Raw genomic sequence first — 72,089 nt, forward strand, 5'->3', positions numbered from 1 at the left:
AGTGATGAGTTGATCCCGGACATTTTTGGCGATCCCCTGGAAGAACACGTCGAGGAGCGCTGCAGAACTTCACTCATTCTTTGCCACCAGAATATGGAAGTCTATTGCGTAGTCAGTAACATGGCGGCTGCCCTGCTTCAGCCTCATCAATCAATCAATCAATCAATTTTTTTTATATAGCGCCAAATCACAACAAACAGTTGCCCCAAGGCGCTTTATATTCTAAGGCAAGGCCATACAATAATTATGTAAAACCCCAACGGTCAAAACGACCCCCTGTGAGCAAGCACTTGGCTACAGTGGGAAGGAAAAACTCCATTTTAACAGGAAGAAACCTCCAGCAGAACCAGGCTCAGGGAGGAGCAGTCTTCTGCTGGGACTGGTTGGGGCTGATGGAGAGAACCAGGAAAAAGACATGCTGTGGAGGGGAGCAGAGATCAATCACTAATGATTAAATGCAGAGTGGTGCATACAGAGCAAAAAGAGAAAGAAACAGTGCATCATGGGAACCCCCCAGCAGTCTACATCTATAGCAGCATAACTAAGGGATGGTTCAGGGTCACCTGATCCAGCCCTAACTATAAGCTTTAGCAAAAAGGAAAGTTTTAAGCCTAATCTTAAAAGTAGAGAGGGTGTCTGTCTCCCTGATCTGAATTGGGAGCTGGTTCCACAGGAGAGGAGCCTGAAAGCTGAAGGCTCTGCCTCGCATTCTACTCTTACAAACCCTAGGAACTACAAGTAAGCCTGCAGTCTGAGAGCGAAGCGCTCTATTGGGGTGATATGGTACTACGAGGTCCCTAAGATAAGATGGGACCTGATTATTCAAAACCTTATAAGTAAGAAGAAGAATTTTAAATTCTATTCTAGAATTAACAGGAAGCCAATGAAGAGAGGCCAATATGGGTGAGATATGCTCTCTCCTTCTAGTCCCCGTCAGTACTCTAGCTGCAGCATTTTGAATTAACTGAAGGCTTTTTAGGGAACTTTTAGGACAACCTGATAATAATGAATTACAATAGTCCAGCCTAGAGGAAATAAATGCATGAATTAGTTTTTCAGCATCACTCTGAGACGAGACCTTTCCGATTTTAGAGATATTGCGTAAATGCAAAAAAGCAGTCCTACATATTTGTTTAATATGCGCTTTGAATGACATATCCTGATCAAAAATGACTCCAAGATTTCTCACAGTATTACTAGAGGTCAGGGTAATGCCATCCAGAGTAAGGATCTGGTTAGACACCATGTTTCTAAGATTTGTGGGGCCAAGTACAATAACTTCAGTTTATCTGAGTTTAAAAGCAGGAAATTAGAGGTCATCCATGTCTTTATGTCTGTAAGACAATCCTGCAGTTTAGCTAATTGGTGTGTGTCCTCTGGCTTCATGGATAGATAAAGCTGGGTATCATCTGCGTAACAATGAAAATTTAAGCAATACCGTCTAATAATACTGCCTAAGGGAAGCATGTATAAAGTGAATAAAATTGGTCCTAGCACAGAACCTTGTGGAACTCCATAATTAACTTTAGTCTGTGAAGAAGATTCCCCATTTACATGAACAAATTGTAATCTATTAGACAAATATGATTCAAACCACCGCAGCGCAGTGCCTTTAATACCTATGGCATGCTCTAATCTCTGTAATAAAATTTTATGGTCAACAGTATCAAAAGCAGCACTGAGGTCTAACAGAACAAGCACAGAGATGAGTCCACTGTCCGAGGCCATAAGAAGATCATTTGTAACCTTCACTAATGCTGTTTCTGTACTATGATGAATTCTAAAACCTGACTGAAACTCTTCAAATAGACCATTCCTCTGCAGATGATCAGTTAGCTGTTTTACAACTACCCTTTCAAGAATTTTTGAGAGAAAAGGAAGGTTGGAGATTGGCCTATAATTAGCTAAGATAGCTGGGTCAAGTGATGGCTTTTTAAGTAATGGTTTAATTACTGCCACCTTAAAAGCCTGTGGTACATAGCCAACTAACAAAGATAGATTGATCATATTTAAGATCGAAGCATTAAATAATGGTAGGGCTTCCTTGAGCAGCCTGGTAGGAATGGGGTCTAATAAACATGTTGATGGTTAGGATGAAGTAACTAATGAAAAGAACTCAGACAGAACAATCGGAGAGAAAGAGTCTAACCAAATACCGGCATCACTGAAAGCAGCCAAAGATAACGATACGTCTTTGGGATGGTTATGAGTAATTTTTTCTCTAATAGTTAAAATTTTGTTAGCAAAGAAAGTCATGAAGTCATTACTAGTTAAAGTTAATGGAATACTCAGCTCAATAGAGCTCTGACTCTTTGTCAGCCTGGCTACAGTGCTGAAAAGAAACCTGGGGTTGTTCTTATTTTCTTCAATTAGTGATGAGTAGAAAGATGTCCTAGCTTTACGGAGGGCTTTTTTATAGAGCAACAGACTCTTTTTCCAGGCTAAGTGAAGATCTTCTAAATTAGTGAGACGCCATTTCCTCTCCAACTTACGGGTTATCTGCTTTAAGCTACGAGTTTGTGAGTTATACCACGGAGTCAGGCACTTCTGATTTAAAGCTCTCTTTTTTAGAGGAGCTACAGCATCCAAAGTTGTCTTCAATGAGGATGTAAAACTATTGACAAGATACTCTATCTCACTTACAGAGTTTAGGTAGCTACTGTGCACTGTGTTGGTATATGGCATTAGAGAACATAAAGAAGGAATCATATCCTTAAACCTAGTTACAGTGCTTTCTGAAAGACTTCTAGTGTAATGAAACTTATTCCCCACTGCTGGGTAGTCCATCAGAGTAAATGTAAATGTTATTAAGAAATGATCAGACAGAAGGGAGTTTTCAGGGAATACTGTTAAGTCTTCTATTTCCATACCATAAGTCAGAACAAGATAGTTAATAGTCAAAATTTTGTTAGCAAAGAAAGTCATGAAGTCATTACTAGTTAAAGTTAATGGAATACTCAGCTCAATAGAGCTCTGACTCTTTGTCAGCCTGGCTACAGTACTGAAAAGAAACCTGGGGTTGTTCTTATTTTCTTCAATTAGTGATGAGTAGAAAGATGTCCTAGCTTTACGGAGGGCTTTTTTTATAGAGCAACAGACTCTTTTTCCAGGCTAAGTGAAGATCTTCTAAATTAGTGAGACGCCATTTCCTCTCCAACTTACGGGTTATCTGCTTTAAGCTACGAGTTTGTGAGTTATACCACGGAGTCAGGCACTTCTGATTTAAAGCTCTCTTTTTTAGAGGAGCTACAGCATCCAAAGTTGTCTTCAATGAGGATGTAAAACTATTGACAAGATACTCTATCTCACTTACAGAGTTTAGGTAGCTACTGTGCACTGTGTTGGTATATGGCATTAGAGAACATAAAGAAGGAATCATATCCTTAAACCTAGTTACAGTGCTTTCTGAAAGACTTCTAGTGTAATGAAACTTATTCCCCACTGCTGGGTAGTCCATCAGAGTAAATGTAAATGTTATTAAGAAATGATCAGACAGAAGGGAGTTTTCAGGGAATACTGTTAAGTCTTCTATTTCCATACCATAAGTCAGAACAAGATCTAAGATATGATTAAAGTGGTGGGTGGACTCATTTACTTTTTGAGCAAAGCCAATAGAGTCTAATAATAGATTAAATGCAGTGTTGAGGCTGTCATTCTCAGCATCTGTGTGGATGTTAAAATCGCCCACTATAATTATCTTATCTGAGCTAATCACTAAGTCAGACAAAAGGTCTGAATATTCACAGAGAAACTCACAGTAACGACCAGGTGGACAATAGATAATAACAAATAAAACTGGTTTTTGGGACTTCCAATTTGGATGGACAAGACTAAGAGTCAAGCTTTCAAATGAATTAAAGCTCTGTCTGGGTTTTTGATTAATTAATAAGCTGGAATGGAAGATTGCTGCTAATCCTCCGCCCCTGCCCGTGCTACGAGCATTCTGACAGTTAGTGTGACTCGGGGGTGTTGACTCATTTAAACTAACATATTCATCCTGCTGTAACCAGGTTTCTGTAAGGCAGAATAAATCAATATGTTGATCAATTATTATATCACTTACCAACAGGGACTTAGAAGAGAGAGACCTAATGTTTAATAGACCACATTTAACTGTTTTAGTCTGTGGTGCAGTTGAAGGTGCTATATTATTTTTTCTTTTTGAATTTTTATGCTTAAATAGATTTTTGCTGGTTATTGGTAGTCTGGGAGCAGGCACCGTCTCTACGGGGATGGGGTAATGAGGGGATGGCAGGGGGAGAGAAGCTGCAGAGAGGTGTGTAAGACTACAACTCTGCTTCCTGGTCCCAACCCTGGATAGTCACGGTTTGGAGGATTTAAGAAAATTGGCCAGATTTCTAGAAATGAGAGCTGCTCCATCCAAAGTGGGATGGATGCCGTCTCTCCTAAGAAGACCAGGTTTTCCCCAGAAGCTTTGCCAATTATCTATGAAGCCCACCTCATTTTTTGGACACTACTCAGACAGCCAGCAATTCAAGGAGAACATGCTGCTAAACATGTCACTCCCGGTCTGATTGGGGAAGGGCCCAGAGAAAACTACAGAGTCCGACATTGTTTTTGCAAAGTTACACACCGATTTAATGTTAATTTTAGTGACCTCCGATTGGCGTAACCGGGTGTCATTACTGCCGACGTGAATTACAATCTTACCAAATTTACGCTTAGCCTTAGCCAGCAGTTTCAAATTTCATTCAATGTCGCCTGCTCTGGCCCCCGGAAGACAATTGACTATGGTTGCTGGTGTCGCTAACTTCACATTTCGCAAAACAGAGTTTCCAATAACCAGAGTTTGATCCTCGGCGGGTGTGTCGTCGAGTGGGGAAAAACGGTTAGAGATGTGAACGGGTTGGCGGTGTACACGGGGCTTCTGTTTAGGGCTACGCTTCCTCCTCACAGTCACCCAGTCAGCCTGCTTTCCCGGCTGCTCGGGATCTGCCAGGGGGGAACTAACGGCGGCTAAGCTACCTTGGTCCCCACCGACTACAGGGGCCTGGCTAGCTGTAGAATTTTCCACGGTGCGGAGCCGAGTCTCCAATTCGCCCAGCCTGGCCTCCAAAGCTACGAATAAGCTACACTTATTACAAGTACCGTTACTGCTAAAGGAGGCCGAGGAATAACTAAACATTTCACACCCAGAGCAGAAAAGTGCGGGAGAGACAGGAGAAGCCGCCATGCTAAATCGGCTAAGAGCTAGTAGCTACGCTAAGCTAGCGGATTCCTAAAAACACGCAAAGTGAATGATGTGTAAATAATTTAGAGGTGATTCAGCAGAGGGAGTGCTTTAGTTAAGGCACGTAAAGATTACACTGGGAAACAAATCGTAATCTAGATAACTAGATCAATCTAACTGCACAGATTAAACAGCTAACAGATACAGAAAAACACCGCTGTGCTCCGGAACAGGAAGTGATACAATACCGCAGTGAGAGCCAACCACCAGTAGAGGCAAACAACACATTAGTCCCATTGAACTCTGCCATTTTCACACCAGACTATACCACACATAAGGGGCAGAGTTTCACTGTGTGTTTACTGCATATGTACTTCTTCCTCTGCATCAGCATCAAAGCCCTCTGTCTCTTCCAGTATCAACTGTAAGGCAGCCTGAACAAAGGCAAAAGTCAAAATGTCTTTATTAGTCTCCCAAGGGCGAAATTTGTCTTGGGAAGAGGGGTCAATCAATCAATCAATCAACTTTTCTTTTATATAGCGCCAAATCACAACAAACAGTTGCCCCAAGGCGCTTTATATTGTAAGGCAAGGCCATACAATAATTATGAAAAACCCCAACGGTCAAAAACGACCCCCTGTGAGCAAGCACTTGGCTACAGTGGGAAGGAAAAACTCCCTTTTAACAGGAAGAAACCTCTAGCAGAACCAGGCTCAGGGAGGGGCAGTCTTCTGCTGAGACTGGTTGGGCTGAGGGAAAGAACCAGGAAAAAGACATGCTGTGGAGGGGGGCAGAGATCGATCACTAATGATTAAATGCGGAGTGATGCATACAGAGCAAAAAGAGAAAGAAACAGTGCATCATGGGAACCCCCCCACAGTCTACGTCTAAAGCAGCATAACCAAGGGATAGTCCAGGGTCACCTGATCCAGCCCTAACTATAAGCCTTAGCGAAAAGGAAAGTTTTAAGCCTAATCTTAAAAGTAGAGAGGGTATCTGTCTCCCTGATCTGAATTGGGAGCTGGTCAAAGGGGTCACTTTGCCATCTTGAACAATTGTGGCATCGAACCATTCTGACAGACCTATTTGGCGTTTTGCAGTTGTGAATCTTGCACCGCTTTGCGGTCTGTGACTCACGCAAGAGTTCGGTTTTAGCAGAGTTCTGGTTCAGACCACAATGCAAACACACCTCATGACGTATGGACAACAACAAAACATTGGGGCACGGCAGAAGTTCATCACAGGTGCTACACCTCCTCGAGATAACCCTCTCAACTTGAGAAAATGTGTCATCATTATAATCGCTCGTGAACTCTCTGGATCAATGCCATCCACATCCTCACTTGCCATATTGTTTACATTACTTTGAAACGCCAGAACTCTGGTGGCACCACAGTGCATTCTGGGAAGCACAGGGCAATTATGGGAAATGTTAAAGTACCAAATTTGTAGTGTCAGGTCCCCAAGACTGTTTCCTGCAAGACAGAGGGGAAATGTGTGGGAATGTGGGTGCAGTTCCTGTGCAAGGTTGCAACATTGTGTGGGAACTAGGGTGCACACTGTGGGTGTTCACACCAAGGGCCCTCTACTTGCTTCTCTCTCTCTGTCTCTCTCTCTCTCTCTCTCTCTCTCTCACCCCCCGAAAGCAGAAAGGGAAATGAGGGTGCACAGGACCTATGATTTCCACATTTTCACTAGCCCCGGGTCCAGTGGACCCAAAGACCCTGTAGGTAATATAAATGTGAAGGGGGATATATGGGGGTGTGTCATTGAAAATGTTTTCTGATTTATGTTCCTCACAGCCAATGATTTCATCTCAAATGATATACAACACATTTTAATAGAGCTGAACACTGCATAGGGACAGTTAAAAACTGTCAAAAATTTAAATAAGTAAACATTCATTATGTAATAGAAGTTCAAAATGAGCTGTTTGAAGTCTAAATTTTGCTTATAGCAGGAACATTTCCCCAAGTCATAGAACTATGGATCTTTTGAGAATTTTGATGAACACAAAACCCTAACCCTAACCCTGAAGAATGTTGATAAAAACTGCACAATATAGCTAAATTCACATGTGGATATATGCAGAGAAAATGAGGGGAACCGGCTGATTTGATCATTTGTGACTACTGGAAAGAAGATGCTGTGCACTGCATTAAAATTCATCCTGCAATTTCTGTATAGGAAGAGTTTCAGTTAATGAAGACCTCTGGCTCGACAGTGATATATTTCAGATGAAGAAGAGTTTGCTGGCTCACTCACTTGGTCTCCAAAGGACATCAAAAAGAAGAGAAATACTAAAATTTCAAAACAAGTCCAGAATTGAAAGCACCTGACACAAGCCCCTCCCCTCACCTTGGATATTGAGTTACTGTCTCTTTACCTCTTAGCAGGCTTCACCATTCTCCTGCATAAACATCAGAAAAACCCAGGGTGCTCATTTCTTTGACAGAATCAATAACAGCACAAGTCGTATTCACATTATAAACAACAGGTCCTACATATGCAAGTCACTGTCTGCTTATCTGTCCTTATATCCATGATGTATGACAGGAAGATAAATTATAAGAAAGAGACACTGGGGAAAAAAAATGTTTAATGAGCACCTGAATATATGAACACTAGTAATGAGTGTCGCCGTTTCCGCCACACTACAGAACCTTGGATGTTGGATAGCAACCACCTAGGCAGACAACCAGTCCATCCCCACCACTTAAAAATAGCTATCTATCTGCCACAGCTAGGTGATGTGTGGGCATGCCCTTCTCCCATCACATCTCCAACTACTGCACTCCTACCATTCCAGCAGCAATGTGATGGATGACCATAGAAATGCACCACACAGCCACAATGTTGAAGCTGATGCTTGGTCCCAATGCAAGTGATACTCCTCTTCTGAGTAATCGGCATGTGAATCTCATCACTGATAAGTCGATATGTGCCTCGATACACTATCAGCAATAAAATACATACATGATGAGTATCATCATTGTATCTTATCGTCAGTATGATGATACGATGAGATATGATTCACCCCTGTTATCGATTCGAGTTGATATGTATTTGATGGTGATTAAATTCCTCACAATGGGATATGATGCAATTTGGTGCGATATGATTAGGGAAGGGTATTGATACAATTTTACTGATATTGTATCGTTCTGCTTATTGATCCAATTATTTAGCGATTCCCTTATCAATACATCTTGTGAATTTTCTGTGTACTAAAAGCAGGCTTTACAGGTTTTCTATGTCAACAACATTTTATTGAATCTCTCTCTCATCTTCAACCGCTTAGTCCCGTGGTGTCCAAACTATTCCAGAAAGGGCCAAGAGGGTGCAGGTTTTCCTTACAGCCACCGACTCCAGCAGGTGATTTCACTGATTAACATCACTTTGGGCAGGTGGGATGAGTTCATTAGTGAAATCACCTGCTGGAGTCAGTGGATACAAAGAAAAGCTACACCCTCTCGGCCCTTTCTGGAATAGTTTGGACACCACTGGCTTAGTCCAATTAAGGGTCACGGGGGGCTGGAGCCAATTCCAGCAGTCATAGACCTCAAGGCGGGGTACACCCTGGACAGGACACCACTCTGTTGCAGGGCCACATATAGACAAACAAACACATTCACACTAGTACAATTTAAAGTTTCTAATCCACTTAACCTGCATGTCTTTGGGTGTGGGAGGAAGCCGGAGCACCCAGAGGGAACCCACGCAAACATGGGGAGAATATGCAAACGCTACACAGAAAGGCCACAGGTGGGAATCGAACCCATGACCTTCTCGCTGTGAAGCAACAGTGCTAACTGCTAAAACATGAATAAAAATCAATAAAATCTGTACATGGTCACTGGATCCTTGATGTATGTACATGATGGATCCTTGATCCATCATGTGCATCAGATATTAATGACACAAATGTAACTCCTCTAAGCTGAGCTCTTGCAGCCGGCTGCACTGCCCATCATTCATTACATTTTTTATGTAATTCATAAAAAATGGAGGATGGCTCATTTTGTAGGAAAAAAACAACAGCTTTGGTTGGTTGTAATTTATTGTTTGTATTATAACATTTGGATAGAGGTGTCATTTGATTTAAATTCGCTCTGAAGTTATTAATTCCGACCAAAATCTGTGTGGCTCTTTGGAGCTGTGCACTTAGTCCCATAAAACAGAGGATATTATTATTATTATTATTATTATTATTATTATTATTACCTGATGGACAGTTTACACATCGACTGGTGCTCACGCCAGAGAACCATCACGTAAAACTCCGGTGTGGAATGGAGGACCATTCCCGTTTCTTGCCCACAACAAGAGTCCCAGTTCGTGACTTTAATCCACACAAAGGTGATTCATGAATGACATCTTTAAATGGCTTTGAGAGGGGTTAGTGAAGAAATTGCAGACTTGCTGCTTCTGAAAAGCAGTGAAGCAGAGAACCAGCAAACAGTGGGTCGAAGCGCTCCTTCATTGCTTCAAGCTTCACGCAGACCCACTGCAGTCTGCAATCAATGCACAGAAATGACAATTTTCCTGATAAACACCCTCAAAAACAATGGCTGCTCTGGTGTCCCGAACTGCGGGACTGATAAGGGAATCAGGCAAAAAGGCTATTTATGTCGGTGGATTGAATAATTTCTTAACTATACTTCTAACTGCTTGCTGCAGTTCCCGCAGACCTGCATGGTTGTTGTGGTACAAATTTGCTTTCTGGCTTTCGTCTGTGGTGCATTCAGTGTGCCTCAGAAAAAATCTGTTAAAGCAGGCAGTGAGCGATGCATCATGATTTCACCCATCAATTGAATCGATGCACACTGAATGAATTGATGCACTCGCATCGCACACGTTTGTATCTAGACACTAATTCGTATCGATTAATCTCCACATGTCTACTGAGTAAGTAACCATATGTTTTGGCATAAAGTAATTCCAGTGGTACCTAAGGATCCTCTGAAGTGTCTCAGTATCAAATACATCTAGTCATTGGCTTAGGTCACTGGTCAGCAGTGTTACCACAGTAACTTTGAAAAGTTACTGTCTTAGTTTCTTTAAACAATTACATTTTACAGTTACTTCATTAGCAGCTGCAGACAACTTGTTGGCAGCTGCTGAGTATAACTAATAAAGTAGCTAGGAATCTAACTTAGTTATTTTTAAGACTGAGTACTCATAAAAGTAACTATTAGTTACTTTGCTGATTAGTTACTTTAGTGATTACTCAATCTTAAGAGCAACCAAGTTAGATTACTAGTTACCTTATAGTTACATTACTTATTACTTACAAGTTGTCGGCAGCACATTATAAAGTAACTGCATAAAGCTGCTAATGAAGTAACTGTATAAAGTAACAAAAAATGTAACTAATAAAGTAGCTTTTCAAAGTAAGTGTGGCAACACTGCTGGTCAGCATCCAAATTAGCAGTGCTGGGCACAGCTCACCAAAACGTTAGCTTCAATAACTGCTATTAACTAAAAAGTTAATTTTTATAACGCTAAAACAATTAACCACAAAAAAATTAGCAGAAGTTACAGCTAACCGCAAACTTTTAGTATTGACTCGGTACACTGTTTGCTACTGATAAGCCAGTTTCGAGTTTAAGCACCGTCAAGGCTTCTGAGTAAAATCAACAGCAATTACAAATTCAAAATATTATAAAAATTAGGGGTCTTCAACTGGTTCAAAATGCTGCTGCCAGACTTTTGACACAAAACAGAAAGTTTGACCACATCACACCCATTTTGGCATCCCTACGCTGGCTTCCATTCGCTGCAAGATCAGATTTTAAGGTATGAGGTCTATTAGAAAAGTATCCAACCTTATTATTTTTTCCAAAATATTCCATATGGATTTGAATCACGTGTGATTACATCAGACATGCTTGAACCCTCGTGGGCATGCGAGAGTTTTTTCACGCCTGTCGGTTACATCATTCGCCTGTGGGCAGTCTTTGAGTGAGGACTGGCCCACCCTCTCTTCTATTTTTTCATTGTTTAGGAATGGCTCAGAGACTGCTGCTTTGTTTGATCAAAATTTTTTCAAAACTGTAAGGCACAACTGAGTGGACACCATTCGATAAATTCAGCTGGTTTTCGGTGAAAATTTTAATGGCTGATGAGAGATTTTGGTCTGTAAGTGTCGCTTTAAGGACTGCCCATGGTGCCTGATGGCGATCTGCGCTCCGAGGCATCGTCGTCTTGCTGTTTCAAGCTGAAAACGTACACATTTCAGGCTCTGTTCACCCAGGTCGTGGTCAGAGAACAGAGAAGTTTCAGAAGAAGTTGGCATGAGGAGTTTATGCGGACATTCCACTGTTAAAGGAGATTTTGTAATGAAAGAACGTGCGGGCAGATTCGCATGTTGGGCCAGACCCGACCGCGGGGGGTCACGACAGGAAAAACACCTCCATTGGAAACCTTAACGGACAAGTTGGAACATGCCCAGCTGTTAAACAATTTCTCAGATACTCACTTGCTGAAAACCATCAAAAGCCACCTGAATTTTACAAATGGTTTTCAACACGGAGGTGTTTTTCCTGTTGCTGCGCAGACGGATTTGTGGCGTCGTCATCGAACCGACTCGGCGAATTTGCCCGCACGTTCTTTCATTACAAAATCTCCTTTAACAGTGGAATGCCCACATAAACTCCTCATGCCGACTTCTTCTGAAACTTCTCTGTTCTCTGACGACGACCTGGGTGAACAGAGCCTTAAATTAGGATGTTTTCAGCTCGAAACAGCCAGACGGACGCCACCTCCGACCGCGCTGCGCCAATCTGCTTTGTGAGCTGTCCTTAAAGCGAAAGAAACTCCACAATCTCTCATCAGCCGTTAAACTTTTCACCGAGAACCAGCTGAATTTCTCGAATAGTGTCCACTCTGATATCCTTCACAGGTCCTGAAAAAATTTTGATAAAGCAACGCGCGCCGTCTCCAGCAGCGTCTCAAAGTCCCTGCTTTGGTTCCCTAAGTTTTTCTGTCCAGACATTGTTTTGAATTTTCCTGGGCAAGTCCATTATTTTTCATATGTTTTGGAACACGTGGCTCCCAGGATTAACTCGTTTGCTAATGGGATTTATTTTTTGAGGCCGGTTAACAAATCATGCTCTTGGGGACTTTACTTGCTGTGTTTTTGGATTAAGCATCTAAGTGCTTCATGTAAGATTCTCTTGAAATTAATGATTACCTTGTGCTTATTGATGAACTACATTCTTCCATTCTTTGGGTCATCTCCAGTCAATGATTACCGTGTCGTGGAATTTAACTCCACTAATATAGTTGCAGAGTCCTTTCCTTGGTTCCTGAATCTTTTTTGTTGTTGTTGTTTTTTTGTTGGTTTTTTTTTGTTTTGTTTTGATCATGGTTTTGGATTTATCTCAAGAAATATTTTTTGAAGGAAAAAAAATTCAAGAGTAGCTTGATCTCTGGTGAGGTTCATTTTCTTAGGCTGGGTACTGTGTCATGAAACTATTTAGGGTTTTGGATAGGGCACCTGTGTGTCACATATAAACTCTTTTTTACTGTTCACCAGAATGCTCTAATTAACTCTGTTAAGACCCTACCGAGTATGCTGCATCTTTGGTTCCCATACTTGATATTTGATTGGAAGAGTTCCTGGCATTGTTTTTTTTTTTTTTTAATGTGATTGGGGTTCTCCTACTCATGGGTTTTCTGCGATATTCTGGGCTCTGCTTCTTTGTCTGGGTCTTTGTCTGTTCTGGTTCAATCCTCACCTTTAAATGACTGGTTCTTCCCTTATGTGGTCCCAGGAGTAACAGCCTTAACTCTGTCTCATGGGGCTCCAATGTCTCCACCCTGAAGTCCAGTCACCCCGAGCCCATCAGGTGCTTTGATAGGCCTCATGGCTGCCCTCCTGCTGGTGTTACCCATCCTGTTTTCAGCCCTGTTTATCACCCGTTTGGGCCCATGTCTTCGAGTTCCCAGATTGTTGTTGTTGGGCATATCTGCTGTACCGTCACCCACCTCATGAACAGTTTTTGTGGTGTTCTGCCGGTTTTTTCATGGCCTTGCGGCCCACCCCGGTCCCCCACCTGACCGCCCGTTGTCATTTGGTGTTGGGGGTGTTTTTGACTTTATCATGAGTTTTTCACTTCTTTATTTAGGTCCTCTCATTTGTAATATTATCTGTTGTGCTTTAGTGTTTATTTCCTTGCTTTTAATCCTCATGTTCATGTCCAGTTCATAGTTGTATTGTATCTGTCCTCAGTTTCTTTTTGATCTTTGTTCTCTGTTTTCCTCATGCTCCTCTGATAATGTTCTCATTACACTGCACCTGCTTTGTGTCTCAGTCTCTTATTTTGATTCACTCTGCTTTGTGTTTTCCTTCACTCACGCTCTCTGTACCTGCCCATGCATCTTTGTATCTCACACCACTCCACCTTGTGTTGTCATCCCTCACTATCTTGCACCATGCATAATCTTCATTCACTAGCCATGCCACCTTTCTAGATCATTTTCCTCACATGCACCTTGTTAACACCTGCTTATTTAATCTACTCCCAGCCACGACACCTCTGCGTTTTTGTCACATTTGCACACATTCCAGCCTTTTGTATTCAGTCCTGTTTTTGCCATGCCGTGTACCGATTGTTGCTCTGTTCTCCTCGACCATGCCTCTTGCCTCACCTCTGAACTTTGTGTTTGCTCATGCCTCAACATCCATGACTGTGTCTCCTGATTGTACTTCTGGTCCGCTGTTTCATTACCTAAGCCTGGAATAAAGAACATGTTTTCTCTTACACTTAAGCCAAGTCTGGGAGTCTGCATTGTGGGTCCAGCTGCTACAGTTGCCGGGTAGCCGCCCGGCCCAACAGGAACAGACCCTTCTCTGCCCTACAAAAATCAGTTTATTTCTTATTATACTGACAGTATGATAATAAGCAAAGAATACATTTATGTTAGTGTTTCAACACCCAGTATGATAGCAATAGTTTGCTGTAATGAATATTTTATTTATAATTAAAGTTTTATCTATTTGTAATCATGTAACTATATTCTGCTAGTACTAATGCAATCATAAAATATTATTAATTTGGTGTATTACACAACATGTTTTACTGTAATCAGAAGTTTGACCTAATTTAGGTGACATTTGACCTCAAGCAAAGCCCTGGTCAAGGTCAACTGCTTATCTCAGATAATGGCTTATAAGCAAGGCCTATCACTATGTGCATGCCAAATTAGGAGGCAAAAAAAAAAAAAAAAAAAAAAATTGTGACCAGGGAAGTTGTTTCATTGAAATTATCATTTGACCTTCCTGTGACCTTGACCTTTGATCTTGACCTTGATCCTTTTGTGTACTGAAAGGTACCTTAGTAGGGCTGCTATATGTGAAGTTGTGAGTCTGTGATGTAAATAAACTGTTACACCGGAAGACAGAAAAAACAAACGTTACCTGGTGTCAAGTTGTGATGCAATATCTTTTCCTCTTATTAGTGCTGTCTGGAGAAATTAGTCAGCAATTACAAGTATTTGGATTTAACTATTGACACAAAGCTTTCTATTAAAGTTCATTTTAAACACTTGATCTCCAAATTAAGGGTAAAGCCGGGATTCCTTTATAGAAATAAGTCATGTTTATCCTTAAGTGCCCAGAAGCTCCTGATAACTGCTACCCTCCTGCCCTTACTGGACTATGGTGATGTTGTGTATATGTGTGCTTCAACCAGCTGTCTATAGTCCCTGACCCCGCTGTATCATTGTGCCTTCAGATTCATCACTGGTTGTAGCTGCCTCACACACCACTGTGAGTTGTCTGCCAAAGCTGGCATGCCCTCTTTGTCTGTAAGACAACATACACATTGGATCATGCTGGTTTACAAGACTCTTATTGGACCAGTTGTGACCTATTTATTCAGTTTCCTTCAGAGATCTGAAAGCCATAATGTTCTGTGTTTGAATGATGTTATGTTTTCGGGTACTTCGTGCCCACACTGAAACGGAAGAGAAAGCTTTTATTTTTTTCTGCTCCCTCTGATTGGAATGTCCTCCAATCTGAAACTGTCCTGGATGACTTCTTTGAATGCCTTCCACTCTATTTTAAGAATGGAATTATTTTACACAGTGCCTGTATTTCTAAATTCCATCCATTCATCCATTTTCTTCTGCTTTATCCAGAGTTGGGTCGCGGGGGCAGCAGCTCAAGCAAAGCCGCCCAGACCTTCCGATGCACACACACCTCCCCCAGCTCCTCCAGGGGAACCCCGAGGTGTTCCCAAGCCAGCCGAGAGACGTAGTCCCTCCAGTGTGTTCTGAATCTTCCCAGGGGCCTCCTCCTGATGGGACAAACCCAGAACACCTCTCCAGCGAGGCATCCAGGGGGCATCCGGAAAAGATGCCCGAGCCACTTCAGCTGGCTCCTTTCGATGTGGAGGAGCTGTTGTGAAAGTGTAGGTACACGGACCCACAACAGGGGGCGCAATGAACGGACAATGGAGAAAGGTGAATAACAAGTTTTACTGTTGTGAAAAGAGCACAACCAATACAACAATTAATAATTTGGAGTTTAAAGCCGAAATCTGCTGGTGTCGTGTGGGCAGGCTCGAAGGTAGGAGACGTCCGTCCTAGTCGAACCGGAACCACCCAGATCTCCTCTGCCACCGAACCCCAGAAGTACTGGAACCGCCAAGTCCCGAATCCCCAGGTGGCCACTGCCTCCGCTCGTCGGATCCGGTACTGCTGGCGGGAAAGAGCACAAACACACAGGTATGGATGCAACAGCACCCAGTAGACGGAGAGGGGAGAAGCCGCCTCCACCTCTTGTCACAATGAAGCAGGAAGGTGAGTACTTATCCAAGCAAGTAGCTTTCTGTAGTCAGCTGTCCTGAAAAGGTTTAACAAGGTTTATCAGAGTCTTCAGTATATGCTTGCAGAGAAGGTTACCTTAATCTCAAGGCGATATCTCGGCACTGAGGTGGAGACGCCGTTCTGCTGATATACCTCTGTGTTGAGTGGAACAGCTGTGTCCAGTGATGGGAGACAGCTGTCACCCTGGCTGCTCCCGTAAGGCGGCAGCGCCCTCTGGTGCCTGGAGCCCGCACTCCAGGCAGGGCGCCCTCTTGTGGTGGTGGGCCAGCAGTACCTCCTCTTCAGCGGCCCACACAACAGGAGCAGTGGCTTAACTCCAAGCTCCTCTCAAGTGACCGAGCTCCTCACCCTATCTCTAAGGGAGCGTCCAGCCAGCCTGCGGAGGAAACTCATCTCAGCCGCTTGTACTCACGATCTCGTTCTTTCGGTCATTTCTAAATTCCATTTTTTTTTATCCTATACATTGTTACAATTTACAATTACCCAGGTGATTGTATTTTATTTGTTATAAACATTCTCTTGATGATGTTAACCTGTCTGTTGTGATGTGCTGCTACCTTTCTTGGCCAGGTCACTCTTGTAAAAGATGTTTCAATCTCAGTGGGCATTTATCTAATATAATCCTTGGGTACCAGTGGAATGGCCTTGGGTCATACAGGCTCACTTAAGAACATTCAGATGAGGAGTATTGCTTGTGCAGTTATGACATTTTGGCCATGTGGCACGTTTCTCTGTGCATGATCCTGCACACTTGTGCCTCAGTGTGGAGGACACCAGCACCTGGGGAAGGCACCTGTCTTTCACCTCACTGCCATCCAGCATCAGGAGTGCTTCCTTGGTGTGGTGGATGCAGTGATGTGGCATGCAGCGAGACCTGTCCTGCTACTGTTTGGGGCTGGAAAGATAAAACGCTTGAAAATGGGATTGTATTGTTGGTAATGATTTCAGTCACTTTGCTAAGATGGAAAACCTAGGTCCTTGTGTGTAACACACAAGGACCTAGGTTCCATGCAGATGACCACTTTTGGCGTTACGTGTTTGACAAGAAACACTGAAAAAAAAGTCAGGATTTAGCACCTTGCAGTTGCAACTGACCTGGCACCCCCCCCCCCCCCCCGTTTTTTTTTTTGGTTGATACTGTTTGTTGTCTGACAACCTAAAAAAAATGTTGCACAGGGAGGCTTAGTGTAAAATAAGAACTACTCAGAAACTGTTTCTTTCTACTCCTGAGCTTGGTCATGCTTGAACAACCATATTGTCAGCACCTTCTGAATGTACTTTGGGGTTTGACAATTAATAAAGTTTACTGTGCTAACCCCATGAAAACGGTTTGGAAATCACAAGCAGTAAATTACATCATTGATCAAGTTCATGAATTTGTATTTATTAGGAGCCATTTTGGAATGAGCTCATTCTGTCCTAGATAGACCTGTAAAGTGCATTGTGAAGCTTTACAACTTGCTCCATTTATCTTCTTTTTGGTAGGTTGTTAGATGAAGAATGGATATTTTGTTCTGAAATCATGGTCTAAGATACTTTTGTCTTATTTTTATTTTTATTTTTTTTTTGCTATTGTTGTTGAGGGGATGGGAGGTATTTACATGCAGCACAGACAACCCTAAGTGGAGGGTGTTCTGTGTCCTCAGCAACCCTGACTAATGACCTGATTAAGAGGAGAAATTGGCCAGAATTGTTGTCATGGTGGGGAAAGCTGCACTTTTCAATAAACTTGACCCATAAATCTGTGGGAGGGTTGATTCTTTTTCTGGCAGCTTTTGTGTTCGTGCAGCAATTCTGCCTTTACTCCTTGATCAGAGCCACTTGCAGAGTGATATGCTGCATACTGATTGGCTATTATACATTTCATCCTCTTAATTTGATCACTTCCAGTTTTAAATGGTGAAAACAAAAAAAATAACTTTATAGTGCACTGTGGAGAAGAAAAGAAACACAAGATAATGTCAGACAAGGTCAACTGCATGATTAAAAACAAGGAATTGATGAAATCTCATCACTAATTCTCTTAATTTTCTCTCATACCAGCATTAGGGATGGATGTGTGATACTGCAGATTCTCATTTCATACACATACCATGTGATATTGGGGCCAGTATTGCAATAGCGATATGGATACTATAATATTTCTGTCTTTTTTCTTTGTGAAGAAAATGAATTCTTCCACAACTGTGTTATGTGGCTATCAAACAGTCATTTTAAATTAATATATATTTATGTCAAAGATAAGATTTGTTTCCTTTGTTTATTAACAGCACTTTTTGAGATCTGAGCATGAGCAACATGTAAACACTATATATTTTAATGTATTTATTCATTTATTTCTGTCATTAACTGGCTAATTGGCAGTGAGAAAGATAGAGAGAAATAGAGAAACTGAACCCCAGCATGACCGGAAACTCGTGAAGAGCCCCTGGGCAAGGTCCTTAACCCCCTAATTGCTCCCGGTGTGTAGTGAGTACCTTGTATGGCTGCACTCTGACATTGGGGTGAATGTGATGCATTATTGTAAAGTGCTTTGAGCATCTGATGCAGATGGAAAAGCACCATATAAATGCAGTTGATTTACCATTTATAGTGAAGCACTGTGTATTTCCTGATTATTTAATTTCAACTGCATTGTTACATTGTAGTCATGGTCAGAGGCAAAATTACACAATTTGTGTCATCATCACAACCACAACCGCTGATCAATCAATCAATCAATTTTTTTTTTATATAGCGCCAAATCACAACAACAGTTGCCCCAAGGCGCTGATCTCAACCACACTACCATTGTGAGGTTGATATCAGTACTCATGTAGTAATAATACCATAACATGCTTTTGGAGGGCTGTATGCATTTTCAGAGGCCCGACGTTCATGCCCAGTCGCCAAAAATGACCGATATTTGCCTGAGTTAGACGAGGGCGAATATCGGTCATTTTGGCCGACTGGCTATAAACGGAGGGACTCAGAAAATGCATACCACATGACAACATGTTATTTGCATTATTATCACTTATTGAGATACACAACACTTAATGTGTACATAAAAAGTTGGCTCACTGTTGTTGTGTCGGCTGGCACGCGCTGCTCCCCAAATTCACCTGTGTGTCCTCGTCAAGCTGGCTGCTTTGGCTGGTGTTCTTTGTCGGATTATCCATGAGAAAATCATCTATATTGGGAGCAACACGCACTTCTCACCTTTTTTATCTTTTCCTCTGTGGACAGTTCTTGGGCTGCGCACTATGACGTCATTTGTTTACGCACAGCGGGCAGGTATGCCGATACATGTTCGCTTACTGCGGGCGGGTATAGCCAGGTAGCGTTGATGTAAATCTACGGTAACGGCCTAGCAATGCCTCGGCAAAGTGATAATAATGCCTATTATTTAACCCTCTGGGGTCCGAGGGCATTTTTTGGACAGTTCACTCGCCTGGCATAAATGTTTTATTATTGCTGTTAACAGCTCTTCCTGCATCCCACAATCAAGTTTTATGTCTCTTTTTTCAGGACAACATGTGCTTTCATAATATATGCTTTTGTTGTGTTTTATAAGTGTAATAAAGGTTTACAATCAAAAATAAAGAAGGAAAAAGTAAAGTGAAAAATAATTTTCCACACACATTAATTCAAAACACACACCAAACTATAATAAACAACTGTTTTCACACTTTATAAAGGTAATATGAGGTCTTGTGTGAATGACTGTACAACAAAAAGGTTCAAACAATAAACACAAATGCACATTTTGAACAATATATAAAAAAATGGTCTATGCATTTTTTTTTTTTTTTTTGTCTTCATGGTAAAAACAACAGCGTTATCCAGTAACATTCACATGCAAACTAGTGGAGCAATTCTGATAGTTAAACACTCTTTGTTTGAGCATGTGAGATTGTCATCAAAGGCTCGCCATCTGCTTTCAGTGATCGCTGTGCGTAATGGTGCAGGGCGCATTTGGAGCCCAATAATATGTACTCATTGGAGCACCCAGTGGGCTATTTAAACGGGCAAACTAGTAACATATCACTCCTGAAAACGATCTGTGGCTTTTCACGTGAGTTGAATCTGCCCTACGATTGGATTTTGGAAAACCATGTGACGGTCAACCAATTCCGATTGGACACTCACATTGCACATGTCACAAGTTAGTACGTTTCTATCTCATATCATTAAAAAGTTATTTAGAATTTAGTAAAGCTTGGTCTTAGCCATTGTATACGACAGCGTCGGCCCCAGAGGGTTAACGCCTAAATAGAGCTTTGTCATTTGATTGGTGGTTTATATGTCATGTGATATTGATCAGTCATTCCATTTTCTATTTATTTCATTTTTCCATGCATGTTTGGTTCCATTGACTGTGCATTTGGCTTCCATACATTTTGTACCATTGCACGCTGTAACCACTGCGTGCACACACTAGCAGCGATGGTGTTTAGCTTAAAAAAATCAAACATGGTGGCATTTATTGAAGGTGTTCATTCTTCTAACACACACAAACAAACTAATCCAGTATGCTGTAAACTGTCTGGAGGCATTTGCAGGATTCACTGGGAAATCTCTAGCTAAACTAGAAATGCTATCCGATGAAGAGCTCAACAAATTTATGTTGCAATTTTTTGCTGGACTGAGGAAAGCAGACAGCAGTCTCTACATGAAGAAGTCAATGCACAGCATCAGGTATGGACTACACTGTCATTTTAAGACTGTGACAGATGTTATTACCAAAGCTGATAGGTTTCATGGTTTGGGTTGGATTCCTATTTAAAGTTCGTGTTGGACTGTTTGGAACCGCTTGACCTCAAAGAACCAGTGATACACAACAACATATAAGTCGCTTTTTTCTTGTTTAAAAATTACTAAAACATCAAATGCCAATGTGATATATAAAACAAATAATGAATGTTTTTCATTTGTGCAATGGAAAGAATATTTAGTTTGGTGAAGAAAACCTAATCATTACTGAGAGAGCAACATGAGGAATAATCAAGCCCAGCACAGAGAGAGAGAGAGAGATCAGTTCCTATCTGTGTGTGTGTGTGTGTGTGTGTGTGTGTGTGTGTGTGTGTGTGTGTGTGTGTGTGTGTGTGTGTGTGTGTGTGTGTGTGTGTGTGTGTGTGTGTGAGAGAGAGAGAGAGAGTGAGGTCTGGGTGCAGAGACGTGTCTGTGTAGGGAAGGGAAAGTGCTGTGGGTGACTGACCAATCACAGAGCGTGAAGACAGTCACTTAGCCAATCAGGATTTTCCTTCAGCACAGATATTGACGAGTTTTACTCGTATCATGCTCATGCTCGTCAAAAATGCTTTATCCATACCAGATACTCATCTGAAATAAGTATCCAGCTGAACCCTAGTGGTCAATAATGGTAATGATTGAAATGTACAAAGCCGAAACATCAGGCACTGGAGGAGGGACAGATCAGCCAGAGCAGAGGTCAATAATACAGGTTCCCATAACAGATGGTGAACCAGAACAGAACCAGGTGGCCGCGACAGAGCTGACAGTACCAGTGAAGCCTGCAGGCTAAAGTGAGTTTCCAGCATCTGAGTGGAGGAAGGACCTAAGTATGTAAACAGATGGGGATGATAGTAGACAGGTGTACACAATCAGTTCCATGACACAGCCCCAGAAGGAACAGGAAGGAAGGGAGAGTGAAGCAGACAAAAGCAGCATAACAGTACCCCCCCCCCCCCCCCCCCCCAACAGGAGCCACCAGGCGACTTACCAGAACAGCCTGGATGGGCTCGAAGAAGTCACGGATAGAAGTTCCAGTGTACCAGATACTGTAACCCCAACCTTGGCGGTGCACACCCAATATCCAGTGCATAGTCCAAGCTGGATGTCCATCCGTGAGCCGGGCGGTAGGAAGGGTATCGCCTGGAGGGCACAAGGAGCTGGTGAAAACGGGCTTCAAACGAGGGACATGGAACAGGGTTGATGACCTCCTCAACCATGAATGGTCCCAGGAACCGTGACACCAGCTTCTTAGCTTTGGCCTTGAGAGGCACATCCTTGGCTGAATGCCACATCTCTTGACCACGTTGGTAGTGAGGGGGTGGGGTATGGTGCTGGTCTGCATGATGCACTGTCCTGTCCCTTGTGCAGAGCAAGGTGGAACAGGCAGTCCTCCACATCCACCAACATCACTGCAGGTGAGCTTGAACAAAAGGTACAGTTAGTTTGTGTTTTTGGTCTGGAAATAAGGAAGGCTGATTGCCCAATGAACATTCAAACAGCAATAGGTCAGTGACAGAGCTCACCTGGGTGTTATGTGCATACTCGACCCAAGGTAGGTGGGCACTCCAGGAGGACGGGTGGGAGGTTGTGATGCACCGGAGAGTGTCCTCAAGTTCCTGGTTGGTCTGGGGATGAAACCCGGATGAGAGACTGACCGAGACCTCTAAGGCAGAGCAGAGGTTCCCCCATACTTGCGAAGTAAACTGACAATGTCCTGGGGGATGCCATGCAGCCAGAACATGTAGTGAACTAGGAGGTCAGTGGTCTCCCAGGCTGCTGGCAGTGGGTGGGAAGGCTGGTGACAACGGCCAGGCAGATGTGCAACATGGGCAACCAGGAGTGCGGACGAAGGAGGTCAGATGGTGGCTGGTGTAGAGTGTTACTGCTGGCGTACGTGGTGCAGATGTTGACATACTCCCGCACATGTGCCAGGATGGAGGGCCACCAGAAATGTTGACAAACAAGATGCAATGTGCTTTGTATTCTCAGGTGACAGATTAACTTGGCAGTATGGATGGATTGAAGAATGGCAGAGCACGCTGATGGAGGTACAAATAGCCACCTGGGAGGTCCTACTCCAGGATCCGAGTGAGTCTTCTGGGCCTCCCAGAAGACCCTCTCAATGTCCCATGTGAGCCCTCCATTCACCATCTGGCTTGGAAGGATCCGATCCAGGGTTGAAGATTGCTCCTGGAGAGCAAACTGTTGAAATAATGCATCAGGTTTAACGTTCTTAGAACTGGGTCACCAGGTGAGTGAAAGTTGAAATGTCCAAAAAACAAAGACCACCTGGCCTGTCTGTAATTAGCAGTTTGCATGTAAGCAAGGTTCTTATGATCAGTCCATATAATGAAAGGATGAGACGCACCTTCTAACCAATGTCTCTAATCCTTCAGTGTCTCCTTCTTGGCCATGAGTTCCTTGTTCCCCACGTTATAATTTCACTCAGTGGGAGTCAGGTGCCGAGAGAAGAATGCACATGGGTGCAGCTGGAAGCTGCTGGAGTTGTTTGGTATTGGTGGGGGTTGGCCATTCAGAAACAGCCAAGATCTTGGCAGAATCAGGTTTGATCTGGCTGTGTTCAAACACAAAGCCTAAAAAGGAAATGGAGGACTGATGAGATTAGATTAGATAGAACTTTACTGATCCCTTGGGAAGACTCCCTCAGGGAAATTCAGGAAGTGCACATTTGTCTGCTTTAATGAAAAGCCAGTCCTATAGAAGTCTCTTGTGGACTAAGTGGACATGCTAAGTGTGTTCCTGAAGGGTCTTGAAAAAAAATGAGTATGTCATCGAGATTCACAAATACAAAACATTTTAGGAAATTGTGTAGGACATCATTTACCAGGGCCTAGAAAACAGTGGCAGCACTTGTGAGGCCATATGGTATAAAAAGATATTCAAAATACCCTAACGATATGTTGAATGTGGTCTTCCACTCTTCCCCCTCCTTGATACGGACTATGTGGTAAGCGTTCCTAAGATCAAGTTTGGTAAATATTGATCCCCCCTGCAATCACTCAAACATGGAATCAAGCAAGGGAAGAGGATACTTATCCCGAATGGTAATGGCATTTAACCCATGATAATCAATGCATGGGCATAGTGTCCCGTCCTTCCCTACAAAAAAGAAACCAGCCCCTAGGGGTGAGGAGGAGGGATGGTTAAGCCCAGCGGAGAGGGAGTCTTGGATGTACTGCTCCATCATGACAGACTGTAAAGATGCAGGTAAATCCTGTATAACCACCCAAAAACCCCAGGAATTTCCATATGCCCACTACAAATTGCCCTGTGAGATGTAACGGACCAGTGTAAGGGTGATTCTTAGACTACGGGCACTTATTATGTCCTTTGATCATATTGTATGAAAAACAGAAAAAAGGGGAAATTTCACACTTTTATAGTTATCTTTACAATGAAAGTGTGTTAAGAAATTTGTTCTAGTAGTCTATGATGACTTTTTCACCTTTTTTCTGCATCATTATATGCAAATATTGCCGTTTTGTGCTTGTCCCACACCCAGACTTTTGATCTTCAATGATAAAAATGAATGGTAAAGAAACGTTTTTCTAAAGTTTTAAAATATCTCTGAATAAAATATCAGTAAAATAATCAAAACATAATTGGGGTATTCAATGTCATACAACTGTTGTGATTTTTTTAAACAAAATGTAGTTGTCCCACACTATTGCCGTATTTTCCACCACAACACTGTAATGTCCCTTTAAACAGTTTGCATGAAAGATTGCTTGGGTAGTTTCTATGGAGATAAACAGTGACATCAGAGCACATGTATATAGTGCCAAATCACAACAAACAGTTGCCCCAAGGTGCTTTATATTGTAAGGCAATGGTGTGGTGGAAATTACATTTACAAGGCCAATAATGGCCATAGTTAAAGAATCACCCGTAAATAAAATGAGCGCTCAGCATTCACTCGCTTTAAGCTCTTTCTTCCCCCTGTTCTTTCAAAGATGGCCAGCGGCCAGTCGGCACTGCGGTGGTGTGCATTGTGCTTGTGTGTGTGTGTGTCTCACTAACTGCTTGTCCTGTTTTGATTGGGTCACAGTAGAAAGTGGGAGGGGGGAAAAGACAGCAAGTGAGCGCCAAGCTGCCCATGAGAAAGAGCGACAACAAGCCTGCTTCATGGCAACTCTGTGATTTATCTATCTATAAAGCAAGAAATGTCTTTGTGAATGTGAGTATGTGGCTCGCCTACTTCTCTGACTGTTTGTCAGATTGGCCTCAGCTTTTGGATATGGCTTGTGCATGGCATGATGATATGAATCTTTGTCATGAAAATTTTTGGGAATAATTTTCAAACCGTTTATTTTGAAACCTTTTTTTTTTCATTACAGAATTGACCAGCTCGGGGGAATGCATTGCTTCTCAAAGCATGCCTGTGAACAAAATCAACCCCACCTTCTCTCTTCTTCTATGGTGTTTAGTGCACCAGTTTAATCAACTAATGTTAGCTTAACCTTAGCTGAACAATCACTGGGTCCAACAATTTATCCAGACTGACTGTACATATGAGTAAATTAAGTACTTTTATTTAATTTTAATTATTTAATTGTTTTTTTGTGACATTTTATAAATGCTGAAATGCGCTCCGTCATACCCCTATGAACCAATGAAGCGCACCTGTCTTCTTCTATGGCAGATAACAGTAGCTGGCATCCTTATTATTGCATTGCTGCCACCTTCTGCATCAGTTTGTAATAGCACTGCTAAATCCCATTGATGATTCCAGTGTCTTTCAAATATTTAAAAAGCCAACAAACCCCCCCCCCCCCCCCCCCCCCCACACACACACACACACACCACTTCTTGACCTTGGTGAATTGTATTTTTGTAGTATTTGCCACAGCCACCAGATGGCATGTTTTAAACAATTTGAGTTCTTGGTGTTGCTTGGGAATGCCTTGGGGTTCCCCCGGAGGAGCTGGGGGAGGTGTGTGTGTGTATCAGGAGGTCTGGGCGGCTTTGCTTGAGCTGTTGCCCCCGCGACCCGACTCCGGATAAAGCGGAAGGAAATGGATGGATGGATGGATGGATGGTGTTGCTGATTAGTATGGTAGAGTTCACAACATTATGACAATTTTTTCCCATAGTGGGAGAGAGAATAGTCATATTCATAGTGCAGAAAGGAGGAGACTGGTGTTTGCTCAAATATTTTGTCATTGCTGTGGCTGGAACACAGAGAAAGGCTGCAGCCTGAAAACACAAAACAGGGGAAGGTACGGCTTAGCAAGTTGTGAGTGATTAAAATACAACTTAACATTCGCTTTTATAAATATTCAGAATAAAATCTTCATGTCTGATTGCATGTGGGTAGACAACTGAGACTGATATGATGAAATATATTCATTTCGGTTGATATTTTATAATTCTTCTTGTAGTTCTGATGCACTCTTTACAAACAGACATATAAAACAGTCTAAACCATTAACTCCTCAGAGAAGACAGTCATGACTGTAAAGACTGTCTCCCAGATGTTCTGAGTCAAACAGAGGCGTATTCTACACTGAACAAAAATATAACTGCAATATTTAGTTTTTACTCCCACTTTTTATGAGCTGAACTAAAATATCGAAAACGTTTACACAAAAGCCCTAGTTCTCATAAATATTGTTCACAAATCTCTAAATCTGTGTTAGCCAGCCCTTCTCCTTTGCTGAAATAATCCATCCCACCACACAGGTGTGGCATATGAAGATGCTGATTAAACAGCATGATTATTGCACAGGTGTGCCTTAGGCTGGCCACAATAAAAGGCCACTCTAAAATGTTCACAATGCGGCAGATGTCACACGTTTTGAGGGAGAGTGCAGTTGGCATGCTGACTGCAGGAATGTCCACCAGAGCTGTTGCCCGTGAATTGAATGTTCATTTCTCTACCATAAGGCATCTCCAAAGGTATTTCAGAGAATTTGGCAGAACATCCAACTGGCCTCACAACCGCAGACCATGTGTAACCACACCACCAATATCCTCTGAGACCAGCCACCCGGAGAGCTGCTGCAACAATCGGTTTGCAGAACCAAAGAGATTCAGCACAAACTGCCAGAAATTGTCTCAGCGAAGCTCATCTGCATGCTTGTCATCCTTGTCTGGGTCTTGACCTGACTGCAGTTCATCAATGTAACCGACTTGAGTGGGCAAATGCTCACATTTGATGGCATCTGGCATGTTGGTAACGTGTTCACTTAATGGATGAATCCCAGTTTTCACCGTTCAGGGCAGATGGTTGACAGAATGTGTGATGTTGTGTGGGTGAGTGGTTTGCTGATGTCAACACTGTGGAACAAGTGGCCCATGGTGGTGGTGGGTTTATGGTATGGTCAGGTGTATGTTATGTACTGTGAACACAGATGTATTATGTTGATGGTATTTTAAATACACAGAGATATGTGGTGAGATCCTGAGGCCATTGTTGTGCTATTCATCCACGACTATCACCCCAAGTTGCAGCATGATAATGCACAGCCCCATGTTGCAAAGATCTGTACACAATTCCTGGAAACTGAAAACATCTTAGTTCTTGCATGGCCAGCATACTCATGTCACACACTGAGCATGTTTGGGATGCTCTGGATCAGCGCATACGACAGTGTGTTCCAGTTCCTGCCAATATCCAGCAATTTTATACAGCAATTGAAGAGGAGTGGACCAACATTCCACAGGCCACAATCAACAACCTGATCAACTCTATGCAAAGGAGATGTGTTGCACTGTGTGAGGCAAATGGTGGTCACACCAGATACTGACTGGTCTTCTGACCCCCAGATAAAGATTTTAGAGTGGCCTTTTATTGTGGCCAGCCTTAGGCACACCTGTGCAATAATCATGCTGTTTAATCAGCATGATATGCCACACTTGTGAGCTGGGATGGATTATCTCGGCAAAAGAGAAGTGCTCACTAACACAGATTAATACAGATTTGTGAAAAAATATTTTAGAGAAATAGGTCTTTTGTGTATGTAGAAAATGCTTTAGAACTTTGACTTCAGTTCAAGAAAAATGTGAGCAAAAACAAAAGTGCTACGTTTATATTTTTGTTCAGTGTAAGTAGGAGTGGAATAACTGAGTGAATTCAGTGATACAGCCTGAGTACAAATTAAAAGCAATGGTTTGGAACAGACGTGTTGTAGCCTTTTGTATTGTCATACAGCCTGACATGCATGGCAAGACAGACTGCACACAGAGTGGACACATCTGACCTATTAGTCACAGACGGCCCACCTCTACACGCCATTACCCTGAGTAGATGGATACGCCTGTGTAGCAGGGTGCTGTGGTCTTCTTTTGAAATAGATAATGATAACGTTCACATTCCAAAACTAGTTCTGGGCTTTGCTTTTATCTCTCTGTTCACCTGTGCCAAATTGGTCTTTTGTAGCTTTCCTGTGGCCTGATATGGAACCTTGTAAGATGGCCTGAAGTTGGAGAGCTTTGGAAGCCTGTAGCTGATAATGGACAGAAGTCTGGTCCTATGTGCAATAAAAAAAACAACCAGCTGCTCCAACGTCTGTCTCTCTGGCTGCAGCTGTAATTGTGTAGCCAGTTAAAATCCACTCTGTGTCATTTGTGTGAGTCTGTGCCAACGTGCAGGAGGCAAAAACCTGCAGCGGTAGCAGATGTTGAGGAAATAATGTGTGACTTTTTTCACAGCTTTATTTGAGCCCCCACAACATGATGGGAAGCACCAGAGCTCCTGATTCCTTCAGTTTTGAGAGGAATCAGGGCTAATGGTCAGAGGATGTTCATTTGAATTCACTGGCCTTCACATGGAGCAGGAAGCACATTATACATCCTACAAATGACTGCAGACAACTCACAGTGCTCAAAGCACACATCACGTATCGAGACGCGCTTCAGTGTGAAGATATAAAACGTTTATTTTGCCCCTCCTTTTTTGACATCTCTCACTTGAAATGTTCATTTGAAAAGCATGCTTAGTTCTGATGTTTGACCTGTTCTTATTCCATTTTTAACTTGGTGCAAACTGGCTTTATGACAGATGTCTTTACAGATTTCCAGAAAAAAAGAAGAACAAACATACATACAGCAGTAAGACCCCATACAAATCCGATTTGAGCCAAACTGGTTTTCCCAAAAGTGAATGGCACAGATCAGATTCAAGCCGGATTGTTTTCTCATATCCAGCTCAAATACTAAAACCTTTTGTTGTATCTTTGTGAAGTAAATTATTTAGTCCAGTCAAAATAAGGTTGGACCTGGACAAAATTGCAATATAATTTATTTCACTTCCATGTATTTCTTTTAGTGCCTCATATCAACATACTAAAAATTCATGAAAATCCGAGTGGTGGAAAGGTGCCTAATTTGCATATTTCAAAATGGCCACTAAGTACATCTATTTCGTCCCCTAACTTTACTTCTAGGCCACACATAGACATGATCTTGGTGTCTATACCCATATTTTCAGGTATGGGGAATCCAATGGTGATGATTAAAATTCCTTCCAAATGGCAGCCATCTTGTATTTTCAATATGGCTGCCACTTTTACTATTATTATATACCAGTTTTCCCTATGATCAAACTTCATAGTGGACCACATAATGACATGATCTTACACTCATGCCAATAAGTTAAGCATATTTCTGTGGGGTAAAATAATGCCCCTGTTTGAGGGTTTGTGGCATGTTCTACTTCAAAATATTGACCAAATTCAAAACTACACATGGTTACTTCTGTTGATAAACTTGTCTGAAAGTACATAATATTTACTATTCTACTAGCAGAACATAGCCACATTGGATTTTTTGAATTTTTATCACAAAATTATCAGTTAACTTTCAAAGAAAAATATATAATAATAAAATACACTGCAATATTATTAGTTGAAACTAGCACGTAACATGTATTGAGAATAATACATACATGTCATTTAAACATATGTTGATTGATACATTTTCTAGATACACTTTAATGCATTCACATAGATCTATCAATTGAAATAATCTAGCATAAGTAGCTACATGTTCTTATACTGGTATTGGTTTGCAAAAAATAATAATAACATATAAAATGATCTGTTATACATGTATTAGTGCCCCTGGTTTCACCAGTTCTAGTCATCAGTAGCAAGATCTGGAGTTTGTCCATTACTGCAGGTCACTCCCTTACACACGCCACAAGCCAGAGTGCACTCTATGCCATACTTTTGGCAGCTACACATAGTGCCATTGCACTTGCACCTAACCACATCCAGCAGTTCTTCAGGAGCAGGGGCCATGTCAGTCATTTTTGGCATAAACTGTCCATCAACCTTTTGTCATCCCCAATTCTGAACTTGAATGCTGGTGTTTCCTTTCCATTCATGGCCTCTCTTCATTGGCTTCCTGTTAATTCTAGAATAGAATTTAAAATTCTTCTTCTTACTTATAAGGTTTTGAATAATCAGGTCCCATCTTATCTTAGGGACCTCTTAGTACCATATCACCCCAATGGAGCGCTTCGCTCTCAGACTGCAGGCTTACTTGTAGTTCCTAGGGTTTGTAAGAGTAGAATGGGAGGCAGAGCCTTCAGCTTTCAGGCTCCTCTCCTCTGGAACCAGCTCCCAATTCGGATCAGGGAGACAGACACCCTCTCTACTTTTAAGATTAGGCTTAAAACTTTCCTTTTTGCTAAAGCTTATAGTTAGGGCTGGATCAGGTGACCCTGAACCATCCCTTAGTTATGCTGCTATAGACTTAGACTGCTGGGGGGTTCCCATGATGCACTGAGTGTTTCTTTCTCTTTTTGCTCTGTATGCACCACTCTGCATTTAATCATTAGTGATTGATCTCTGCTCCCCTCCACAGCATGTCTTTTTCCTGGTTCTCTCCCTCAGCCTCAACCAGTCCCAGCAGAAGACTGCCCCTCCCTGAGGCTGGTTCTGCTGGAGGTTTCTTCCTGTTAAAAGGGAGTTTTTCCTTCCCACTGTCGCCAAGTGCTTGCTCACAGGGGGTCGTTTTGACCATTGGGGTTTTTCCGTAATTATTGTATGGCCTTGCCTTACAATATAAAGCGCCTTGGGGCAACTGTTTGTTGTGATTTGGCGCTATATAAATAAAATTGATTTGAAATTGATTTGATTTGATTCCTGAACCTGATGATATACCCTAAAGCTGTGATACTTCAAAGCAGAGGCAGTTGGTGGAAGACTTTGTGGGTGCACAAACACACTTCTGGTAGCCACTTTCTGATAGAATCTTTCTTGTCGAAGATCATTTATACTGGTATCTCTTTCCTTCCCACCATACAGTTTCACCATAGCCCTTTCATCTGCAGAGCATACCTCATCATGTGTAAATGTGTCTGAAGCAAATACATCTGATAGCTCTTTGAACTCTTTATCATCATTCATGACCTTAAGGACAGAGCCTTTGCCTAGTCCACACACTCCAGAGGTTGTATCAGAACCAAGAATGGCATGGCAAAACAGTAAGGCATTGCAAGTGTCCAGACCAATTTTCTGTTGCAGATGTTTGATATTCCACACACACAAACCTTTCTTAGTTAGTTTCTTTGGCTTCTTATCTGATCAGAAGTATACATTGTGAGATTGAGGCTTGCAGTGATAGCACAATAGTACCAGTAGATCTGTGTCTTCCCCAATAACCATTACATTGTGTTCAGTTGAAAGAGTGACTGCTGTTTGCACAATTAACAGATCTGCATCATTATCAGCATAGTGCACATCACATCCTCTGTCTTGAATCTGTTTCCCTATCAACTCAATCATCCTCTGTTTGTTGGTGGGATTTGCTAGGAAGTGATCTTTTCTTGAATTGCAAACCATTCTAAAAGTGAAATGCACCTCTGGTGCTGTGTGTCTGTTGTAACATCTTTCATAAAATATTTTGTTTTTGGTCAGGGCATCTCAAGATAAGTGATGATGTGATGAGGGTAGGTGTGGGGTCATGGGTGGCCTGGCCTAGACCCCATTAGTATTATTTAGACATGAAAATATATTTTTATTTATCCATACTCCGTGTGTTAACCTTGTGAGAAGAGGCAAAAACTTTTCATTATATTAGTTATTAGTTAGTTATACCAATACATTAGGGATTTTACTATTTGTGCAACACAGCACTACTGTTTGAACAACAACAAAGCTAATAAATTTTAGCATCTGCATTTGGTCCCATAACTTTACCTATCTGGCCTAAAATGAGGTTAAATGAAAAAAAGGCTATTCTGGCAGTCATTTCAAAAATCCAAGATGGCTGCCATCAAGAATGCATTTTGGTCATCACCATTGGATTCCCTATACCTCAAAATATGGGTATAGACACCAATATCATGTTTCTATGTGGCCTAAAAGTAAAGTTAGAGGACCAAATAGGGGTTCTTGCAGCCATTTTGAAATATGCAAATTAGCCACCACTCGGATTTTCATGAACTTTTAGTATGTCAACAAGGACACATTCCTAGGTATGTTACAACAGAAATAATTTCTATTGCAATTTTGTCCGGGTCCAGCCCCAAAATGGCTTAGATTGACTGGACTAATTGTCCATGTCGTTATTATTGAAAAATGCCTCACGTCATCATCTGCAGTCTGCTGCTGCACATGACAGAAATTCTGCTGTAGAGACCTCTGTGACGGGTTTTCTGATGCCAACACCTGAACAGAGCATAAGTCCACACACACACACACACACACACACACACACACACACACACACACACACACACACACACACACACACACACACACACACACACACACACATACATATCTTGAATTAAGTTTGGACACGTGTGTAGGATGAGCCAGATTTGAAAAACAGTTCTGAACATGATCCAGCTGGAAAGACATCTGGATTGAATCCAGTCTGAACAGGGCCTAAGACAGCAGTGTTGCAATTTCAAGACTTTCTCCCATCATAACAATACAATTAACCTGATTTACTAAGAGACCATAGAATGAGTACAAAACAGCACAGGCATTCTGAAATTCTGCAGTTTGGGTCGGTGAATGTTTTGTGAGTGATTTGCTGTGAATTACTGTGCAAATGGCAACAGGTTTAACATGACATAGATATATGTATGTACAGTAAATGAGGATTCTGCATGTGTTCATGATAAGTGCAAAAAGAAATTTAATGTGACACTTGCAGGTATGCAGAAAATAAGACAAATATGCACATTTTAACTGAAATAATATTTATTGAACCTTTTACCAAACTGAAAATGAAAGTGTTTTGAAAATGATTTTTCTGCTATTTCAAAGGAGTAGTGTGGTGTGTGGCACAAGCTTGGATTTATCACAGATGCCACAGAAATCCATTCCTTGGGTCTGTGTACTGTGGCAAGATAGGAAATCCTCACTAAATATATTTATTATCATTATTAGTATTATTATACTGTTGGTGAAGGCGACTATCAAATTTGTGGTCCCACAACGTTGTTTTTCACAGCATGGACATTGACTCTGGTGTTAATACATTCTCTTCACGTTCAGATAACTGGAGAGGACTTGATATAGAATGAGAATCATATAGATTTGTGTATATTTTATTCATAGATGGAGCAATCCGTGGAACAGATGCTGGCTGTGGTTTCAACACCCATGAGTGGCAAAGGACAAATATGCAACCTGAGGGAAAAAAAAAAACCCTATTGGAATGCAATGATGGAAAAAGGGTGAAATAGAAAAACATGATAAATCTCACATTTGAGCTTCTGTATGCTGTGAATGTGCAGATTCCTTTGATTATAAATCGGCCACTATAAATTAATGTGTAATTGTGGTGTTTTTTTTTTCATAAAACAAAAATATTGAATGAAAATAAAGAAATGTATCTCCCAAATGAAAACTTCACACAAGCACATCTTGACTACTTGATTTCAACAACACTGTTATGGTGTACAGTGACAAAATTAAAAATAAATAAATACTATAAATAAATAAACAAAAATGGTCAATGTCCAAATACATATGAAACTAACTATATGGTTGGTGTTTAGTCACTGAATCTTAATTGTGACAGCTTATTTTCTTTATAAAAATATTTTGTCTTGTAAATAAATTTCCTAAATATGAATTCACTGGCCTACATTGTGTCAGACTTATTCATTAAAATCGCAATTTTTAAATATGTTTAGATATTCTGTTCATCTTGAAGTCACCATTTGGCCAATAATGAAAAGCTGAAGAAATTGATCTCACCCACCACAGTGCAACAATAACATTGGCATTCCATACTTTAGAATGCCCAAACCCATTAACCAAGAAAGAGATTGTTTCTTTGTCTGTCCTGATACTTGTAGTACTGTGCAAAACTATGAAGCAGCTGCAGGCTCTGTGTACAGACTATTACCATTATGAGTTTTGGTGATTAGAATCTGCCCCGGTGTGTAGAAACATCTGCCCTGGATGGAAACAGCCATTTACTGTGCTGTTGACACAGAATAGTTTGCATTGACTGGATAAATGTGCAGTGAAAGAGACCTTTTAAATTATTCATGTCCTTTGCAGCTTTTCTTTATACCATTCATATTTCAGTTCACATTCCAGCCCAAGGGTGTAAATTCAAATCGAGATCCTTGGGCGTCATTACTTATGAGGTAGTCGGTGTAAAATTCACAGTCAAATCAAATCAATTTTATTTATATAGCGCCAAATCACAACAAACAGTTGCCCCAAGGCACTTTAAGTCAAGTTGAACACATCATAATTTAAACACATTTGAAGAATCCATCAACTTTTTTCTCTTGTTTCTTACAACAAAAAAAAAAGAGAACAAATCCCATATGGTGCATGGAATGAGATGAAATGTGTCATTTCATGTCTCCTCCTCCAGGAACCTCAGGTCGTCCAATCAGAACCTGTTGATGGTTCCTCGGACCCGTTTTAAAACTCGCGGGGACAGATCTTTTAAAGTGGTGGCGCCTAGCCTCTGGAATGAGCTTCCCTGTGCCCTTCGTTCTCTGGACTGTATAGATACTTTTAGAAGGCAACTAAAGACGCATTTCTTTAAGTTAGCTTTTTAGCCTAATATTGTTTTTTATTGTTTTCATATGTTATTTTTAGATTATTTTTGTATGCCATGTGCAGCGCTTTGTGACCCTGGTCTGTGAAAGGCACTTTATAAATAAAGCTTACTTACTTACTTACTTACTTACTTATTTCTCCAAATGAATGTATAAAGCAGACTTCCCACCATATGCCTATTACGATTGGGGAATTAATTGTCGTTTGTGCTTGTCTACATCACAAGATGCTTTTTACATTGAGTCCAGTTTTTGCATGAATGAATTTTCTGCCATAGGAAAGTCGGAAATTAGTCCTTAATAGAATTAATTGCTGAATTAAAGGTTAGAAACAAGTATAATTAAAGGTTAAAGTCTAGTTTTAAATCATCTTCCTGGAAAGAAGTTCCTTTGACCTTCAGCGGATGTTTGTTTCCTGGTTTATGTGCAGCCATTTAAAAGATGTTTTTCTCCTTGTTTCTAACATGATGGTGATTGATGGATTGGGAATAAAACTGCATTGCTGAATTAATTTTTAGGTCTTTATGTAGCTTCAGCACACCAGCAGAGCAGCTGTCAGTTTTTGGACACTGTCAAACTCAAGCCAAACCACCCACAATCATCCTTCTACAAATGTATTATGCTTTAAATAGCTGCAATTAAGACATTATCACTGGCTATTGTGTGCTAGTGTCTGGTTGAGGCAGACCCAGACACTACCAAGCTCCTAGGCACAAATAGACAGAAAAACAAACTAGCAACACAACAGCAAATGCAGACATTAAAGCACATGCAACATTCTGGGTAACAACTGAAACCTGCTACAACCAGTTACCCTCCTGGCAATAATAATAAACTATTAAACAAAGGCAATGCTTACCCTAACCTGTGTTGCCTAGACTAAATTTGAATTTGTGCAAGGTGTTAGGTTGGTGCAGCACAATCTACAGCAGCAATTTTGATAACAATCCATGAAGGTTTCAGAGATTCTATCCCCAGGTGGCCTAAAGTAGAAGTGAAACACAGCTTTAAACATGTCTGAGGTTTTAGTGACGTGATCCTGTGTATGAAGTTTCACATTGATACACACAGTTTTAGAAAGATTTTGTGTACACAATGTTTCAGTATATAAATAATGAATGTTTATGAGTGCAATGGAAATATACTTTTCATTGCACAAATGAAAAAAAAAACAAACATTCACTATTTGTTTTATATAATGGCTAAAATAGATCCTTATGATTTGATATTTTAACATGGACTCATACTTGTATTTTGGTGTGCATCACTCGTCCTTTGATGTCATGAGGTTCCAAACAGTCCATCATGAACTTATAAATATCAGTCCAATCCAATCCAAAATTGTTCTCAGTCAAGTTTCAAAAACAGTCATGTCTCACAGTCTTAAAATGACGATCTAGTCTGTGCCTGATGCCATGCACTGACATCTTCTTGTACAGACTGCTGTCTGCTTTTCAAGATATTGTTCAGAAGAACAGTGTAAATTGATTAAAAAGTTGATTGGAGAGGGGAAAACTTATACGCAGGTGCAAAAAATTATAGGCTGTTCATCTACAATGATCTCCAATGCTTTGAAATGGACAAAAAAAATAAATAAAAACAGACACGTGGAAGAAAACAACCATCAAAATGGATAGAAGAATAACCAGAACGATTGATCAGCTCCAGGATGATCAGACAGTCTGGAGTTACCTGTAAGTGCTGTGACAGTTAGAAGACACCTGTGTGAACCTAATTTATTTGCAAGAATCCCCCGCCAAGTCCCTCTGTTAAATAAAAGACATGCAGAAGAGGTTACAATTTGCCAAAGAACATATCAACTGGCCTAAAGAGAAATGGAGGAATATTTTGTGGACTGATGAGAGTAAAATTGTTCTTTTTGGGTCCAAGGGCTGCAGACAGTTTGTGAGATGACCCCCAACTCTGAATTCAAGCCACAGTTCACAGTGAAGACAGTGAAGCATGGTGGTGCAAGCATCATGATATGGGCATGTTTCTCCTACTATGATGTTGGGCCTATATATCGCATACCATGTATCATGGATCATTTTGGATATGTCAAAGTACTTAAAGAGGTCATGTTGCCTTATGCCCTTGAAATGGGTGTTTCAACAAGACAATGACCCCAAGCACATGAGTAAACAAGCAAAATCTTGGTTCCAAACCAACAAAATGAATGCCTCGCAGATGTGAAGAAATCATGAAAAAACTATGGTTATACAACTAAATACTAGTTTAGTGATTCACAAGATTGCTAAAAAAGCAGTTTGAACATAATAGTTTTGAGTTTGTAGCATCAACAGCAGATGCTACTATTATTGTGAACACCCCCTTTTCTACTTCTTTTTTACTAATATCCCAATTTCATAGCCTTAAGAGTGTGCATATCATGAATGCTTGGTCTTGTTGGATTTGTGAGAATCTACTGAATCTACTGGTACCTTGTTTCCCATGTAGCAATAAGAAATATACTCCAAACCTGGATTATTCTTTTTAGTTACATAGCACTACTATTATTCTGAACACTACTGTATATTGAACCAAAATTGCACTGTAAATGGAACAAAATGGCAAATGGGATGACTGATCAATATCACGTGACATACAAACCACCAATCAAATGGCAAGGATCTATTTAGGTGTTAGATAAAGACTAATATAGATACTGATTATTAATAATGTACAACCCCAATTCCAGTGAAGTTGGGACGATGTGTAAAATGTAAATAAACAGAATACAATTATTTGCAAATACTCTTAAACCTATATTCAATTGAATACACTTTATTGTTTTTGTGCAAATATTTAGTCATTTTGAAATGGATGCCTGCAACACGTTTCAAAAAAGCTGGGACAGTGGTATGTTTACCACTGTGTTACATCACCTTTCCATCTAACAACACTCAATGTTAGCATTTTATTCTATGCTGACCTCCATGTTGCTTTTCTGTTTTCGGTTTTTATACTTTGAATGGTGATTGCTTCTTTTCATGTGTTAATTGTTCTCGTGAGTTTAGTTATGTTACACTTTTTTGTTGGGAAAGTGTAGTGACACCGACCCACAACAGGGGGCGTAAATGAACAGACAATGGATGAGCCAAAAGATAACAATTTACTGTTGTGAATGTGCACAACGGAATACAGACAACCACAGATTTAGAATCCAGTCAATATAGTTTATTAGTTTTATTGTAGATGGTGAAGTGGTGGTGATGAGTGACAGCTGGAGATGAGGTGGTGATGAGTGACAGCTGTCACTCCCGGCTGCTCCTGCGAGGCGGCTGCGCCCTCTCGTGCCTGAAGCCCGCACTTCAGGCAGGGCACCCTCAGGTGGTGGACCAGCAGTACCTCCTCTTCAGCGGCCCACACAACAGGACCACCCCCTCAACGGGCGCCTCCTGGTGCCCGACGAGACTTGTTGGGATGACGGGTGTAGAAGTCGGCCAGGAGGGCCGGATCCAGGATGAAGCTCCTCTTCACCCAGGAGCATTCTTCGGGTCCATACCCCTCCCAGTCCACCAAATACTGGAACCCCCGGCCCTTTCGATGGACGTCCAGGAGCCTGTGAACCGTCAAAGCGGGCTCCCCTTCGATGATCCGGGCAGGAGGCGGCACCGGTCCAGGGGTGCAGAGGGGTGAGGTGTGGCGTGGTTTGATCCATGAGACATGAAATACCGGGTGGATCCGCAGTGAAGCTGGGAGCTGTAGCTTCACTGCGGCTGGGCTGAGGATCTTGAGGATCTTGAACGGTCCAATGTATTGGTCCTTCAACTTAGGGAAGTCCACTTGTAAGGGGATGTCCTTTGTTGAAAGCTACACCTCCTGCCCAGGCTGATATGCAGGGGCCGGGGAATGCCGGCGGTCTGCATGGGCCTTGGCCCTCATCCCGGCCTTCAGCAGGGCAGAGTGGGCGGTGCGCCACACCCGACGGCATCTTCGTAGGTGGGCCTGGACCGAGGGGGCACCGACCTCTCCCTCCACCATTGGAAACAATGGGGGCTGGTACCCCAAACACACCTCAAATGGTGAGAGGCCGGTAGCAGAGGACACTTGGCTGTTATGAGCGTACTCGATCCAGGCCAGATGGTTACTCCAGGCCGCCAGGTGTGCGGAGGTCACGCAGCGGAGGGCCTGTTCCGGCTCCTGGTTTGCCAGCTCTGCCTGTCCGTTCGTCTGTGGGTGATACCCAGACGAGAGGCTCACGGTGGCCCCCAGTTCTCTGCAGAAACTCCTCCAGACTTGAGAGGAGAACTGAGGACCATGATCCAAGACAATGTCAGTTGGTATCCCATGCAGACGTACAACGTGGTGGACCAGGAGGTCTGCGGTGTCCTAGGCTGTTGGGAGCTTCGGGAGGGCCACAAAGTGGGCCGCCTTGCAGAATCAGTCCACTATCGTGAGGATGGTCGTCGTGCCCTGGGACGGCGGGAGGCCCGTGACAAAGTCCAGGCCTATGTGTGACCAGGGGCGATGAGGCACCGGAAGCGGCTGGAGGAGTCCCTGGGTCTTTTTATGGTCAGCCTTGTCCCTGGCACAGGTGGTACAGGCCTGGACTTACTCCCAGACATCGGCCTCCATGGACGCCCACCAGAAGCACTGCTGGACCACTGCCATGGTTCTTCGCACCCCTGGGTGACAGGAGAGCTTGGAACCGTGACAGAAGTCCAGGACTGCAGATCTGGCCTCTGGTGGGATGTATAGTCGATTCTTTGGGCCGTTCCCCGGGTCCGGGCTCAGTGCCAAGGCCTCCCAGACAGTCTTCTCCATGTCCCAGGTGAGGGTGGCCATGATAGTGGACTCTGGGATGATAGGTTCCGGTGGATCTGACAGCTCAGTTTTGACTTCCTCTTCATGTACTTGGGACAAGGCGTCAGATCTTTGGTTCTTGGTCCCGGGGCGGTAGGTGATCTGGAAGTCAAAACGCCCGAAGAACAGTGACCAGCGGGCTTGCCTGGGGTTCAGACGCTTGGCGGTCCGGATGTACTCCAGGTTCCGATGGTCAGTGAAAACCATGAATGGCACCACAGCTCCCTCCAACAGGTGTCTCCACTCCTCAAGCGCCTCTTTCACCGCAAGGAGTTCCCGATTGCCCACGTCATAGTTCCGCTCTGCCAGGGTCAACCTGAGGGAAAAATCGGCACAAGGGTGGAGGACCTTATCGGACTCCCTACTCTGGGACAGCATGGCTCCTATCCCTGAGTCAGAGGCATCCACTTCAACCACAAACTGACGGCTAGGATCGGGCTGCACCAGAACTGGTGCAGTCAAAAACCAGCGTTTCAACTCCCTAAACGCGGCTTTGCACCGATCCGACCAGGTGAAGGAGACTTTAGAGGAGGTCAGGGCTGTCAGAGGATTAACCACCTGACTGCAGCCCTTAATGAACCTCCTGTAGAAATTTGCAAAGCCGAGGAACTGTTGCAGCTTCCTACGGCTTGTCGGTTGGGGCCAATCTCTCACTGCCGCAACCTTGGCTGGATCAGGGGCGACGGAGTTGGAGGAGATTATGAACCCCAGGAATGACAAAGAAGTGCGGTGGAACTCGCACTTCTCGCCCTTCACAAACAGCCGGATCGCCAACAACCGCTGCAGGACCTGACGTACATGCTTGACATGAGTCTCAGGATCCGGGGAAAAGATGAGTATATCGTCCAGGTATTCAAAGACAAATCGGTGCAGGAAGTCCTGCAAGATGTCATTTACCAAAGCAGCTAATGAGTCCCGGATGTAGGTTTCCATTGATTCGCTCTCTGGACGTGAGAGGTTGTACAACCTGCTGGATGGGAACTCAACGCCCGGGATCAAATCAATGGCACAATCATACGTACGGTGTGGGGGAAGAGTGAGTGCCAGATCTTTGCTGAAGTAGTCAGTGAGATCGTGGTACTCCTCAGGCACCGCCGTCAGATTGGGGGGACTTTAACCTCCTCGTTAGCAGTCAAACCGGGGGGAACCAAGGATCCTAAACACTCCCGGTGGCAGGTTTCGCTCCACTGAGCCACAACCCCAGATGGCCAATCAATCCGTGGATTGTGTTTTATCATCCATGGGAAGCCCAAAATTACGCGGGAGGTAGAAGATGTTACAAAAAACAATCTCCTCACAATGATTCCCAGACACAACCAATGTTACAGGCTGTGTCTTGTGTGTAATTAAAGGAAGAAGGGTGCCATCTAGCATCCGTACCTTCAATGGTGATGGAAGGGCCACTAGAGGGAGCCCTACTTCCTTGTCCATCTGCTGTCCAACAGATTCCTTTCCGACCCCGTGTCCACCAGTGCTGGGGCGTGAAGGGTTAGATCCCCACTCAGGATTGTAACTGGGAGTTGTGCAGATTTACGTGTGCACCCCTCGTGCGTGTTATGACCCACCCTTAGCCCAGTCTCTAAAGGCGAGTGTTGTCATTTTGACTGTTTGGGGTAGTTTTTCTGTATGTGCTCCTTTGAGCTGCAAAGGAAACTCCCCATTGGCCAGCCTCCTCAATCTGTCATCTGGTTTCATTAAAAAAATCTCCTTTAACAGTGGAATATACGGATAAAATGCTGAAACCAACTTCTTCTGAAACTTCTCTGTTCTCTCACGACGTCCTGGATCAATAGAGCCTGAAATGTGGAGGTTTTCAGCTTGAAACAGGCTGATGACGCCGCCTGAGAGCGCTGCGCGACGTCTCGCACTGTGGGAAGTCCTTAAAGCGACAGTGTCACCTCAAAATCTCTCATCAGCCGTTAAAATTTTCACTGAAAACCAGCTTAATTTTTCGAACCATGTCCACTTCGATGTGTCTCACAGGTTTAGAAAAAATTTTGATCAAACAAAGCACCAGTCTCTCAGCAACTTCTCAGACAAAGGAATTCCGACGAGGGGCTGGACGACTCCTCCCACAAGGAGTGCTCACAGGCGAATGACGTCACCGACAGGCGTGGAAAAACTCACGCATGCGCACGAGGGTTCAAGCATGTCTGACATAAAACATATGAATAAAATCCATATAGGTTTTGAAAAAAAATAAAAGGACCTATACTTTATGGAGAGCCCTCGTATACTGTCAGTTTTTTTTGCCACTTTTTGTTGTCACTTGACGTTTGACTTTTTCACACACCTATATTTATGTTTTACTCACTTTCTGAAACTGTTGGTTTTTAGCCACATTCCTGTTGTCTGTTGACCTTTGACTTTTGCACACACATGTCTTTCATTTACTCATCAGTTTGTTTTTGCACTTAAGCAACACCTCTGTTCTTGTTAGGTTCCTAGTTGTTTCACATTGTTTCCTGGTTTCAGTGAGTATTCAGAGATTGCCTGTGCTGCTGTGTTATTCCATGTGTTTTTTATTCATTCCTTGTTACTCAGTTTGGACTCTGTTCTGTGTGTTTTTGGACCCTTTTGCCATGCCTCACTTTTTGTCAGTGTTTGGAGTATTGGTTGTGATTTGGACAATAAATCACTTTTTTTTTGCCTTTACCCCCTGCCTCTTGCTGCCTGCATTCTGGGGTTCCATCTGACATTGTATAAAATGTAACAATGTGATGTGTAACAAATCACGCAGTGCATTCTGGGACATTGCTAAAGACCAGAAAATTGTGACTGCAGCTGTATTACAGCCAAAGTAGCATTTTAAAATTACATTGTCTGATCAGCAAATTGGCTTTAAAAATGAACCATATCATAACCATAAAAAGTTGAATGTCTGCACTGATAATTGGCTATGGAGGTAATCGGTTCACCTTTAATAATTCTTTCATCCATTTTCTATATCCATTTACTCCAGTTAAGGGTCACGGGAAGGTTGGAGCCTATTCTAGTAGTCACAGGGCATGAGGCAGGGTACATCTGGGAGAGGATGTCACAGGGCCCCCTAATAATCCTTCCATCCACCCATTTTACTTCAACTGTTAAGATTTGAATAGTTTTGATATGCTCAAAGATGCCTGCTGAACTGAGCGAAAGTCTTCAAAGGAGTTTGCTTTGAACACAGCAGATACGTCATTAGGATACAAAACTCATAACCAACCATACAGTAAGACAGGAAGGACCAGGATCATCAAACGTGGAATTTTATTCTGTTGTAAAGGGTCTGGCATCACCAAATCCTCTGTCCCTGGAAGCCATGACCTCATAAGCACCGCTAAGTCTTCTCTTGATCTCAAAAACTCCATAGACTGCAACAACAGAGCTGAGATGAAAAAACGATGCTTGTAGTGTAGACTTTCAGCTTTAATTGAGAGTTACCAAAAATCATTTACATATTACTGGTATTTAAACAAACCTATAACAAATATAAACAGTGTGCTTCAATGTGGTATGTCTGTCTGGAGTGGCTAGTCCTCAAAAACAAAGGGACGTGCAAGCAGAAGACCAGTGAGGGAAGGCATCAAGACACCCATGACAACTCTGATGGCTTCTGTGGCTGTGATTAGAGAAACTGTGCATAGCACAATTTTTGCCTGTTGCACCACCAGTTACACAGCCAGGAGTTGTTTTTTTTTTTTTTCTTTCTTTTTTTTGTTAAATATAAGACATAAAATTTCAGCTGCAGGTTGCCAGATGACACATGGAAGACTCAAGTTGAGATTATGTCTGTTAACCCTCTGAGGTCCGAGGGCATTTTTTGGACAGTTCACTCGCCTGGCATAAATGTTTTATTGTTGTAGTTAACAGCTCTCCCTGCATCCCACAATCAAGTTTTAGGTCTCTTTTTTCAGGACAATCTGTACTTTGAGAATATATATATATTTGTAAACCTTTATTACACTTATAAAACACAACTATAGCATATATATATATATATAAAGGTTTACAATCAGAAATAAGAAAGGAAAAAGTAAAGCAGAAAATAATTTTCCACACACATTTATTCAAAACACACAGGAAACTATAATAAACAACTGTTTTCCTCAATCCTCAATTCCTCAATTTTATTTATATAGCGCCAAATCACAACAAACATTTGCCCCAAGGCGCTTTATATTGTAAGGCAAAGCCATACAATAATTACGGAAAAACCCCAACGGTCAAAACGACCCCCTGTGAGCAAGCACTTGGCAGCAGTGGGAAGGAAAAACTCCCTTTTAACAGGAAGAAACCTCCAGCAGAACCAGGCTCAGGGAGGGGCAGTCTTCTGCTGGGACTGGTTGGGGCTGAGGGAGAGAACCAGGAAAAAGACATGCTGTGGAGGGGAGCAGAGATCAATCACTAATGATTAAATGCAGAGTGGTGCATACAGAGCAAAAGGAGAAAGAAACACTCAGTGCATCATGGGAACCCCCCAGCAGTCTAAGTCTATAGCAGCATAACTAAGGGATGGTTCAGGGTCACCCGATCCAGCCCTAACTATAAGCTTTAGCAAAAAGGAAAGTTTTAAGCCTAATCTTAAAAGTAGAGAGGGTGTCTGTCTCCCTGATCTGAATTGGGAGCTGGTTCCAGAGGAGAGGAGCCTGAAAGCTGAAGGCTCTGCCTCCCATTCTACTCTTACAAACCCTAGGAACTACAAGTAAGCCTGCAGTCTGAGAGCGAAGTGCTCTATTGGGGTGATATGGTACTATGAGGTCCCTAAGATAAGATGGGACCTGATTATTCAAAACCTTATAAGTAAGAAGAAGAATTTTAAATTATATTCTAGAATTAACAGGAAGCCAATGAAGAGAGGCAAATAGATAGTGAGATATGCTCTCTCTCCTTCTAGTCCCTGTCAGTACTCTAGCTGCAGCATTTTGAATTAACTGAAGGCTTTTCAGGGAACTTTTAGGACAACCTGATAATAATGAATTACAATAGTCCAGCCTAGAGGAAATAAATGCATGAATTCGTTTTTCAGCATCACTCTGAGAAAAGACCTTTCCAATTTTAGAGATATTGCGCAAATGCAAAAAAGCAGTCCTACATATTTGTTTAATATGCGCATTGAATGACATATCCTGATCAAAAATTACTCCAAGATTTCTCACAGTATTACTAGAGGTCAGGGTAATGCCATCCAGAGTAAGGATCTGGTTAGACACCATGTTTCTAAGATTTGTGGGGCCAAGTACAATAACTTCAGTTTTATCTGAGTTTAAAAGCAGGAAATTAGAGGTCATCCATGTCTTTATGTCTGTAAGACAATCCTGCAGTTTAGCTAATTGGTGTGTGTCCTCTGGCTTCATGGATAGATAAAGCTGGGTATGATCTGCGTAACAATGAAAATTTAAGCAATGCTGTCAAATAATACTGCCTAAGGGAAGCATGTATAAAGTGAATAAAATTGGTCCTAGCACAGAACCTTGTGGAACTCCATAATTAACCTTAGTCTGTGAAGAAGATTCCCCATTTACATGAACAAATTGTAATCTATTATATATATATATATATATATATATATATATATATATAGTTATGGTCTGGACGCAGGTTGAGGAGCGGTCCAGCGTCTGACTGAACCCAGCACTAAATAACCAGAAGCAGTTCCAAAAGAAACAAATTTATTTTCTTCCCACTGTGCTGTACACAAAATTCAAAATAAATGAGTTTGGTGGGGTGAAGAGGTGGCGCGCTCTCCCAGCGCCTCAACAGATCGGAGCCCGAACGTTCTGGACTCAGGAGTTCCGCCGACACCCCCCAGGTGGCTTTTCCCAAGACTGTACTCTCTGACGTGTGCTGACAGCACTTGCCTCTCACCCTCATCCTCCTTCACAGGTGCAATGTCAGCTTCTGGAGCGGCCCTCAGCGTCCTCAAACGATCGTCACATGGTCGTATTCTCCGGCCCCTAAGCCCAGATCACTGATGGCTTAAATGCAGTTCTTCATCTCTTCATTGGCACCAGCTGAGAGTCCCTAGAACTGCATGCGAATGCCACAGGTGTCGTAAATCGTCCCGATTAGAGAATCGCACATGAGTGCAACAGGTGCAGCAGATCACCGTGACAGAGGTGAGAGACTCTTCTGCAGCACATTCTCCCCAGAGATCAGCCCCAAACCACCTGGGAAGGAAAACAAACACAAAAACTGCAAAACAGTGTCCAGCCAAGCCCCCCAACACACAACAGTACCCCCCCATCAACGGGAAGCCTCCCGGCGACCGCACAGACCTGACCTGAAAACCGTCCCTCTCATCGGGGTCCAAAACAGGAGGCAGGCAGTGATGACGCTCCCAGAGTCCACAGCAGGCAACAGGGCCAGGAGACGCGGCTGGAAGGCCGGCTGGCAACAAAACAAAAACACCCCCAAAAACCCCAAAAGACTCCCAACACAACCCATACAGAAAAACAAAAACACAGAAAAAGCCCCCAGCATCTCCCCCCCCCCCCCCCTTGAGAATACCACCAACACACCCCAGGGAAGCAAACCGGGGAAAAACACAAAAGAAAAACACAACACCCAGCCCAACCCCTCCCCAGGGGACCGTCCCATCAAACCCCGGGGGAAAATGAAAAACATACAACCCCAAAAACCTCAACAAAACCCCCCCAGCACATTAAAACACAGGTCAAAGAAGAAAAAAAAACAACGCCCTCCCCCAACATGTGGAGCCCGACTTCCCCCAGGGGACATCGTCATCAACCCAGGAGCAACAGCCATGGCAGAAGCCATCCAGGAATCCCCAGGCACACACGGGAGCCCTAACGTCCCCTAGAGGACCGTTCCACCAAACCCCAGGAGACAACCCCACCCCAGCCCAACACGGCCAGTCGGCCCCACAGTCAACCTCCCCCCAGAGGACCGTCCCATCGAACCCCGAGGGGGAAATAGGAGGAAACAAAAACCCCAAACCCCCAGGGATTTCCACAAACCATCCCAGGTGCAAACAAAAACAAAGGGAAGCCCTGTTGACCTCCCCAGCACCCCAAAAGACCCCGGAACACCCCCCGAGTCTATCAGCAAACACATCACGGCAATCGGCTCAGGACTACTAAGCCGGGGAAGACAACAGGAAAAATGCAACCCAGCTCCACCCCCAAGGGCAGGGGAAAACCGGCAAGACGGCCGGCGTCGACCCCCCGACTATACTCCAGCCTACCAGGAGGGGTGGGCAGCGGAAAAGGCGTACGGCACTGATCGGCCCCACCGCTCCGACTGGAGTACATCCCCACTGCCCCACACCTCAGTGACGCCAATGGCGAATGGCCAGAGGCTCACTGAGGCTGGAGTGGAACTGGGAATTAACTAAATCCAAGAAAAGAGCCCTGAACCCCCCCACCAGGTGCAGAGGTCCTCATGGGAATGCCCAGCAACCAACCTGCACCACCCCACAACACTAAAGACGAACGGTCAGAAGTGTGTGAGGTTGGGGTTAGGGGACAGGGAAATAAAAACAACAACAAAAAAAAAACAAAACAAAATGACCCACTCCACTAACTAAATTTAAACAACTATAAATAATAAGAACTCACGCTTACCTGAGTCCAAGCGAACTCCGATCATCCAACCCGTTCACTCCACCAGAACTACCTCAAGTGCTGTGCAAAAACAAAACAAAAAAAAAAACAGTTTACAAAAACCACCCATTTATATCCCACATATTTCCCAAAAACACCTGGAGCCATGTTACTATCCTGTCTCCTGACGCTTGTTTGACTGGGGCAATATGGCCGTTTTGACCCTTCCGAGTTGCATTGGCTCATCCCCTAGAGGAGCTAGAGGTCCCATCGGAGGAGTCTCAGTGGAACGAAGAAGAGGCGGTCCGGACTTGTGTCGGGGAAAGCCCCGAGACACAAAACCCCGCTCGGACGCTCGCCCCCTCTCCCGTCCACGCTCCTTAATTCGATCATCTAGATGAATAACCAAGGATATCAATTCGTCTAAATCCTTCGGTTCGTCACGGACTGCCAGCTCGTCTTTCAGGGAATCATTCAACCCGTCTACAAACACCCCCCTCAAAGCAGCAGCATTCCACAGAATCCACAGAATAATCAGTTGCGCTTCGTCGCCCCTGTCGGAGGTTCAGCAATCGTTGAACCACGGTATTTGTTTTTACCGGATGATCAAAAACCAAATGAAACTCACGGAAAAATTCATCAAAGGATTCTAACAGTGGTGATTTGTTGCTCCACAACGCAGTAACCCACGCCAGGGCATCACCTCGCAGCAGATTTGTAACATATGCAACTCGGCTACTCTCAGAGGAGAAAGATGCCGGTCGCTGAGCAAAAACCAAGGAGCACTGCATCAAAAATGGAGCACAAACCTCCACATCTCCCGAATAAGGCTCCGGATGACAAATAACCGGTTCAGGAGCCGAATCTCTGGACGGCGAACTTATCTGCACCGGGCTCGATGGAACCGGAGCTGCAACCGCAGGAAGCGGAACAGCCTGCGCTACAAGCTCTGTAACACGGGCATCTGTCTGCTTAATTTGAATCGAAAAGTGCTGTACTTGCTCCCAAATCATCTCCAGGTGTTTCTGGACCTTTTCCTGAAAACAAACTGCTTCTGCCGCTGGGTCCATACTGGTTTGGGCGGAGAATTCTGTTATGGTCTGGATGCAGGTTGAGGAGCGGTCCAGCGTCTGACTGAACCCAGCAATAAATAACCAGAAGCAGTTCCAAAAGAAACAAATTCATTTTCTTCCCACTGTGCTGTACACAAAATACAAAATAAATGAGTCTGGTGGGGTGAAGGGGCGGCGCACTCTCCCAGCGCCTCAACGGATCGGAGCCCGAACGTTCTGGACTCAGGAGTTCCGCCGACACCCCCCAGGTGGCTTTTCCCAAGACTGTACTCTCTGACGTGTGCTGACAGCGCTTGCCTCTCACCCTCGTCCTCCTTCACAGGCGCAATGTCAGCTTCTGGAGCGGCCCTCAGCATCCTCAAACGATCATCACACGGTCGTATTCTCCGGCCCCTAAGCCCAGATCACTGCTGGCTTAAATGCAGTTCTTCATCTCTTCGTTGGCTGAGAGTCCCTAGAACTGTACGCGAATGCCACAGTTGTCGTAAATCGTCCCGATTAGAGAATCGCATGTGAGTGCAACAGGTGCAGCAGATCACCATGACAGAGGTGAGAGACTCTTCTGCAGCACATTCTCCCCAGAGATCAGCCCCAAATCACCTGGGAAGGAAAACAAACACAAAAACCGCAAAACAGTGTCCAGCCAAGCCTCCCAACACACAACATATATATATATATATATATATATATGTGTGTGTGTGTGTGATTCAAACCACCACAGCGCAGTGCCCTTAATACCTATGGCATGCTCTAATCTCTGTAATAAAATTTTATGGTCAACAGTATCAAAAGCAGCACTGAGGTCTAACAGAATAAGCACAGAGATGAGTCCACTGTCTGAGGCCATAAGAAGATCATTTGTAACCTTCACTAATGCTGTTTCTGTACTATGATAAATTCTAAACCCTGACTGAAACTCTTCAAATAGACCATTCCTCTGCAGATGATCAGTTAGCTGTTTTACAACTACCCTTTCAAGAATTTTTGAGAGAAAAGGAAGGTTGGAGATTGGCCTATAATTAGCTAAGATAGCTGGGTCAAGTGATGGCTTTTTAAGTAATGGTTTAATTACAGCCACCTTAAAAGCCTGTGCTACACAGCCAACTAATAAAGATAGATTGATCATATTTAAGATCGACGCATTAATTAATGGTAGGGCTTCCTTGCGCAGCCTGGTAGGAATGGGGTCTAATAGACATGTTGATGGTTTGGAAGAAGTAACTAATGAAAATAACTCAGACAGAACAATCAGAGAGAAAGAGTCTAACCAAATACCGGCATCAGTGAAAGCAGCCAAAGATAACACTATGTCTTTGGGATGGTTATGAGTAATTTTTTCTCTAATAGTTAAAATTTTATTAGCAAAGAAAGTCATGAAGTCATTACTAGTTAAAGTTAAAGGAATACTCGGCTCAATAGAGCTCTCACTCTTTGTCAGCCTGGCTACAGTGCTGAAAAGAAACCTGGGGTTGTTCTTATTTTCTTCAATTAGTGATGAGTAGTAAGATGTCCTAGCTTTACGGAGGGCTTTTTTATAGAGCAACAGACTCTTTTTCCAGGCTAAGTGAAGATCTTCTAAATTAGTGAGACGCCATTTCCTCTCCAACTTACGGGTTATCTGCTTTAAGCTGCGAGTTTGTGAGTTATACCACGGAGTCAGGCACTTCTGATTTAAGGCTCTCTTTTTCAGAGGAGCTACAGCATCCAAAGTTGTCCTCAATGAGGATATAAAACTATTGACGAGATAATCTATCTCACTCACAGAGTTTAGGTAGCTACTCTGCACTGTGTTGGTATATGGCATTAGAGAACGTAAAGAAGGAATCATATCCTTAAACCTAGTTACAGCGCTTTCTGAAAGAATTCTACTGTAATGAAACTTATTCACCACTGCTGGGTAGTCCATCAGAGTAAATGTAAATGTTATTAAGAAATGATCAGACAGAAGGGGGTTTTCAGGGAATACTGTTAAGTCTTCAATTTCCATACCATAAGTCAGAACAAGATCTAAGGTATGATTAAAGTGGTGGGTGGACTCATTTACATTTTGAGCAAAGCCAATCGAGTCTAACAATAGATTAAATGCAGTGTTGAGGCTGTCATTCTCAGCATCTGTGTGGATGTTAAAATCACCCACTATAATTATCTTATCTGAGCTAAGCACTAAGTCAGACAAAAGGTCCAAAAATTCACAGAGAAACTCACAGTAACGACCAAGTGGACGATAGATAACAACAAATAAAACTGGTTTTTGGTTTTGAAACTTTTACACTCAGAGGAGCAGACCCCCCCACCCCCCCCACCCCATTTTCGGCGGAGTGAGAGAGCTTGCCACAGGCTTATTCAATAACATTCACAGGTAATGAGGAGTGGAGCATCTCTATAACTCGCACACTCTGTGTTTGAGCATGTGGGATTGTTATCAGAGGCCCACCATCTGCTCCGTCTGCTCACTTTCATTGATCACTGTGCGTAATGGCACAGGGCGCATTGGAGCAAGCAGCCAGATGGCTATTCAAACTAGTAACACATCACTCCTAAAAATGATCTTTAGTTTATCGTGTGAGGTGAATAAGCCCTACGATTGGATTTTGGAAAACCATGTGATGGTGAACCAATTCCAATTGGACACTCACATGGCGCACGGCATCACGCAGCTTCTATGAGGAGTACAAAGACGGCCGATGGCTGGCTCAAAAGTCTGCGGAGTTAACTTTTCAGCAAAAAATTAAGTTTCTATCTCATATCATTAAAAAGTTATTTACAATTTAGTAAAGCTTGTTCCCAGCAGTCGTATACGACAGTGTCGGCCCCAGAAGGTTAATTAAAATGTCTCTGTTTTACTCTATCACAAAGTTCTTTATTTCAAAACTTTCAGTCATGAAATGACATGAATGAAGCAGTTCGCTCTTATCATGTCCACATCTGCTGCACCGGTGTGTCCAACAAAACACGCATGTCCTGTTGATGGCGTGCTGCAGCACTGACACTGTGACAGGCAGAACAGAGCTTATGTGGGTGATGTGACATTCACACTTAGACAAATTAGACAAATTTCACATCCAGCTCGAAAGTGATCATCTGCTCACTGTTTTCGTGCTAACAGTGGAAATGGCCACACATTTTCCAAGTGTCAGGCGAGCTGTGTTAGATGTTCATGTGTGTCACCTGGAATTTGGCCGACACCTACCGTGAGAGGGATCAAATGGGCTCTCACAGGACACTGTGTCTTTCAGCCGCTGTTGTGCGTGAATAGTTGTAACAACACGTGTACGAGGCGTTGGAGGCAGCTGCAACTTTTCACGAATGGCATGCAATTTGTCCTTCGTGCACTAGTCGGCTTAATCCTATGTGTGAAGGGGCCCGCATAATGCCCATACACACAAACGCACACACACACACACACACACGTGTAAAAATATATATATGCACATGCATACACATATATCTGTGCACAAAGCCCCTAACGATGCTCCTGGACAATCCCTGCAGCATTCAGGAGTCAAACTGAGGTTGGAACAAAAGAGTTATTGCATTTTTTCAGTTTGCACTTAGGGACTCTGTATCGTGTACCACATGCTAAATGTTCATACTCCTGATGGAGGATGTGGGACGGATAACAGAGTATTTTCTGTGCTTGCCTGTAGACAGACTGCTTTGTATATAAAGTAAACAAGACAGGGAAACTCGCACAACCCTGAGGTACTCCTATACTGATGAATCTGGGGTCTGAAACTGTACTGTTTACTTTAACGGTCTGAGTTCTATTTGGTAAAAAAGAATAAAATCATTTCACAATGAGCAGGTTTATAGTAATCTGAGACAATTTGCTTATCAACAGATGAGGCTGCTAAGTATTAGTTGAGCCACCTTCCTGACACTCTTAGTTGTCTCCCTGCTCCAACACACCTGAATCCAATGAAAGGCTCATTAAAAGTCTGCTAACAAGTCTTTCATTGGATTCAGGTGTGTTGGAGCAGGGAGACAACTAAGAGTGTCAGGAAGGTGGCTCTCGAGGACCAAACTTGGCCACCCCTGCTGTAGTGGATCCAATTCAGACCTGATGTTGGTTTTCAGTATAGAATTAACATATTTCTACAAACATTTAACTACCACATAAGTTAATGCAACTGGTCTATAATCATTACTTTCAGTTGGACAGGGTTTCTTTGGAACAGGAATAATAGCAGATTTTTCCAGAGGTTAGGAACTGTGTGTCAGACTGCTGAAAAACAGCACCAAGCTGGAGTGAGCTCTTCTGCCCAGGTCTTTAAAGCCCCCGTCACACATGGCAAATATTGCCATTATCTGAAGCAGTCGGGAGGAATACGGGCATTGTCCAAAGGCATCTGGACTGCTTCATCCACACCTGCATAATGGCAGCCAAAGCGTCAACAATCTGCAGACCAGAGCACTGTTTTCCTTTATTACACTGGCCACGTGCAAGACATACCAGACATACCGTGCCAGATCTATCTCAAGGTTCCGTCATATGCGCTCAAATCATTTTGGATCAGATTTTGTCGACATCTGAATATGTAATTTGTGGTTAGGTGGTCCTCAGACTGCTCATGGACCACGGTCAGATAGGTGTCCCACCTCGATGGCACCCAGAGAATTATGAACATGTGCGTCACACTCAAGGCCACTGGCAGATTTTGACCAAGTGTGTCAACTGCCACAGATGGCAGTCAGAAGGTTTTGGAACTGAAATCTGACACATTTCGGATGTGCACCATTTCATAAGTCCGACGCCACTTTTCCTGATTCCGGCTATGTGTGACGGGGGTATAAAAGAAGAGCAAAAATGCCATCAGGGCCTGTGGATTTACCCTTACAAACCTGACAAACAATAACTTAATTTTGTGGGGGTCAACTACCAACCTAAATTCAGTAACAGGAAGCGACTGCAACACATTATTGCATTCCAAAGAAAAGTCCAGGGGTTCAAACCTGAGAAAAAAAATCATTAAATTTGTTTGCTTTCTCCAGTTCATCATGAGTTACAAAGCCTTTACTCTTTGTAGTCATGTTAACTGCAGCTTTCATAGAATCCCAAAGCCTTCTAGAGTCCATAGACATAAAATTTTGTTGTACAGTGTTCTATATTGTAATAGCTACAATGCTACAATAATACTGAGATGCATTTAACCCGTTACAGTTTTTGGCAACTGCTTTTAGAAAGAAATTTCTACAGACAATTCCTTTGACTCCATGCTTGGTTGGTGATCTGACTTACACTGTGGGACCTTATATGTAGACAGTTGTGCACCTTTCCATATCACGTCCAATAAATTAAATTTACCCCAGGTGGACTCAAGTTGTAAAAACATCAAGGATGATCAGTGGAAACAGGATGGAACTGAGCTCCATTTTGAGCTTCATGTCAATGGCTGTGAATACTTATGTACGTGTGATATTTTAGTTTTTATTATTATTATTATTATTAAATCTGCATCATGGGACTTGTCTGTTGAATTTTTAGGGGAAAAAATAATTTCACCCATTTTAGAATAAGGCTGTCACATAAAAAAAAGTGAAAAAATGAAGTGCTGTGAATAATTTCTGTAAGCACCGTACATTGAAGTATTGTTAGAAGTTCTGAGGAAGCCATGAAGCCTCCAGAAAAGTGTGCTGTGCTCTAATGAGCACTCTAATTAATGAACTGATTTAAAGTGAGACAAGAGACAGAAGTAAAACAAATAACAGCAAATAAATCATCCTCCCTAAATGATTTACCTCTGGGCCAAATTAATATACAGCCCAGCCGTAAGTGTCTGGAGTCTTTCTACTGTACGTGCCCTCCAAGATTAAAAGTTTAACAAGTACGAGGCTTTTTACATGTACAGTACTTAAAGATTGAAGTTGGACAATTTGAAAATATTAAAGAAAAAATGATGAAGTTGAGTGAAAGAAAAGTACAGCAGTGCTCATTATGCATGCCTCTGCCGAGTGTCAAAAAGCTTTTGTTATTGAGGTCCATCAATTCAGTTTGTGCATACAGTGTCAACTCTCAAAATAAGTCACCTCAACACACTATACAGTTGTGATGTCGAGACCTTCCCATCTCATGAGTAAAAATGGTAAGAAAGAAACACCCTTAGCATTTTTTAACTAGAGCACTAGAGCTCAAATAGTGCTAACCTCGGCCAACACTAGTTTCCAATTCCACAAATTTTTCACCTTGTAAAAATTACTTCACCAAGGCTGTAGTTCCTTCTGGGGGAAGAGCAGGGCATTTGACCTTGAGGAGCCAATAAGGCTGCCATGTTGATGTTAGGCGGAGAGATACAGAATTCCATTTACTGCACCTCTGACCATCTAGAGTCCGAATTTATGAAGAATATTCTCCGGTCCTCAGCAGCACATTCCTTTGCAATGCAGCCATATGCTCCAAGATGGTATTCATTTTGCGTTTGAGTTCAAGAGTTAATGCAATCTGAGATTGCACTGCCTTGTCCAACTCATTAATCATGACAGACAGAGGAGGAGACAAGATTCTGGTAGCAGCCATCTTACTAATATTCCTGTAGGTCAGGGCAGCGCAGAAACCATTCAGCGCCAAACCTCCCACCATAAAAGTGAATAGAAATAAATCCTCAACGTCTTCCACAAGACGTTGAGGATTTATTTCTGAATTAACACACCACACACCATTTCTCTCAGGCATCGAGAACATAGGCCAGTGGGTAGGTTCCATCAGGGCACGCAGGGTCCCCCAGCCCTGATTTCCTTGTCAATAAAATGGTGTCAATAGCGTTGAGAGATCTGCTGATCAATTCCATGGTTAATCCAAATTTTGATTTTAAGAATTCACAGCCCAGTGAAGCTGGGACTTTGAAGGTCGGAACAGAGACAGAGAACAGAAAGGAGGAAAGGAATGCGACCACCCTTGCTGGAGTCCTAAGTCCAGAGTCCCAAGTCCAAGCAGACCACAAATAAGCATGTCTTTGATTGTGGGAGGAAACCAGAGTGCCCAGAGGAAAACTAAGCAGACACGGGGAGAACATGCAAACTCCACACAGAAAGGGCAGGAAGTGATCCCACAACCTTATTGCTGTAAGGCACTAGTGCTAACCACTAATCCACTGTGCTAGTTGGGTCAGACTTGGTCTATGTTCAATGAGAGTGGCATTTTGCACATCATTGTCACACATGAGAGTGCAAACGTAACGAAATGTATAACTCCTACTAAATACACAACCTGCCTGTTTGATCCAATATACAGTAAATTTTGCAGAGTAAAATTTACTCTGCTGGGATAACATGTGGTCCCAGTCTAAACAGAGTTAAATATATTCTATCACAGTGCAAAATCAACTCTTATTGGAGTAGAAACACTTGATTTGACAAGACGGTAGAGCTGATTTCACTATATAAAAGAGTGTATTTTACTCTATTTAGACTTGGACCAAATGTTATCCCGGCAGAGTTGACAATGCCATGCCTTAATTGACAATGTCATGCCTGTGATGCCAGTGACTGTGTGCTCACCTCAGTAATGCACTCTGTTTTTGATGCTATTCTGGTTTTTCTGTTTCATGTTTCTTCAGCTTGGTAAAATTTTGTAAAAATCTTTTAACTGTTGGAATGGCCTAAGCAGTGGGTTGCTCCCCTGAGTCTAGTCTGCTTGAGGTTTCTTCCTGAACATCATCAGAGGGAGTTTTCATACCACTGTCACCTGTGTGCTTGCTCTAGGGTTGGTGAGGATAGACCTTACTCATGTGACGCACCTTGAGGCAACTTTGTTGTTAAATCTCTGTGACGCAGATAGTTCTCAAAAACTATGGAGCTGTGCAAGAAGGAGACGAGTGAGGAAAGCCACCAAGACACCCTGACAACCTTGAAGAAGTTATAGCCTTCTGTGGCTGTGACTTTCTTAAAAAGATATGCAATTTCAAATACAGTTTGCCAGAAGGTACATGAGAGCTGCAAACCTAGATTTAATATGTTTTGTTGCAAAAAAAACAAAAAAAAAAACTTCTCTGCTCCACTTAACTATGAGTCTGTGAGTGGTGGTGCAACAGACAAAAGTAGCACTGTGCACAACTTCTCCAATTACAGCCACAGAAATCTATCATGTCTTCAGGGTTGTCTAGGAGTCTTGGTGGCTTTCCTCACTTGCATGATCCCTTAGGTGTTTAACTGTCTGCTTCACACAGATTTACCATAGTAGAGTACCATACTGTTTATATTTCTTCATAATTGGTGTAAATAAAGTCCATGATGTATTCAGTGACTTGGAAATGTTCATGTATCCATAACCTGACTTGTCTCATGTAAACTGGCTGTAAAAGTGATTATTTACTGCACATTCATTAAAGGGTGCCAATAACTGCGTCGAGTATATATTTTATGTGAGTATTTTAGTTTCATTTTTACTTTTTAGCATTTTCTTTTGTTCTTGTTTCCAAATAGGTTTGGGCATTTTTAAAAATATTTTGACTGCACAGTATTGCTTTGTTTGCATTTATTTCTGACCATATATTAAAAGGTGTACATAAAATATAGGAGTACCAACAGTTTTGTCCATCTGTGTATGTTGGCTGTTCATCTCTATATCCTCATTAAAAGGTAACTTTTTAAGATGCACAGAACACAGAACTTCCTGTTTTAATATAACACTATTACCAAAATGTCAGTAAATCTGCTGTCTGTTAGTGAAATGTCATTTACACTGAAAAATGACTGTGTCTCACTTATATTCTGTCACTGCAGATGACAAGAATGCTTTAATAATGAACATGTGAATACTGCACAAGGGGAGCCAGGGTGACCAGAACAGAATATGTTGTCATTTGAGAAAGTGTGAGTTTCTAAATGCATTGCTGTGCTGTTCACTTCACATTAACTGTTGTTTTTTGCCATCATATTTGCTATTTGTAAATCTGACTGAGGAATTTTTCTCAGCATGGGGGTGGAGAGTGCATGAACATAACCCTTGCACACTGTAACCCCTCCGAGAGGCAAAGGTGGATACCTGTGGTGATGCTTCTGTGGAATTTGTCCATGGTTGAAGAAGGCACTTTCCCATGCTAGCTGGAAAGAGAAATCACAATGTGTCTGCCCCAGACCTGAAATGACATGGTGAGAATGTTGATGCACAGTAACTGGTATGTGTACTACAACTGGAGATAAAGTTTTTGGAATTTTAAGGTATTTGCCGTGCATCTAGTCATCCATATATGTTGTCACTGAGACATTTCACAGGTCAGGTTTTTGACCAAAACAGCATATAGAGTATCATTCCCTTACCCATTCATTGAAGTACTGTAGTATACAATAGTAGGAATGGCACAGTACCACCCTTCCTGTCCAATACAATACAGATACTGCCAATGGCAATCTGATAGCTTTTTCTCTGTCTCAAAACAATTAATCTGTTAATAAATGCATTTGTCTGGATGTAGTTTGCTAACAAATCCAAATAACAAAACATTACTTCACTCACTCACTCTTCATCAACCACTTACTCCAATAAAAGGTCATGGGGGGCTGGAGCCTATCCCAGCAGTCATAGAGTGTGAGGCAGGGTACACCCTGGACAGGACGGCAGTCTTTCGAAGGCAAAACATTAACTGAAACTGTGAAATGAATATTCTACTCCAAAAGGAAGACATATAACTACAAACCAGAAAAAGCTGTAAAAAAATGCAAATAATTGCTTTTCTTATTTTCCTATTGTTGTGTAAAAGTGAATCAGCTGCAAATCGTGAATTATCCGCGAACCGTTAATTGCAAAACCTGAATACTGAAAAAATATCTCCCAAAAAATGTGAACGTGAGCCTCACAAAACGTGAATGCAGGTGTTGTGTGTTGGGGGGTTTGGCTGGACATTTTGGTGTTGTTTTCTTTTCTTTGCTCTCCAGGTGGTGTGCAAACTGGTTTTTGTCTGTGGAGAAGGTGCTGGCAGAAGAGTCCTTCACCCTCATCAGCATTATTGGCTGCACTTGTGGAGGATGTTCACGTGCAGGCCTAATGACTTGCAGCACCTGTGGATGATGCTCACGTGCAAACTTAAAGACTTTCAGCTGAAGCAGATAATGAGATGGCGTTCTGCATTTAAGCCATGAGTGATTCGAGCAGAATTGCCGGGAACTCGACCTTGTGACGTTCGTCTGTGAGACGCTGAGGACCGCGCCAGGGTTTGACACATCGTGCCTGTGAAGGAGGACGGGTGAGGGACACATGCTGTCAGCACACATCAGAGGTGATGATTGTCTGAATAAGTGTTAACAGTAATTTGGTATTTTGTTACGCAGTATATTTGAACATTGATGAGAATTGTGCAGTTTGCTTCTCACTGCCGTGGCGTACGGAATGATGATCCTCCACCTGTTGTGAGAAGCTGCTCATTTACATAAAGCTTAAATTCAGACCTGAATGTGTTGCTGATAGTGTGTGCCTTTGAAGGATATTTGTTGTAGCTCTGTTGACTTACCTCACCTTTTCCATCCTTCACAGAGTCAGTTTGTCGTATCCACCTGGGGGGTGTTCGGCGGTGAGTCTGGGTCCAGAAGCGCCGAGCTTTGATCCATTTGGGCGCTGGAGAGCGCGCCGTCCTTCACCTCACCAGACAACCGAATATTTATGTTGTACACCAATTATTGCACAGGAGGGAAATAAAACTGTTTTGTTTTTGGAATCGCTTTCTGGTTATTTAGCGCTGGGTTCAGTCAGACGCTGGTCCGCTCCTCAACCCACGTCTGCACATAACAGCAGGTCTTGCAAAATGTGAATATCATTCATAATATATATATATATATATATATATATATATATATATATATATATATATATATATATTTTTTTTTTTTTTTTTTTCAGTTTAAGTAGTTTATGGATTCATGGATTAATAACTGCAGGAAATCTTGATGACAAACCCAATCACAGTAAAAATGTATCTATTTATTTATTTTGGGGAGGAGCAGGTGGGGGTGGGGTATTACAGCCGGTGAGGTTGGGAGGTGATCCAAGCAGCTCTCGGTTCTGGTGTCTGGGATGGTCTACCTCTCAAACTCACAGAGGAGAGAAACCTCCCCCTCCAGCAAACGGCTCAATAATCTTAAGAAAAACATTGTAGAAAAACAAACAACACTAGTTTCTAGCCTCAGAAAGGTAGACAATGAGCTACAACCGTATTATTCTACATAACAGTTCATACAGTTCTTGAAAACAGTTCTTGGTCATGCACAGTCACAATTACAGTCAGGGTGAAAATGGAATCTCACAAACTCAGAGTTATGCAACTTACGTAGTTGAACGAGGCAGAGCAGCATGCTCTGAGGCTGAGAGCTGCAGCGAGTTCCAAAGTGACGTAGTGCTTGAAGTTGGCGTGGAAACCAGGAGCAGTGTAGCATGGAAGCCACGCAGGAAGGTGTCAGGATACACCAAAAGGTCAGCTCTGTTACGGAAAATAGAGGAGGACATGTTACCTTGAAATGAGCAGTGGGAAGCTCAGACATCAGAGCGCATAGAAGCAGCAGTGTAGACAAGGTCAAGGATTTCTCGTGGAGAGTCAATGTCTGGAATCTGGCACTGACTGAGATCAAAGCTGGGGTTTAAGTAACTCACTCCTGCTGAGCTGCTCATGAGCGTCAGGTGCGAGTAAATGATGAGCAGCAGTTGTTCCTCGGCTTTGCAGTGCGCCACCTGGAGGAAAAACAGACAAACAACACATGAGAGTAGAGAAAGGGAAGGGGAGAGAGGCAGCCAAAACGCTTGCCACAACAGATTTTGTGCTTATATTTGTTCAAATAAATGTCACATTTGAGTTTCACCATGAAGATTTGAAATTGGCTTAATTAATTCAATGTCAAATTATTCGCCAACTAGTCGATGACTCATGCTACCCAACTACTCGAGTAACCCAACTATAAATGTCCCACGCCAGAATTAATTTGAAATCAGATTGCAAATATTGCTTATAAATATTCTTAAGGTTTTGGTGCAGATCTGAGTGTTATTATCATTTTCACATATGTATGCCCAAATGAACAGAACCATAAAAGAAAATGGAATCATGTCTAACTCAGAAGTTTCAATGAACTTTAATAGATGCTTTTTTTTAACATTTGTCAAAAATGCTGCTGCTATGTGAACAAGTGATCACATTTGAATGCTAAATATTTCCCAACAAATATTACACAGAGTGACTCAAAAATGGTAAAAACAGGATCACTGTTTAGCAGTACATCATTCAGGTCAATACTTGCTTTTATGTAACTGCATAATTTGCACCTGTGACAAGATTGTCACAGGTGCAAATTAACTGAAACCAAACACAGAGCAATAAAATATATAATGTACGAGTATATATAACTGATTTCTTGCCTTTTATTTCTGAGTGCAGAGTGAGTGGTTCTGCAGGATCACAGTTTGACTACCAATAAACAGACCATGGTTTGCCTGAAAGTGTACTCTTCAGGTTACTTATCTGTGTCCTTGGACAAGACACTTTGTCTGCTTGGTTCCAGTCCACCCAGCTGCAAATGGGTACTGACTTTGGATGTGGAAGTAAACTGTGATGGACTGTGTTCTGCCCATGGGAGCCATAGACTCTCATCTACATTAAGCTATGGCTTCAGGTGTCACCAACCAAACAGTACCCCCTAAAAACTGGTCCGTCCCAAAAATTGGTCCACCGTGCCTTCACTATTGCATGTGTCGTTTCGGAGCGTCAGCAGTGGTTCACCAATTATCACCTCGTTTCTGCTTAAAAACTGCACTCCAGTCATCATCTATCTCAGCGACAGATATCTGAAGCTTTTTACAACAATCATTTCCACATAATTCAGCATTATTTCAAAATAAAAGACGGGGGAACTATCAGAGCACCACAGCAGTATGCCTGAGTGTGACATGCTGCTGCACCTATGTCATTTCAGCAGCAGTTCACAGATTATCTGCTTAAAAGCTGTGCCAGCCTGTGATTCTCGCATGTTTACATTCCGGGGGCGCTGCACTGTGGCGACTCGGGCTCCCGTGTTTGTGTCTTTTAACTCTTAAATACTTTGTACTGCTCTGTGTGGATGTGGCGAAAGGTGATACGGACAATGGTCAGTATATTCTGCACAACCAACTTTGAACGGATCGGTGAAGATCACAGATTGGTGAAGATCCAGGAACTCTTGGGCTTGTTTAGCGCCTAGGCTAATAATAGTACACCTGGCACTATGTGGCATGTCCCTATCGTGCTGCTGCTGCTGTTTTGGGCAGTAAGTGAATCACTTTGCACTAACCTTCAAGGTGGATCCTTATCAGCAGCATGCAATGGACTTAATTTTGCTTACTCAAGGGAGTTTTTGTTTTTGCTACAATCCAGTGGCGACGTGCTCCCGAGCGGGTTACCGGAGGAGGGAGTACCCGATCATCGGTACGAGAACACGGAGGAAGCGGGGCAAACGTGGAGGTGTCCGGCAACGGCTTCGGAAAAGGGGTAATAAACCACCGCTCCCGTCCATGATTCTGAGTAATGTTCGATCTCTGCCCAGTAAAATGGATTAACTTCACCTCAACTGTCGCTATAGTCACGCGTACAGGGAGTCCTGCATTATGGTTTTAACTGAGTCGTGGCTTCAGGAAGATATACCGGACAGTTTAATTTATATTGAGGGGTTCTCGTGTGTGCGTGCAGATAGAACCCTGTCATCAGGGAAGAGCAGAGGTGGTGGGATTTGCATCTATGTTAAGGAGACGTGGTGCAAACAGTACTCAACTAGAGTGCAAATGTGTGACCCAGACTTGGAGTTACTGTGCTTGTCAATGCGACCATTTTATTTACCCCGCAAAATTGGAAATGTCATAATTATTGCAGCGTATGTTCCACCGAATGGTAATGCAAATAAAGCTGCCAGTCGCTTGGCAGAATGTGTGCACAGTCAGCTGCAACGCACTCCAGGGGCTGCTGTCTTTATACTGGGGGACTTAAACCATTGTCGCCTTGAGCGAGCACTCCCTGGCTTCCACCAGTATATTAAATGTAAAACACGAAAGGAGAATATCCTGGATAAATGTTTTGGCAACATCAAGAGTGCATTTAGAGCTAAAGCACTCCCACCCCTGGCAAATTCAGATCGTGCCTCTGTCCACTTAATGCCCACATATAAAACTGTGCTCAAGTCCTCTAAGCCACTACACAAGACTGTGTTACAGTGGTCAGAGGACAGTGTGGAAACTTTGAGAGGGTGTTTCTCCTGTACGGACTGGAGCATCTTCCACAGCCTGGAGTTGAATGAAGCCACAGAGACTATTACGGATTATATACATTTTTGTGTGGATATTGTGGTGCCAAAAAAAGACATTGTGGTTTTCCCAAACAATAAGAGTCATATAACCAAGGAGGTGAAAGCCAGTATCAACAAAAAGCGAATGGTTTTTAGAGACAATGACAGAGCTGCAGCAGCCCAGGCCCAGAAGGAACTTAATGTTGTGCTGGCCAATGCACGGAAAAGGGAACGGGACCGCTTAGAACATGGGCTTAAGTCCTTGGACAACAAAAAACTCTGTGACTCTATGAAAAGGATGACGGGCATGAACATAAACAAACAGCAATTAATTACAAGGAATGATGAAGATTTTGCCAACAACTTAAATTATTTTTTCTTGAGATTTAACAGGGAGAATGATGTTGAGTGTGAACCAGTAGCTGACTTGGGGCATGCATCCGAAATGAGTAGCTCTGATATTGATCAGCAATGTATCCAAGCCATTTTTAGTAAAGTGTCTTCTACCAAAGCTGCAGGACCGGACGGCCTGTCAGCTTTTTTACTGAAAAACTGTGCACAAGAACTTTCAGAGGCATGGTGCCCTATTTTTCAAATGTCAGCTTTGAGTTGTTCTGTTCCTCTATGCTGGAAGTGGTCGACCATTATACGCATACCAAAAATTTCAGCCCTGGCCACTAATAAAGATTACAGGCCCGTGGCTTTAACCAGCAATGTTATGAAATGCTTTGAGAAGGTAATGGTCAATAGACTCAAGTTGGAAGTGTCCAAGTCTCTTGATCCGATGCAATTTGCATATAAGCAGGGACTTGGCACTACAGATGCCATTGTGTGTATGTCACACATGATTTATAAGCACTTAGAGAATGCTGATTGTTACGCACGTGTGTTATTTGCTGATTTCTCGTCGGCCTTTGACACAGTTCGCCCTCATCTTTTAGTCCAAAAACTGAGAGATCTTAATGTTACCTCCTCCCTTGTTAGGTGGTTTTACTCTTTTTAAACTAATAGGTCACAGCAAGTTAGTAAACAACTCCTTGTCTAAAGCACAATCCTGCAGTACAGGAGTGCCTCAAGGGGCTGTAAGCTCTCCTATTCTTTTCACCCTATACACCAATGGCTGTAGGAGCATAAATCCAAGTAATACAATCTTGAAATTTTCAGACGACACAATTATTGTGAGCTTACTTTCAGTTGGTGAAATTCCGTCAGTTTATTTTAATGAAATCGACTCCTTTCAGTCTTGGTGTGAGGAGCACCACTTGACTCTAAATGGGGTTAAAACCAAAGAAATGGTATTTGATCCAAAAAGACTCCTGTCCCATGACCCAGTAATCATTGGAGGCAGGGAGATAGAACAGGTGGAGTCAGTGAAATATCTGGGCGTCTATGTGGATAATCTTCTGAGGTGGAATGTGCATGTGGATTTCTGATGTAAGAAATTTTCCCAAAGACTCCACTTCCTCAGAAGACTGAGATTGTTTGGTGTGAGCACCTGAATCATGGTTTGTTTTTATAATGCGGTGCTGGAGAGCCTCATTAGGTATGGAATAGTGGCCTGGTTTGGCTCACTCACAGTGCAGGGTAAAACCAAAATAGGACAGCTTGTAAAAAATGCAATGAAAATCATAGGACAGAAGGAGTTTCCTTCTCTCCACACAATTTTTGAAACCTCTGTCCTGGCACAAGCCAAAGCCATAACCAGAGAACCCTCCCATCCACTGCACAGTGAATATACTCTGCTACCTTCTGGGAGGCGCTATCGAGCGATCAAGCACCGCAGTAATAGGTTTAAACTCTCTTTTGTTCCCATGTCAGTGGTTTTGTTAAATAAGACAAGACAGTAGGAATGTGTTTTTTTTTTAAATTGTTGAATTGTAATTATGTTATTTATTGGGCACGTGCAATATACTGAAGTTACTTTATTTGCAAATGCACTTTACTTGGGATTGTGCAATATCATGACATGGTCATATTCCTTATGTTGAAATTGTGCAGACCAGCTGACTGTTGTAATGTTGTCTGTGTGTTCGGATGCTAAATGTTGTGAATGTTGTTTATGTGTTAAACAACACTGTGAGCCCAAGACAAATTTCCCCTGTGGGGACAATAAAGTTTAACCTAACCTAACCTAACCTAAAACTGACTTTACAATGATTTAAGAGGTTTTAGTTTGTCATCTGATGGTTAATAATCACATTATTCCCTTTGATTGCTTTGGGTGTAGAGAGTCAAACTGAGAGAGTCAGTCTCAGATGCATGTGCAGTGAAGGCACAGTGAAGGCAGGGCGGACCAATTGTTAGAAGGGACTGTTCAGTAGGCGACACTGGGCCTAAGCACCAGCACCAATGTGCGTCAGGTCCTGTATAGGTTTTACTTTTTCTTATTATTTCTTAGTTGAAAACACAACACTTACAAAGGAAGAAGGAGGGCTGCTTTTCCATCTAGTGGCAGATGTTGAAAGTGCTTTACATTGATACCTATTTTGACTTCCCCCTACCAATTTTTACAGCTGAGTGGATTGAGACAATCAGATTAAATGTGTGATTTGCTAAGATCCCAGATAGCAAGTGTTAAATTGCATGGGCAGTCCAAACTTGTGCACGTTGGGATGGAGACAGTTTTGTGAGTAAATTATGAAGATGAACTGAACAGTTGATAGAGGGCAGTAATGTGATGTACACTGCATTATGTAAATGAGGATTTTGCACCTTAGTGTAAAGTAAGTCCTTTCAGCTTCTGTCTTGTTTCATGTGAGGTCACCACAGCAGAATAACATCAAATGGCTCTACATTTTGATTTAGCACAAGTTTTACAGCAGATGCCTTTCCTGGTGTAACTCTACATTACATGGAGAACGTGTAGGGGTGGCCTTGAGCTGGGAACCTTCCGCACTGAAACCAAGAATACTTAACGTCTGGGCCACAACCCACGTTAGTGGTTGCAATTAAATCAGCCACTTGCAGGGATGTGGGTTGTGTTTTATTAATGCACATGAAGTCAGCCACATAAATGAGTGTATTCAAATACTAGCAATTCAAAAAAAAAAAAAAAAAAGAAAAGAAAAAAAATGCACAATGAGAATATGCAAAATAATGTGTATGTCAATTTAGTAGGTTGGAATTAATGCAAATTGGGGTTTGTCTACCCAAATGTGCAAAATTGTGTAAGGAAACTGGATCTTTGTAAATCAGGCCCTTAATTATTCATCCATCCACGGTATTCAAGCAAACTGGGGAATAATAATCCTGGTTTCTCCTGGCACACAGACAGCTATGTATGCATTACACTGCTGCACACAGCTGTGTGCACCAGTAGTCTGTGTGTATTTACTCCAAAATTAAGCCAAACATTGCAATTCACAGTCACCCATGATGGTTGGATAATTGCCATTTGAATTAAATGCCAAAGTCTTAATTATGGAATATTTTGTATGACGTTTGCATTGTAAGATGTAACTTTATAATCAGCAAAGTTAAAAAAAGTGATGTGTTTTTATTAAAGTAACATTCACCCTCGCATCACAGATGAAAAAAAAATGTCTTTTTAATTGAAGCAAAAAGCACATGTAAGTATACAGCTAGTTGTGCAGCCAACTGAAACTTAGCATCAAAATATATTGATTTACTGACCTTAACCTTCGGACAAGTCAACTTTTAGACGAGTGGGATGTTTCCTGCACAGGCACGCAATCTGGAGTGCCAATAAGTAAACTCATCATAAACTGTTGTAAACTGTGTGTGGTTGCATGCCAGTGAACAAAAAAAATGTTAAAATGTTCAAAACTTCCGGCATACATTAATTTTGTGAACACTGCAACCTATTTGAAAACACTGCATGTCACTGCATGTCAAAGTGAGTCATTGCACGCAGGGCATCTCAACGACTATGATGAGATGTTAGATCTACAACTAGAGCACTGCACTTGTAGAGCACAAACCTCTGCCAGAACTAGTTTCCAATTCCACAAAATTTTTCCCCACAAAAATATACAAGGTTAAAGTCCTGTCAGAAGTGACTTTTCATAATCTAAATTAGATGTGACCAAATGTCAGGAGTATGGATTTAGTTCATGCACTTGAATCAAAGTTATTTTGTGGTATTGTCAGTTTTTTTTCAACAGTTTTGAGTTCTGAATTCTTTTTCAGATAATTTTCATTGAACATTGGTGAGGGCCCCTTCACACATAGTGCGAAGTTTGGACGGCATTCAGATGAAAATGGCGAAACAGCACAAAACAGTTCGAAATTAGCGCATGAAACATCATGCCGACGGGCAGGCGTGCACGAACGATAGTTCATGCATGCGCCGTGTCCGTCGAGCAGGAACAGTGTCAGGTGCAATACAGGGCGCCACTTATGTGAAAGAAATAAAAACCAGCCGGTGGGACCACATCGTGCCCCTTATGTGAAATAAAAAAAAAAAACATACCACCTGGGACACAAACTTGTGCCTTTCAAAACATCTGGTTCCCAGTCAGAGACTTTACCATTAAGATTCAGAGCTGTTCTTTGAAAGCTGCGGGAACCTGCCTCATATCAGGAAGGACATGGAAGTATGCCAAAAAAAAAAAAAAAAAAAAAAATCCCATACCATATAAAAACACCACATTTATCAAGCAAGCAATACAAATGTGATCCGTCTGTTCCTCTGTTGATGACCCACGGTCACAGACATACAGTCATGACATGAATGAAAAGCAGTGTGTTCTGATCATGTCCACATCTACTGGTCAGGTGCATCCAGTCAGCCACGTACATGTTCTGCCCAACATGCGTGTCTTGTGGACGGCGCGCCACAGCACAGACACTGTGTCATGTGGAACAGAGCTCATGTGGGTGACGTGATGGTCAGATTGCCCACTGCGTGTTCTGATCTGACAGCCCATTTCAACCTGGGGGGCTCTCAGCGTCTGCGCTGTGCACGCGCTCGCTGCTGCTTGTCGCCACCATGGCAATATATGTTTTTATTTATGTCCACATAAATACAGCAATCAGACACACGTGGCTCACAGTGGACAGTTGTTAGTCCATAACTGCCCAAACACAGTAGGTGTTGTGTAGCTGAAATGTCCAGAATGACAGATCACCACAGCTGCTTCTGTCGGAAGCCACGGCTCCTGTGAGTGGAGCGCACACACCTACATGTCAGTGTGTGTGTTTGCAAAGTCACAATCGGGGGGAACTTAGACAAATTTAACAGCAGTCCCACAGTGATTGTCTCCAGTCTGTTGTCATGCCAAGAGTGCGACTTATCTCTGCTATGCAGAAGTTGTTATTGCTTTTTGGCACTTGGTTTCTGACTGATAGATGAAGAGACATAAAATTGGCATCTCTATTCAATTTTGATGATTGTTGTGATAAGTAAATCCATAACAGAAACATAAGAGTGATTGAGGAACTTTTGATTGAAATTTAATGCAAAATGTACACAAAATGGGCTTTTCAATATTAAATTCAAATGTCCACAAAATCCACAATCTGAGTCAAACTTTGTCAGGTGATAGTGAGTGCCAGTCTGCATCTCACTTTCAAATATGAGAGTGATTGGGGCATGTTTGATTAACATATAATGTAAAATATACATTAAATGAGGTATTCAATGTTAAATTTAAATGGCCACAAAATCTGTAATCTGGATCAGATCAAGATCAAAGTTAGTCAGTCCATAAATGATACAATTCTAACATAACACTTTCAAATATGAAATGAATTTGACCTTTTTTGTCAGAGTTATAAATTTTTGAATATTCAGTCAAAGTTAAATATAGGGATTTTTCCTATTTTCCAAGATTTTTTCTTACTTTGATCTTCAATCTATGACCTTGAAAACTGAATCAGTTCTTGCCAATGGGGATATGAATCTTCAGTAAAAACTTCATAACAATATATGAAAAATTGTGGCCTCCAGGCTGTTCACAAGCTACAAACAAACACTGGCCAAAACACAACACCCATCTTCATTGGCAGAGGTGATAAACATAATTTTACAGATACATTATCTAACTAATAAGAAGAAATGAAAATGCAACAGTTTTACCAATTCATTTCAACATATATATTAGAATATTGACCTTTGAGACAATATTCTAAATGTGTTCTCCACCTCACAACGTGAACAACATAACTTGTAGCTGTAGATTTCTCTGTGATTCTGGGAACAAATGCCTCATCTGCTACAAAATGATTATTTCATATAACATGGTGTCAAGCAGGACAAAGTATGGTGTCAAGTGGGACAAAATGGGACGCATTGGCACAGCAAATTACACTGGAGTATGGGGATCAAATTTGCTTAAGTGTCAATGGGACGTCCATGTCAACCACACTACAATTTATTTTCAAGCTGCTCTGACCTAACAAGTAGTTGGCAACTTACTGTCATGCAAATACATGAGATTTAAATACATATGCACAAAATTGACAACCACATGAGTTCAAGCAGGGATCAGTCCATTGAGTGTGACATTTTTCCATGACCAATGAATGCTGAAGGTGCTCATATATGCATAAAAAACTAGCATCAACAATGTTTGAACATTTGGTCAAGTGATTTGCTCAAGGACTGCACAAACAACATGTCTTCATTCTCATCTTTTCCAATTATTTGGTATTAGACACCTTGTTGCTATATACCATATTGTTCCAAATATTAGGCAGTTTTTTTCCTTGAATTATATTTGAAAAAGTAGGATCATTAGATATTCAGGGTCTAGACGTCGCCATGTCTTATACATCTGCAACAGTAGGTGGTGGAAACACGCAGGAAGTGAGTATTCCCTGCAAGACTGCAAGCAACCAGCTGTAGCTTGCAGAGCTGCTTGATGAAGTGTAATTTGAGGAGCAATTTGATGCAAACTTCAAGCTCACAGTGATAAATGTAGCAGACTCATCAAACACCTGTCAAGCAGTCATGAAATATCACCCTGATCACATCACCGTGAGCTAAAAATTAACTAAATGTACACTGGAGGCCACATTCTGAAGAAGACATTTGAACAATGTCAACCAGAAAAGGTAGACATACTCATTGACATTACACACAGCATCCATGATGGATTCAGGACCTACCAAGCATGTGTGATGTGCCACAAATGTTTACACATGATTCAGATTGGACTTAACAAAGGGCTCAACAATCATATGAGTACAATACAATTAGATGTATATCACAAAAGTGTTTTCATTAGAGCGCAGGAGAAAATTCTTTGAGTCTCACTCAGTATGTTCGAGTCAAGCCAAACTGTCTGGTTTGAAAAGAAGTCGAATTGTCTTGTTCTTCAGAGGATGATGTGCTACAATGGTGTGCTAAGATTGTTAATTTGCAGTAAGATGATGACTATCTAAAACTATCTAAAAATTACACTCTACTCCAGTGAATGGGTTGGATCACAACAGCATGTGCCAATAACTGAAAATTAAATTGAAAAATGCATCAGCGTCATCCCATTATCCCTTGAGGATCTGTGCACTATCCAGTTACCACAGAATCAGAATGAGATAAATTATGGTAATTTACACATTTCATATTTCAAAACAGCAGAATATCTAAACTTCCTATCAACCGGCACAGACAGCACACTATTTGACGTTACTGAAAATTTTTAACTTTTCAAAATTGGCTTCACATACTAGATGGCGAATAAAAGGTATTTTCCCTGTGATTCCTGGGGCATATACACTCAACAAAAATTTAAACGCAACACTTTTGGTTTTGCTCCGATTTTGTATGAGATGAACTCAAAGATCTAAAACTTTTTCCACATACACAATATCACCATTTCCCTCAAATATTGTTCACAAACCTGTCTAAATCTGTGATAGTGAGCACTTCTCCTTTGCTGAGATAATCCATCCCACCTCACAGGTGTGCCATATCAAGATGCGGATTAGACACCATGATTAGTGCACAGGTGTGCCTTAGACTGCCCACAATAAAAGGCCACTCTGAAAGGTGCAGTTTTATCACACAGCACAATGCCATAGATGTCGCAAGATTTGAGGGAGCGTGCAATTGGCATGCTGACAGCAGGAATGTCAACCAGAGCTGTTGCTCGTGTATTGAATGTTCATTTCTCTACCATAAGCCGTCTCCAAAGGCGTTTCAGAGAATTTGGCAGTACATCCAACCAGCCTCACAACCGCAGACCATGTGTAACCACACCAGCCAAGGACCGCCATATCCAGCATGTTCACCTCCAAGATCATCTGAGACCAGCCACTCGGACAGCTGCTGAAACAATTGGTTTGCATAACCAAAGAATTTCTGCACAAACTGTCAGAAACCGTCTCAGGGAAGCTCATCTGCATGCTCGTCGTCCTCATCGGGGTCTCGACCTGACTCCAGTTCGTCGTCGTAACCGACTTGAGTGGGCAAATTCTCACATTCGCTGGCGTTTGGCACGTTGGAGAGGTGTTCTCTTCACAAATGAATCCCGGTTCACACTGTCCAGGGCAGATGGCAGACAGCGTGTGTGGCGTCGTGTGGGTGAGCGGTTTTCTGATGTCAGTGTTGTGGATCGAGTGGCCCATGGTGGCAGTGGGGTTATGGTATGGGCAGGCGTCTGTTATGGACGAAGAACACAGGTGCATTTTATTGATGGCATTTTGAATGCACAGAGATACCGTGACGAGATCCTGAGGCCCACTGTTGTGCCATACATCCAAGAACACCACCTCATGTTGCAGCAGGATAATGCATGGCCCCATGTTGCAAGAATCTGTACACATTTCTTGGAAGCTGAAAATGTCCCAGTTCTTGCATGGCCAGCATACTCACCGGACATGTCACCCATTGAGCATTTTTGGGATGCTCTGGACCGGCGTATACGACAGCGTGTACCAGTTCCTGCCAATATCTAGCAACTTCACACAGCCATTGAAGAGGAGTGGACCAACATTCCACAGGCAACAATTGACAACCTGATCAACTCTATGCGAACGAGATGTGTTGCACTGCATGAGGCAAATGGTGGTCACACCAGATACTGACTGGTATCCCCCCCAATAAAACAAAACTGCACCTTTCAGAGTGGCCTTTTATTGTGGGCAGTCTAAGGCACACCTGTGCACTAATCATGGTGTCTAATCAGCATCTTGATATGGCACACCTGTGAGGTGGGATGGATTATCTCAGGAAAGGAGAAGTGCTCACTATCACAGATTTAGACTGGTTTGTGAACAATATTTGAGGGAAGTGGTGATATTGTGTATGTGGAAAAAGTTTTAGATCTTTGAGTTCATCTCATACAAAATGGGAGCAAAACCAAAAGTGTTGCGTTTATATTTTTGTTGAGTGTATATGATGAATGGAGTCAGGCAAAAAGTGAGTCAGTGAACCACCAGGTCACCAGTACTTTGAGGTTTGAGCTGCACTCTCTCTACGGTCATGTAAAAATATACACTTAACACTGAACAATTCACAATAAAAAAAGGGCAGATGAAATAAAATAAAATCTGCAATAAGGGAAAAAAATGTGTGAACCAGACAACAGATTGAATTTCTAAGTGGCAAAGTGGCACTGCTCCCCTCCACAGCATGTCTTTTTCCTGGTTCTCTCCCTCAGCCCCAACCAGTCCCAGCAGAAGACTGCCCCTCCCTGAGCCTGGTTCTGCTGGAGGTTTCTTCCTGTTAAAAGGGAGTTTTTCCTTCCCACTGTCGCCAA

At 42.4% G+C, this 72,089-nt stretch overlaps 1 long non-coding RNA gene across 1 annotated transcript; it reads right to left on the reverse strand.

Annotated features, from left to right (window-relative positions):
- Positions 1–10,876: 10,876 nt before the first annotated feature.
- On the reverse strand, positions 10,877–26,665 carry LOC117525352. The gene is made up of 3 exons (XR_004565016.1): positions 26,561–26,665; positions 15,510–15,518; positions 10,877–10,889 (listed from the first exon to the last, which is right to left on the reverse strand). It is a non-coding gene; the product is annotated as an uncharacterized LOC117525352 (long non-coding RNA).
- Between the last annotated feature and the right edge of the window lie 45,424 nt (positions 26,666–72,089).

Source organism: Thalassophryne amazonica, chromosome 14 (assembly GCF_902500255.1).
Source record: "Thalassophryne amazonica chromosome 14, fThaAma1.1, whole genome shotgun sequence".
Taxonomy (NCBI): Eukaryota; Metazoa; Chordata; class Actinopteri; order Batrachoidiformes; family Batrachoididae; genus Thalassophryne; species Thalassophryne amazonica.